This window comes from Lactuca serriola, chromosome 8, assembly GCF_051521515.1.
Source record: "Lactuca serriola cultivar US96UC23 chromosome 8, Lser_US96UC23_V15, whole genome shotgun sequence".
Classification (NCBI taxonomy): Eukaryota; Viridiplantae; Streptophyta; class Magnoliopsida; order Asterales; family Asteraceae; genus Lactuca; species Lactuca serriola.
In genome coordinates, this window is record NC_136415.1 from 81955559 (window position 1) to 82027647 (window position 72089).

Genomic DNA, 72089 nt, shown 5'->3' on the forward strand with positions numbered 1-72089 from the left:
TACCACCCCGGTAAAGCCAATGTTGTTGTTGATGCTCTCAGTCGGAAAGTCAATCTTGAAAGGAGAAGGCCAAGAGCATTGAGAATTGAAGTTGTATCAACTATTTTGGAAAGTATAAAGAAAGCTCAAAGCGAAGCTTCTGAGAAGAATGACCGGAAGGAGGAACGTTTGGGCAAAACGTTGGTGTTCGGTGTAAACAGTCATGGACTGAAGGTGTTCCAAGATCGTATTTGGATACCTAAGACAGGAGGAGTCAGAGATCTTCTGATGGAAGAAGCTCACAAAACCATGTACTCGATTCATCCCGGTAGCACTAAAATGTATAGGGACCTAAAACCCTACTACTGGTGGCCGACGATGAAGCTTGATGTTGCAAAGTATGTGGCTGAGTGTGTGACTTGTGCGAGAGTAAAGACACAACATCAGAAACCATACGGGAGTTTAGAACCACTACCTGTGCCTATGGGTAAGTGGGAAGACATTGCTATGGATTTTGTTACTAAACTGCCCAGAACAAAAAGTAGTCACGACATGATTTGGGTGGTCGTTGATCGATTCACTAAGAGTGCGCATTTCATAGCAGCCAACGAGAAATGGTCTATGGAAAAGCTTGCGAATTCTTGCGTGAAGGAAATTGTGAGGCTTCACGGTGTTCCGTTAACAATTGTGTCAGATCGTGATAGCCGTTTCACCTCACGATTTTGGAAAAGTCTACAAGAGGAATTGGGTACCAAGTTGTGTTTAAGTACAGCTTACCATCCGCAGACTGATGGTCAGAGCGAACGGACGATACAAACACTTGAAGATATGCTGAGAGCGTGTACCTTGGAATTCCTAGGTAATTGGGATGAACATTTACCTTTGGTAGAATTTTCCTATAATAATAGTTTTCACTCGAGCATAAGGATGGCACCTTATCAAGCATTATGTGGACAGAAGTGTCGTACGCCGTCTTGTTGGCTTGAGGCTGGGGAAAAGCAGTTTATGGGGCCGGAGATAGTCCATCAAACTGCTGAAAAGTTGAAAATAATTAGGGAAAGAATGTTAGCCGCTCAATATCGTCAAAAGAGCTACGCTGACAAAAAGCGAAGACCGATGACTTTTGAAGTTGGAGATTCGGTTTTGCTTAAAGTCTCGCCGTGGAAGGGACTTATAAGATTTGGTAAAAGGGGAAAGTTAAGTCCAAGGTTTATTGGACCGTTTAAAGTTCTTCAGAGGATTGGGAACCAAGCTTACAAGCTCGAACTACCAGAAGAACTGAATGGAATTCATAACACTTTCCATGTGTGTTATTTGAGGAAGTTCACGGGAGAAGTTCCCGACATAATTCCACTTTCGGAGTTGAGGATCGATGAGAACAAGAGGTTGATTGAGGAACCAGAGGCAATCGTTGACCAAAAGACTATGAAGTTGCAACGTAAGATGGTTGAGTTAGTGCTTATCCGATGGAAACACGCGAATGGGCCGAATCTCACCTAGGAGACGGAGAGTGACATGATGAGTCGCTATCCGCATTTGTTTGCTGGTGTGTGATTCCGGGGACGGAATCATTCTAAGGTGGAGAGAATTGTAACGCCCGTGTTTCTGGGCTTGCCATTTTTAGCAATGTAATAGTCTAGGTTAACCTTTGTAACCCCAATTTGAAATAATAAAATGTATTATTTGTGAATTATTTGAATTATGTGATTTATGTGTGTATTTTCTTAATTTTTATAATTTAATGAATTAAGAATAAAATGAGCATCAAAATTTAAGTGTAAAATAAAATCGATATCTTTGGATAATGTTGTAGTAGTTGAAACGAGGTTTCCGAATATATATAGAACGCCCAAATCTGACTTCGTATGAGGAAGTTATGATTTTCTGAAGTTTCGACGTGGCAGTATGCAGCCCGAATACTCGATTTGAGATCGAGCGGTTTTTAGCCGAAACAATCTAAACGAGAATCGAAGATCTCGTCGTTAGTAGCGAAACGATGAAAAGTTAGGCGAGAACGGACGTCAGACGAAGAAGTTATGAATTTATAACGAAGTTTTTTCTGTCCCGGCCTTCTAAAAATAAATAATAAAAATAAAAGTCAAAATTAGCCGACGGAGTCTAAATGAAAGTTGTAGAGTATGGTCTGACCTTCGCGTGGATATAAAGAACTTCGAAAACGGAGCTCGTATGCGAAAGTTACGCAATTTAGAAGTTCGACGAGTCAATTACGCCCAGCGTACTCAGTCGGATGCAACTTGTCTGACCAATACTCGAGTGCCACCAGTCGACGCATGCAGTGACGTCAAAGTACGCCCCACGTAACTCGAGTACGCCCAGCGTGCTGAGTACGCCCCGCGTAATTTGAGATTACGCCCCGCGTAATCCCAGACCCTCAGCCTATAAATAGAACTCGAAATCAGCCATTTTCTCTTGTTCAAACTCTTTCTTCTCTCTAGTTTTTGCCTCGTTTTGCGTGCCATTTGTACCATGAAGCCCTGGTAATATTGCCGAGCCCCGAAGCAAGTTCCGAAGTCCCGAGGATCCCGAGAAGTGAGATTTCCGAGCCAAAGCCCTGCCCGTGAGGAGCCCGGTTTTTGTGAAGATCTTCCAGATCTACGGAGAGACACTACTTCTGCAAGCCGTAGTGCTGCCTGATCATCTTCTGATCAAGTGAGTGTGTAGTTATTTTCATTCCAACGCAATATTATGAAGTATCCTATATAAAATACGTGTTATGTGTATATAATTTGTTGTTATATATGTGAATATATATTCACTCTCTTCTATCTCATAGATCTTATATATTCTCTATGAAATACGTGTTATGTGTGTATGCCTCATCTGTTATGTGGAATATGTGTTGATTTAAAGCATGCTATACATGTTTTTAAACAATGTATAAAAATGTATATTTTTATCTACTAATATGTTGGGTAGAACGTGGGTAGATAATTGGTGTGAAATAAACAGATGAGAGGCCTCCGTGTTATTGGTGTTATTCTAGTCATTCAACAGAGTATGGATGACGACCACGGACTATTCTAAACTGTCCTGTGGAACACTAGCAGGCTCATTACCTGTAGGTGTTGTGAACGACGTGTTCACCGGTGTACTCTATCCCCCACATTGTTGCCTTTAGGATACTTATTGTTGAGGAAGCCCCTCTGCAGTAATGTCCGTCTCGATGAAAATCCTGAATTAGGTTCCTTATAATAGAAGTTATTTTAGGGATGTAAAGTGAGGATAACGGGAATGGGTAATCGGGTTTAATGTGGATTGTTGAAATTAAATATAATTATTGTGGGTTGAAAACCCTATATGCTCACCAGGCTCCCAAGCCTGACCCACTCAGTTTATTTGTATTACAGGAAGTGGCGCAAGAGCTTAAGATGGGCGAATCATCAAGTTGTTTTTGTTTACAAGTCTGTATATGTATGTATTTATTGAACTACTTGTAATGTTATCGTTTATGCTTTATGATCTGTATCGGAACATGACATCCCGACTTTTGATTATGAAATGAAATCATATTTCTTTATGAAATGTTTTGATAAATATCTATTTTATCATGTCTTGTTTTTGGGAACAAATTCCGCATCTCTTTTAAAACTAAAAGGATTTACTCTGAAAATGTTTAAAAAGCATAAATGAAATCGGTCTTTTCTAGCCGAGATTTTGGGGATGTCACACTACATCATAACTTGATATTCAAATATCAGTTCTCACTCCTGATTCCTTGCTTTTTCATCTGTTTCGTCAAGGATCATATGGAATGCTCTTGTCTTCGGCTTTGGTGGCACATTTGGCTTTGTAGCCCCTTCTCTCTTTGGGCAGTTGTAACTGTTGGATTAGTGTCTAAGTCCATAACTATAATTGGTATATACTTGACTCGAGTCGGCATGGTCCATTTAGGTTGCATGGCATCATGCATTTAGATAGACTACAATCAGAGAAATAACACTTAAGGTTTGGTAATATATTATAAGTTCTAATATATTAATAAGATTATTTAATTAGTATTGATCAAGAATTAATTTGGAATTAATTATGTGATCAAAAGGAGACTAATTAAATATATGGGTTGATTGTGTAAATCATCCATACTTGTATAGTGGGCTAATGCTCCATGGATTATCAAGTTGGACTAAAACCCATAGGATGCTCCATGGATTCTCCATGGTGTTTTTGTACCCAAGAATCATGGAAATGAAAGGCCATGATAATTAGGGTTTACATGGTGTAACCCTAATTGTGACACACTATATAAGCATCTTATTCTTGTCAAAATGGGAGACCATGAGAGACTATGAAGGAATGGTGAGGGCTAGCCGATTTCATGAAGTGTATCATTTCTGTCTAAGTTATTCCAAGTGCATTTGATGTTGTGTGAACCATTTAAGGGGTCACACTTGGGGCACTAGGCTCTCGAGCTTCATGGAGTTGAGCTACATCAACACGGTATGTATTTCTATCTAGTTTATTATTCAAGTATCAAAAGATTGTATGCTAGTTAGGGTAATACCTTGGAATATTCATATTTGCATTTATCATAGAGAAAACATAGATCCAAGGTATTTAGGGTTACATGTATACTTAGGAGTGTTAGAATGCTCAAAACCCAACAGTAACAACCCAAAAATCATGACCAAAAAATTTCGTTTTTAGTTTAATAATAAAACCATAAGTGTCAACCATTCATTCAAAACATATCACATCAGAGTATCATATCTAAACATTATTTTATTTTATCGGAGTAAACATCCCAGGCTAAAACTCCTTTGGTGTGTGTGCCATGCGATCACCCCGAGCTCTTATCTCCGCTACCGGAAGTACCTGAAACCAAAAGTGAAAACCGTAAGCACGAAGCTTAGTGAGTTCCCCAATCTACCACATACTGGGCCCCCGGTCGCTACATCGGGACGTGCCCGGCATCAGACTAGCTTCGGAATCGGGCCCTGCCCGGCATCAGGCCCCGCCTGGCATCGAGCCACGCTCAGTATACAGATCTGTTTCTCTTAGGCCCCGCTTTTCTTGGTCCTCGCCCAATAAACATATAACATAACACATAACACGTAAGCTAAACACACTCTACTGTATTCCTGTACTAAGGCCTCGCCTATCTTGGGCCCTGCTCCTGTCCTGTTACTGGTGAGTCATGGAACCCCGTCCATGATCCTGCTGATAGTGAGGTACGGGCCCTCGCCCACACTCACCCATCTCCAATCGCGGTCCTCGCCCTTGCTCTGCCACTAATGAGATACGGAACCCCATCCATACTCGGCTAGTGGTGAGATACGGGACCTCGCCCACACTCACTTTCCTACCAGGCACATACGAGTATCACACAGGCAACAAGTATAAACTATCATGCAAGCATTCCTCGGGCACTCGCCCAACATCGGACCTTGATCCGGAATCACATACTAGCATACAGTGCCTAGGGATAACCACCGGATCTTCCTACTCATAAACTACATGGGCCGACATTATGGTCGTAGACCCATTCACACAGTGAGGAGACTCACCTTGCACTGCTGAAACCTTGTTGATATCCCTCAAACTGCTATCTGCCAATTCCCGAACTGCTGCTCCTTCAGCTCCTCGTGCTACCAACACCAAATATCACTTAGTCCAATACAATAAACCTTCTTAGGGTAAAATAACCATTCTACCCCCTAGTCCAACCTGGTCCATATCTAAGGCCTAATACTAAGTAATCTTCCCAAGCCTACTTGTGACCTATTAACGACCCAATTTTCTAAATCGGACCCACTCTTTCTAATGGGCCTTACCCTAAGCCCAAACATATACTTGTCCCACATCATCTAACTATTGCTGGCCCACTAAGGCCTAAAGTCCAAAGCATGGCCCAAATCGAGGCCCAATAACCCGAAGCCCAAACTGCCAGAGTACGCAGGGGGTACTCTTATGTACGCTAAGCATACTAGCCAAATGGTGTGTACATTGGGCGTACCTGAATGTACGTTGGGCGTACTGCCCCTGTTAAGACACTTTCCTATTAAGTGCTTAATACTCCACTCCATAGGCTACCAATTCAAATCCAAGTCCTTTTCCACGTCTTAATCCATAAAGTCACTAACTTGGTGACTTGCAACCCACCAAATAAGCCCAAACTCAAAAGGTGACAACATACTTCCATAACAAAGGGCTAAATATCATGCATGAACTCATTAGGACCATAAAGATTGAAACTTTACTACTTATGGACACTTTTAGCTCTGAGGGTGGCAACCCCAAGCTCAAAAATGAAGTTGCACCAAAAAGGTCCATTCTAGGGACCAAAATAACCCCAAAACCACACTACACTAGATCTAAGCATTCTTAAGTAAGGTTATGAAATTTATACCTCCAAAGAGTTCCAAATGATGATGCTACCCCATATCTATAAGCTCCAACTTCCCAAATCCTTCTTTAACAACTTCTTCTTTCCTCTTCCAAGCTTAAAACCACCAAGACGAGCTTCCCAAGGTCAAGATCTCACAAGAATGAAGGGATGAGGCATTCTAGGGTTTCTCTAAGGTTGCAGAGGCTGATAAGGAGGCTAGGTTTTGAGCCATTATGTTCTTTATATAGTAGCTCACCCTAAAATTACGGTTTCTGGGCACTTGGCGTACTTCCTGTACGTTGGGCGTACGCCTAAGGCACCCGCGACCATTTCCCTTTGTACGCTAGGCATACCTAGCTAAACACATTCGTGCACTTCATGCATGCATGGGACTGCCTTGCCAAATTTTCCATTAAGGGACCATTAATGTCAATAACTTCAAAATGCTATAACTCCTTCGTTCTAAGTCCATTTCCGACGAACTTTATATCCATAAAAAGGTGGAGAGAAGCCCTTTGCTTCTAGCGACACACCTCGACCCAAAAATTCTCAAATAAAAACTCAAAACCCCATAAAAGACCAAAATGCCCCTAGCCTTGGCCTCTGAAATCCATAAACAAATACTTTCAGAACAGGGTGTTACAGCAGTCTTGCTTGAAGTGCCCTTCCTCATTACATTCGTAACATACCCTTTTGTTGAATGTACACTCGTTGGCGTAATGTCCATGCTTCTCACACTTTAAACAAGTCACTTTATCACCACATTTTCCAGAGTGTTTCTTTTTGCACTTCTCGCACCATTATGCTTCGCTTCCTTCAACCTTGCTGGCTTCGACCTTGCTGGCGGTTCTTCCCTTGATCATGTCTTCAACAGAATTGGCAGCCCAGATAGCTGCCTCTAGAGTAGGTGTCTGTCGTACTGGCACCGCATACTCCCAGGGAAGTCCCTTTGCATATTTGTCGATTTTTATCAGATCGTCTGGGACAAGGCGCAAAGCAAACTCCATTTTGTCCGTGAAGTTATTGGTGTATTCATCAATGGACATGCTTCCTTTATTCAAAGTCAGGAATTGGTTTTCTAGCTCGAGCAGATTTTGGGCCGAGCAATACTTGTGCTTGAAATGCAACAAAAACTATGTCCAAGTCAGTTGCAGGGAGTCATTGGGGCTTAGAGTCTTCCCCAGGGAGTTCCACCAGCGAACAATGCCTCCTCTGAACTGACGCACTGCAAATGTGGTTTGTAGCTTGCCTTTGCAACCACATGACATGAAGGCTAATTCCATCTTTGAGATCCAATCCATAACTCCAATCGGATCTTCCTTCCTAGTGAAATTTGATGGCTTGCAAGTTAGAAAATCTTTATACTTGCATCCGTTTCTTTCAATTCCTTCGTCTTGGTTATTTCTCCTAACCACTGACGGTTCATATGTACCAACGGTTCTACTGTCGTTACCTTCTTCTGACCGACCTTCATTCAGTTCAGGTTATTCAACAAACATTGTAGGTTCATTCTGATTTTGCTGAAGTAAACGCCTTGTCTTGTCCATTTGACGATCCAACATCATCCAGATCATTTCTTGCACTCCGGCCATCGTGATTGGCTCAGGTGCAGCTACAATTACAAGTACTTGCCAATGAAACAGCTGTCAATATTATCTATTAAGCACATCTACCAATATCATCATTTAGGCGCAACTGCCATATTTATAACATTCTATATTAGGCGCAGTTGTCGATATTGTCCTTTGGACGCGGTTGTCAGGGTTATGATGTCCTCTATTAGGCGCAGCTGCTGATACAATCCTTAGAGCGCAGATGCTAGGATGTTTAGAGTAGATCAAAAACATCTACAGATTGTGGCGCAACTGCCAATGCTCATCTATAGGGTACTAGGTCCATTGTTGCCAATGTTCACCTATAGGGCACTATGTCCATATTGCCAATGTTCCTCAATATCAACTTTCATCCCTCATCATTCATCTACCCATGTTCTGCCCAACATATTTTGTACATATAAAATACATAAGCAGTTTAAATCATGTAAAACATGTATAAAATCGTTCATCCAACATAGATAACAAGTATACAGATAATATGCACACATAGCACGTAATTTATATAAAATACTTCATATCTATGTGTAAGATGAAAGTAGCTATGCACTAACTTGTTAAAGTGATGACTCGATATTCGAGCAGCGCTTCGCTTCTTAACAATATGATTTCCTTCAACGAAACCTAGTATTATTACCACTAGATTTTAGTCTAAGATTTATTGCGACTAATTATTGGTCTAGATTCGTCATTAACTGAGAGTCTACTTCATGATCTATCAAGTAAGGAACAACCACGTAGGATCATATCAGAGGTAGGTTCCATTTGGTGAACAAAGTATACTGTTTGGAAATCCCACTTTAAACACCTCACTAAATCACAACCTAGACATCATCCCCGTAAGTAGATCAATCGGTATAATGACTTTGAATCATTGATAAATCTTATTTATAGGTTCATAATAATGATATTATATTTAAATATAAGCTATATTTAAAGTTGGGTAGGCGTATCTCACTTACATCGGGTTTTGCTAAAAACCGGGTTCCACTGGAGCAGAGCTTCTGAGCCGAAAAGCTCTTTTTCTCGGAGCCTTCGGGCACTCCGGGTCTTTCCTCTAGCAACTTGAGGTTACTAGGAATTTATAGGGGTTTTGGGAGTCTAGAGAGAAGTTAGAGAGAGAAAGAAAGGCTTATGGTGTGAAGAAAATATGAAGGATTCACCCTTTATTTATAGGGGTTTTATCGTAGAGTAGGCCCTAAGTTTCGTTCGTATCTTCTGCGTACAAGATCCAATTTCTACGTTCTTTATATCCACACGTTGGTATTTACGAGTACTACAACTTTCATTTAGACATTGTCGGCTAATTCTCATTATATCTCAGATTTACAAAATTGTATCGAATTTATTGCGCTCGAAGAGTAGGGACCAAGTTTCGTCCATATCTTTAACATACAAGCTCTATTATTGACGTTATTTATACCCACGCATTGGTATTTATGAGTACTACAACTTTCATTTAGACCACGTCGACTAATTCTCATTTTATCTCAGATTTACAAAATTGTATTGAATTCGTCGTGCTTGAAGAGTAAGTACTGAGTTTCATCCATATCTTTCGCATACGAGCTCCGTTTTCGACTGTCTTTTTATCGTTTAACTCCTATTAATGATATATTAATTTCTCGTTTAAATTATTTTGGCTAAAAATCGACCGATCTAAAATTCGAATTTCGGGTTGTGCACTGTTGTGCTAAATCTTAGAAAAATCATAACTTCCTCAAACGAAGTCAGATTTGGACGTTCTTTTTATGCACACTCTCGGTTTAACATATACTACGACTTTTTTTATATCACTAAGGCTAGAAAGTATTTTATCGTCAATTCACTTTTTACGATTCCCGGTGTCGTGCCGGTTTTACCGTAAAACTTCGACAGGTCATAACTTCTTCGTTATAACTCGGATTTCAGAGTTCTTTATATGTACGAAACCCTTGTGACATATAGTATAACTTGGTCAAGATTTTTCATTCTAAATAATATTATATCAAAAAAAGTTATTTTTGACATTTATTGTCTTTAAATTGACTAGCCCGAATCTGCATGCGTTACAATTATCTCCCCTTTCGGTTGGAAAATCTGTAACTGTGCAAGCAATTGCTTCCCATCTTGGAGTCACAATATTTGGATGGAACACATCTACTCCCACAATGTGGCAAGAACATATTCATACAACCAATGATGGCAGTGGATGGTGTTAGTTCTAGCATTTCTCATGGATTTTAATATGATTTGGGTGTTAGAATGATGCAAGCCAAAAAACCTAAGTCCATAACTATCTTAATAGTATTATACTTTCGTTTTGCACATAAAAGCATTGTACTTTGAGTTAGATTTGAAGTGGTGATTGTCATTTTGACACAAGACTATATATCTACTGTTAAGGACTCATTTTCCAGGTTATAAGTCACTTTTCGGTGTGAATTAATGGGTTAAGAGGCCATTTAACCCATAATAACCAAAGTTGTAAAATGTTGTGGATTTGACCAATCTGCCCATGTCTTAGAAAAAATCTAGAAAATTCATCAGGAGTCGAAATTACGATCTGTAAACTCTCAAAGCTTAGAAATTGAGTCTATTTTGTCCTTGATTTTTTTCTCGACCTGATATTCATCCTAACTATGGTGAAAGTGGTTGTTTTTTCAGACTGGTCCGAAATGACCTGCAGTTTTGTAAAAATCATAATAACTTTTAGAAAAATGTATGGATTTGTACAAGTAGTCCCTGAACAGGTATTGACATGAACTTCATGACCATGGCTTTGTTTTATGTTTTGGATGGGTTTAAGGAGGGCAAAACAGGTCTTGAACATAGTGGAATACATTGGTGGTGTAATGAAAGAACAGAAAGAGTTGACACACTACCAGCTTATAATTTTGGTTTTAGGTGTAACGAAAGAACCGAATACCATAAAGAGGTCAATGGTTGATTAGTTTTGGTCTTTATTTTTCTTCAATAAACTTATTTCATTTATATTTTTATATTTCTGGCAGTTTTATTCTAAGCTGGAGGAAAATATCCTTGCAAAAAAAGAGTAAAATAATTTGCTTTGAGCAAAAACCATGATATATATAGTTAATTATTTCTATTGGAAAATATCTAATCTAAGGTACTTTACTTTAATTTATATAATGCTCAGTAACAATAATGATTTTTAAAAAATGCCAAAATTTCAATTAAATTCATTTTCTTTTTCAAAAATAACTAAAAATTTTTTTTTATCATAACTCTATTTTAAGATTTCATTATATTTAATTTTTTACTTTTTTTGAAAAACAACTATTTTAAATGATATATTTTTTTTGGACAATTTGAAATAATTATAGTATATATTTTAAACTACATAAAATATGTTTATATGCATTTTCTTTAACTTAATGTAATTGAAATTTATTCTTATAAAATAACATCATTTTTCTTTATTCATCAATTTAAGTTATTGTTGTTATAACATGTGAAATATCCTTTTTAGATGGTCACTACCGACCACGACAACCTACGATCTTTGCGTCTGTCCATCCTATTCAAGAAGAAACTTATCAAAACCTATCAAGAAGTGAACGAAATATAAAAATAACGCATCGAATCAACCCTCCTTTTTTAATATTATCTACATTAAACTCTCACTTTTGAATATTATCCATATCTTTTGTATGCTTTCACTACTCACTGCCACCATTAGACAATTGACTGTTCACCTTCCAATATAGAATTAATGTGTGTATGTGTTTACATAGGTCCTAGCAATTAGGTGAAAGTCGGTAGAGAAATTTCAATGGAAGCAACATCTGGTGCACAAAAAAAGAAGATATGGTCAAATTGAAGTTGTTTCCACCCTAGAAATTTACAAGAAAGAGGTAAACATTAATATGACCATTTATATTGTTTTTATTGGAACTTTATTAAATCTGATTGATTGAATCTATTTAATATCATATCCTACTTTTGTTAAAAAAATTTGTGTCCATGTAAATACCTCCTGTATTGCATTTTGCATTGGAGCTTATAAAATAGAAACACATGCCAAATATTATGTGTTTTTACTTTTCTGCCATCTGGATTCTATGATTTTTTTAGAGCTTATTTACTTACTATTTCTCTTATTGTAGGTGTCAAACTCCACATATGATTACCAAAGTAACTTGAAGACACTGTAGGAGTTGATCTACAAGAGAGGATATAATGAGCTTCACAAGGAACAAATCCCATTAACAAACAACACCATTGTTGAGCAGGGTTTTTTTTTTGCAATTTATTTTGATTTCTTTACCAAAAAAAAAGTACATCGCCGTTTGGTTCATTTTCCATATTTAAGTGGTAAATGCACTAAATAGCAATGTACTTTCAATTTACACCTTTTTTTGTTTTATGCAATCTGCTTTCATTTTTTTTTTCAAAAACCAAAGTACATTGCTATTTTTTTTGTATTTTTTCAAATTTAAGTGGTAATTGCACTAAATACTAATCTACTTTCAGTTTGCACATTTTTCTTTGGATTTTTGCAAATAATTATCAAGGTATCTACATAACTAGGCTTAACTTCTCTTTTTATATTCAAGTGTTGTCCAGATAAATATTTCTAAAAAATATTCGGCCAATTGACTATATACACTTGACAAATGACAGGTAAGGATTATTAGAAAAGTATGGGTCCTTTCATTCTGATCAATATGTTATTTTATGTACTTAAAACATAGTTTCCCACATATTTTTAGGCTGGTTTCATAAGGTTTGGTGTTGGTGGTTCATATCATGGTCTGAAGCATGTTATAGAGTTCATGACATTCAATTTCTACATGCAGGTTACAATTAGATCCCTTATTATATTCTTGATGTTGGATCCATAATAGTAATCTGATCAATGCTAAAAATGTCAACAGACAACAAGCTGCTTTCTCCTCATTGGTTATATCAAATGACAGGAACAACACGTTCACTTTAATAGGGCAAATCCTACTGAGTTTCCGATGGCATTATACTATGAAAAACATTCTATTTCAAGGTAGTTCTTCCTTTTTCTTTTATTTATTTATTTTTTTTTAAGTTTTTTGTAGTTCCATAATGCAACGAAATGAAAAATTTTAGTATGACTTACAACCATTCTAATATACCATTGCTTTCATATTTTTTTGTTCAATATCTGCAGAGAGTGCAAGAGAAGGAATCTTAAGCATTTGGGATATTATAGATATCATGAAGGTAAAAACTAAAAAAATAAATTCATTCTCTTTTTCTTAGATGCTTTTTACCCTTTTTACTATTGGTATTGAGCAAATGACAGTATTGTTGATAATTAGATAAGTGAAGAGGAGATTGTTTTTTTTGACAAATTGAGAAGATCCATATAATGAAAATGTTGTTTGTAAATTATACCATAAGAACTTCAAATTGCTATTTTTAACAAAGGACCAGATGGATGCAAATATTACACCGAAGTAAGAGAGTTGTTTTTGAAACATTTTTCATGTATATCGTATGTCTTGTATTGTGTTGTAAAAAGTAAACTCATCTCATTTTTTGTTGCATTTTATGGTGTCATATGACAAAATTGCTACAGTTTTAAGTATTTAATCAATAACATTTTTACAATAGAATACCTTCTAATCCCCGCAACGCGGGGAGGGGGGGGGGAGACTTTCCTAGTCGTGACTTAATTGAGAGTTATCATTATGCAATTGAATTTTTGTAGTCACTGGCGACGCAACCTAAAGGTAACAAATTTCTTTGTTTTCTGTACTTTTATATATATGACTAGATTATTTTTTTCTTACATTTTGTAGCCATATATATATATATATATATATATATATATATATATATATATATATATATATATATAGGGTTAGGTTATTTTGTTTCTTATATTTATTGTGTGCTAGATTGCACCAATAGAAATTGAGTAAATTAGATAATTATTTAATTAAATAAATATAGATATTAAATGATTTCCATAATTATATGTATATTAAATGATATCAATAATTATAATTCTCTTTTTATGGAAACTAATTAAATCCGTCATTAATGTCAGCAATAACATTCTTTCAGAATGAATTCGCATCTAGGTTTTTATATATGAGTTCGTATTTTGTTTCCGGACTCACTCACTTAAAATACAATAAATTTGCATGGAATATGAAGAACAATAGTGTATTCTACTAGAATACACTCTCATTCTGCTGGAATACACTCTCATTTTTATAGATATGAATTCATTCTGAAAGAATATTATTGTTAACATTAATGATGAATTTAATTCGTTTCCATAAAAATGAGTTATAAGTATGGATAACATTTAATATACATATAATTAATACTAAATTCCTATTGGTGCATTGTAGCACATAATAGATGTGAAAAACATTTGAACATACATCTCTCTCTCTCTCTCTCTCTCTTTATATATATATATATATATATATATATATATATATATATATATATATATATATATATATATATATATATATATATATATATATATATATATGGCTACTGCCATTCTTTTTGTGTATATACATTAGTTCTTCTTCTTTTTTTTTTGTAATTTCTTTAATCATCAATTGCTTAATTTTCATATTTATTCGGTAAACTTGATTTGAGTCCCATGGTTTCCATTTCATTTATTTTTGATAGCATGAAATTTAGAACGAAGCATATATGATTTGTAAAGTTTAGTCCCTTGGATAATACTAGCATACAATTTAGCCACTAAATTAGTTTACAAAATTATAGTTAGTATGATAATAGGTATTATTTCATGAGTAATTTTTTCCGGTGAAATCATAACTTGTGGTTTTATCCTATCATAGCTTGTGGTTTTGTAATTTTTTTTAATGTATGTGAACCATTTGATGAAATGCCTCAATGTTTTTTTAAACGAAGTTATTCGATTGAAAGTAGTATATGATTCATCTCGGTATTTGAATTATGTATGATTGGCATGTAATGAAAACCAATGGAGAATGATGGTATATTCTAGCGGAATGTATTCGGCTAGAATATATCAAGCGACTTTAAGCAATAATACTCTTTCAGGTTGGATTACTGTTTTTGTTAGATTTTGATGGGGTTTTTTCTTTTTAGGTTTTGAAGAAGTTGTCATTGATGTGGAAAAGAAAGAAAACATGAAGAATGAGAATGTAGTATAGTAGAAGTTTATCAAACATGGAGAATGAGAATGTACTCTTGCAATTTGGTAAGAAGTAGCAATAATATTTATTCCGAATGGATTAACATTATATTCTCTCAGAATGTGTTAGTGTTTTACTTAGATTTCAATGTTTTATTTGATTTTTAATCATTCTTAATTTTATTCTTTAAGAAATAAATGTAATTGTTAATTTGTATTCTCTCATAACGAATGTAATTTATGTCCATAGTTTAATTATTCAATAATAAATGTAATTAATGATTCTGAAATATTAAAATTCGTTTCAAGTAAAATTTGTATTCAATTTTGATAATATATTTTTATAGTATTATGTTAGAATATAATGTTTTTTTCAAGATAATCATTAACACGGTCTTTTATAATATTCAATTTAATAGAATTATTATCTAGAAAAATCATATTTTCAAAGTTAAGAGAATTTATTATTCAACTTCAGGTTCAAGAATTTTGTTCTTCTTCAAAGTTAACAAAATAACATTCTAACCCGAATTATAGTTGAATTAATTAAAAACTTCATAATTCAAAATTAAGACAATAAAAAATCCCTTAAAATCCGAAATTTCCCTTTCTGAATTTGGTTTCCTAATTTGAAAATAATTGAAATATACAATTTTACCCTTTTTTTAACTAATGGTAATATTTTTTTGATTTAATAATATGGATAAATGACTTTCTTAAAATAACTAAAATGATTGGTCCACAATCATTCCTACAACACAATAACCTAAGCATAGGTGTGTGTCTATATATATATATATATATATATATATATATATATATATATATATATATATATATATATATATATATATATATATAGATGAGATCCATTGAGAACATAAAGTTTCCCGAAAACCTGAGAATTAAATGTGGAGCGTTAGATCAAAATTAAATCATTAAGGACATGATCGTCGTCTTACCAATCTCATTTAATTTTAAAAAAAAAAAAATTGTTATTGGAAATATTAATAAAAAGTTCTAAAAATTGACATAATAAATCAAATTTCAGATTTAAAAAAAAATCATTTTTTTCATAAGTGGAGATTTTTTTAATTTTTTTAGAGAACATGAATTTAAAAAAAATGTAAAAAAATTATTCTTTTAAAAAAACTGCAATTTTAAAAATAAAATGCATTTTTAAAAAAACTGCGTTTTTTTCGAAAAAAACTGTACTTTTTTTAAAAATTGCATTTTAAAATTGGCATAATGGTAGTTTTTTTTTTTTAAAAGTTGTAGTTTTTTTTTAAAAAAATTGCAACTTTTTTTTTTTGAAAAGTTCGTAGTTTTTTTAGGAAAAAAAATGCAATTATTTAAAAAAAATGTAGCTTTTTTAACAAAAATATTTTTTTCAATTTTTTTTAAATTCATGTTTTTTGAAAAAAATATATATAAAAATCTCCATTTAAAAAGAAAACTGAAAATTATTTTTTTAAAAAAAATCTAAAATTTAATTTATTATGTCAATTTTTAGAACTTTGTATTAGTATTTCCAATAACCAAATAAGATTGGTAAGATGACGATCATGCCTTTAATGAGTTAATTTTGATCTAACGCTCCACTTTTAATTATCAGGTTTTCGGGAAACTATGATTTCTCAATAGATCTCACCCTTTTCTTATACTATATAATAAAACATATTATGCATATATTGAATTTTAAGAAGTATAAGTTACAAAACTTTTTGTATAAATCAATTATGCGTAAATAATTCATTAATACTTGTCAAAAGTTTGAAGACATGAATTAAGGAAAGTATTTAAAAAAAATTCAATTTTGAACAAAATGAAAATTTTAAAATATTAAACTCATATATAATATAATTTATATTTTTTAAACTAAACACCAATATTAATTAATTTACACCACTAGTATAAACATACAATATAAAAATAAGGAATAAACATAAATATTTTATTTAAAAGTGATAATTTTTAATTACATAATAACTAATAATAAAATTTAATAATTATTTTTCATAAAAATTATTGGTCAAAAAAACTATTTATCGTCATTGTTTTGCGCGAGACACATCTCGTTTATATATATATATATATATATATATATATATATATATATATATATATATATATATATATATATATATAAAGGTTTAGGTTCTATGGAAAACAAAAAAACCCTAAAAAAGACCCTAAAAATCATTAAAATGCATAAAAAAATACTTAGAGATTACAAAACTTTTTTTGAATTTTTTTTATCAAAAAATCGTAACTTTTAGGTCAAAATCGCTGAAAAAAAATTTTACAAAAAAAAAATTGATTTTTTTTCAGCGAAATTGTAAAAAATGTTGCGATTTTTTGAAAAAAAAATTCAAAAAAAGGTCTTGTGATGTCTTGGTATTTTTTTTATGCATTTTTATGATTTTTAGGGATTTTTTGTTTTCCAAATAACCATTCCCTATATATATATATATATATATATATATATATATATCCTTATTCTAATAAAAAAAATAAGTTTAATCTCCTATTGACAAGTGTTATATAATTAGGACTCCTCATTAATGTTATATATCATCTATCAAGACACTTGTCAATCTTACATACTTATAAAGCTTGCATTTTCCCTTGATTGTCATGCATTTGAAACCCCCCATAACAATTTGTTAAAACCTCATGCATTTGAAACCCCCAAACCTTTTCACCTTCTTAATAATTGATCACACATAATCAATGGTAATTCATATGAGATAATAATTTGCTAAAACCTCATGCATTTGTATGGTATTAGAACATGTTTGAGTTTTTGGGTTTTAGACTTTAGTAAATGGGTAATCCGTTTGATACGTTGGATTTGAAGCTATCTTATTCGAATTATCCAAAACAAGAGATAAATTAATAATATATGCTCATGCATGTTTTGTACAATCCTCAATCAAAATACAATATATCATGATCATACAATTAAGTGTCTTTTATTCCATTTTTGGCTTTATAACAAAAGTTTGTTTACGTGGCGAAGAAAGAAAACTTGAAGATGAATATTTAGTTTGGATGTTTATATAAGATTTGTTTTAAATAAATAATATAGATATAAATACACAAATGTGTGTCAAATACAACCCATCACAAATTTACTGTTATAAACTACAATATAATTCAAAGTGGTTTTCCAAATATAATGTTTATACTATAATATAATATATTAGAATAATATCATATAGTAGACGAATCTCATATGTTGTGCATAAATTTAGTTGCATAGATAGTATATTATAATTATATTTCATTTAAAATACGTTAGGGTCATTTGGTTATTACATTGTTGTATTAGGCACTATAGTCTCATATATTTTGAATGACTCTTACAAAAATGATGTCTGTAATTTGAATATAATGTAATATCTTATGATGTTTATTGAATGATATTATCTTCGATTGAGCACTTTTTAATCAGAATCAACTTTATTATGGTTAAAAAATTTGGCTCCGTTTTTTCTTTTCATTAGTTCTAGAATATGATTTTTTATATTAACTTAAAATATGCCACTATCTTAAAATAGATTGAGAATGAGATTTTTTATATTTGCTTAAAATACGGCACCATTTTCTAATCAATAGTAAAACTAAGGTGCTGTTTGTTTTTTCTGAGACAAAATGTCTACAGTCTGCGGACCACATCTGTAGACCTCTGCAGTAGAAGAGATGGACCAAACATCTGCAGTCTGAAAAAAGAAGATTGTTTGTTTGTTTTAACATCTGTGGGCTACTAAAATAAATTGAAATCTAAATAAATTGATTTTTTAAAACTTCAAAGTGATTTTTTAATATTTTTATGACTTTGTTATAAATAATTAACGAATCTAGATTAACTTTTATATATTATAGTATAAAAAATAAAAATAAAAATGGTATAAAGTAACGTATATATTTGATAAAAACCAACAACTTTAGTTGCAAAGTTATAACTAAACATTATAATTAGTGATCAAAGAATTTTATACATAAATGGATGAAAATAAACTTCAGTTTTTTCAATTAAATCCATTAAAAACGTACCATAAATATTTTCTCGAGAAATTGACAATACTTTATTAAATAATGTTTTAAAATTTGGCAAAAATATATAAAAATATATTATGATTTTTTTTCATATTTATATAAACAACTTCAACGACTATTATTGTAATAAATTTTTATTTATAAATTTGTCAAAAATATCATGTTTGTATCATCGAACGTTTTTTTTAAGTTTTGTAATTTTTTTTTCAAATTGTTTAGCATTAATAAAGTTACAAAAATTATAAATTAAAAAAACTTAAAAAAAAAAAGATATATATGTTTTTTTAGGCTAGAAGATGTCCGAAGATGTTAGAAGACTCTGATGCACATCTGCGCCAAGAAGAAGGCGCGCGGACATTTTTAGGTCTGCAGTCTTCAAAAAAACAAACAGTCTGCGAAGGCTAATGTTTGCGCATGGTCTGCGTTGTGCAGACAGAAGATGTCACGCAGATCTGCAAACAAAAAACAAACACTACCTAACAAAAGTCGTTAAATATGTATTTTTATGAGGTTCAACATAAATAGACGACCACAAATGAGAATTCATATCTAATCAATCATCAACTAATTACATTAGATACTAATGTATACATAAAAATTACATTTAAAATTTTAAACTAATAGTAAAAAAAATTCATTATTTATTATGATAAAAAATCTGTAAATCAGAAAATATGCATGTTATTTAATCGCATACAAGTTTTATGTATGGATTATTCACAATACATTAAACCATATATAACCATATTAAACTATATAATTATCCCACTTCGCAACGCGTGGACATTCGCCTAGTCTATTAATAATCAATTTCAAATTTCAAATTTTAAATTTCCAATCTAATTACATTGAATTAATAATTGATTCCTCATTTTAAATTTTAAAATTTTAATTTTATCACTTTAATTATATTAAATTAATAACATTAGATTGAAAAATAAAATAAAATTAATATAGATTATAAGGTGATATAACTTCACATATTTATTTAAATCATTGATTATAATTCCCTTTATATAACTAAAAAATATTTTCTTAAATAATAATTTTTTTTAAATAATTGATTAATAAATTTGATTTTTTAATATAAAATTTTAATTAATTTTATAACCGTGGTTCTCACGGGTTATAAACTAGTATATATATATATATATATATATATATATATATATATATATATATATGTTCAGGTTCATTTGAAACCATTCTAATTTTGTGAGACCATGAGACCAAATATAAAAATAATTTTAAAATGCAAAATAAATGGAAAAATCTAAAAATTCTTTTCTTAAATATTATTTTTGGAACTTGAATTAACTAAAAAAATAAAAAAAAAATCCGTTTTTTTTTAAAAATACGTGAAATATTCTAAATAGAATATTACACTGACATATTCTAAAAAATAATTTTAAAATGCAAAATAAATGGAAAAATCTCAAAATTCTTTTTTTAAATATTATTTTCGGAACTTGAATTAACTAAAAAAAATAAAAATATATATTTTTTTTTTTGAAAAATACGTGAAATATTCTAAATAAAATATTACACTGTACATATTCTAAAAATAATTTTAAAATGCAAAATAAATAGAAAAATCAAAAAAAAACTTTTTTTAAAATATTATTTTCGGAACTTGAATTAACTAAAAAAATATAAAAAAAAATAAAAAAATGTGTCTCACGGTCTCACAAAATATAGGTGGTCTCAAATAAACCTAACCCTCTCTCTCTCTCTCTCTCTCTCTCTATATATATATATATATATATATATATATATATATATATATATATATATATATATATATATATATATATATATATATATATATATATATATATATATATATATATATATATAAGCTTATAGTAGCGATAAGAACTTTTTTTTTCTGGTTCGTTCTGAGTATTTGAGGATATTTAAATCCTCAAAATTAGCCCTGATTCTCGGCCCTTTTTTATTGTAAACTTATGTATCATGGTTTAATGAGATGATTCTATTCACCGGAAATATTCCGAATAACACAAATTAAAGCAGCCAATGATTTTGCAAATCAGAATTTGTAAATATTCGGTTAATTGAGTTATCACGTGCAATTGAATCATTGACAACTAAGATTACCCTAAACCAAATCATTGACAACTAAGATTACCCTAAACAAGTGGATGGCAAAGGTGGTGATGGTGGGTAGTGCTAGCAAATTGGTGCCAGGAGACGATTATATCAATATTCTCATATCAATCAACCCTATTATTTTTATATGTAAAACAAAATCACAACTTTTTTTCTCATACATTCAATCCTATAACATGTTGTTTCTCTAAGCCCTTATCTCTATTTCCTAAATAGTATAAAAGTATATATTGGGGACAAGGTGACATAATTAAGATGGATCTTACACAACTTCATGCATGTAGCGTTATACAATTACACACCCAAAAGAATAAATAGATTTATAAATGATAGATACGCCATGCACCCTAGCTAGGCTTATTTCTATGGTTCAGGAGTTCATTCCAACCGCACTCACACTTGGTCTAGCAATCAACTTAAGCTTTGTACGACCAATATAACTAGAGACTGTATCATTGAAGCTGTCTCCACTAGCGACACTTGTTTCACCACCAACAACAACATCTGAAGGACCTCCCATCTTCATCTTCATCTTCGTGCCATCAATATAACTACTGTACTTATCCTCACTGAAAGTCTTCTGACCAGAATCACCATTGTTGTCAGCATTATCTGAAGAGAAGTGCATCAGGTGTTTAGAGGTTTCTATCTCACAAGGAACAGACTGGGGTAGGGTAGAGGAAACATGCGGTTTCACAGTGGGGTTATAATCATTGCTTGACATTGAAGGATTCTGAACATCGTTTCTCTTTGATCTACCAAATATGGCTTCGTGTATCTTCTCACAGCAACTCTTAGAAGGGCGTTCATTTGACTCATGATTGTATGCCATTGGGTTCAACAGCTAGTGGTGCACTGAAGATATTGAGGGAACGTGTGGCTATTTAAAGAGACCTTGTTAGACTAAGAGAATTTACAACTAAAGCTTACTTTTTTTTTTCATTCACATTAGAAGTCTAAAAGAGGAAATAAAGGAGAAGGTGGATATGAAACAAGAGCTTAACCAGATTCTTAAATTGTTGAGAGAAATTCTCTTTACATTTCAAGATGTTCTGATGACATCAGATGGCTGAGGGCAGCATTCAATGATTACGCAACAGTTCTATATCTTTAAGCAAAAAATTCTATAGCCCATTAAGGGAAGCATAGGAAATAGTGGACACAAACACAAACATGTATGAACAGATGACAACAAACCGATATATCGAATGTGCTTTTCTATTAGGTAGAATTTCTAGGTAGCATCAGATTCTAAAATTGCTTCCCCCGAGTCAAAAGTTACAACACGTCGCTATCAATTTATTTATGCAACGAAATTAAAAGTTTTTTGCTTTTATTAATTTAACTAGTTATGCTTTTAATTTGCTTTATAAGATTTTCAGTAAAAACATAACTTTGTTGCATAATTAAGTCACTACTCCCTTTAATTTGCAAAGGATAAAATTTGTTCATATCAAAAAAGTAAAAATACAGTGAAACTCGTTCTCAAAACTATATTACCCTCTTGGTCTTTTACGCTTCAACCATACCACTAAATTACCATATTACCCTCTTACATGCACTTAAACCACCACTAAATTACTTGACCTTGGTTGGCCATGTTCCACTATCCCATCATTATCCTTGGTTTACCATGACTTAATAAAACCTTTATCATATTAAGTCATGTCTTCATTAAGTCAAAGTAAAAAAAGAGATACCAGCTTTCTTATACAAAGAATGAGATGAATAATAATGAAGTGCCAATGATAGGTTATCGTACAATTTCTTTCCTCAGTATATACAAAAAAAACCACATCTTTTCTTTCATAATCATCGATAAATGACGATCTTTAAACAGACAAAATACCGGATCTGTCCTCAGGACTACCTTCTCGAGTTGCAGTTTGACTCCCTCTTCTTGATGTCCGTTTTGTAGCAACAACTTGAAAATCATCTTCATCATCAAGTTCCATTGATATATCAATATCTGCACTTTTGAAAACTGGATGTATATAAGCATCCTTCAGGTACCCTTTCAGATCCAGGTGTGGTTCTGTTGCCTTTTCTAGTGTATCCTTGATCATTGCATCCTGTAATCAAGTTATTTGTTGTAAAACATAGAGGGCACTTTTGTCTTTCCACATGTCTATCAATAGTATTAGCCCCTTTTTCCTTTTATTCATATTAATGTTTGATTAATTGTTTTCTCAAACAATCAAAGTCTATTAAGTCAAAAACAAGATTTCTAACCTGTAATGGGAATTTTCTGAATGCAGATTCAAATCGGTTTTTACAAAACCTATGAAACCAGAAGGTTAAAACCGGAAGTACAAGAAGAAAAGGTGTGGAATTTGCAGCCTCTTTTGTGCTCAACAATCCCATCAACAACAACTGTGAAATCATCAAACCAATAATAATACGCCTATGAACATCTGGCCAAAACGATGCTGCACTCTCATACTTCTGGTGATACACATTAATAATCTAACACCACAAAACAAAAAAAATTACTTACAAATTCAACCTTTATATTGTGTTTCAGATATAAGCAAAATCAAGTTACCTGATGACGAAAAACCATATAAGCAAATGCGAAGAAGACAATGATGAATGGAAGGAGTATAGGAGTGATGGTTGAGTACACGAGTCCAAGCAGGAAGTACAACTGTAATCGAGGCTCAGTTACAGGCCAAAGCAATGAACCAGGATCCATGGCTTCCTCTCTGTCCTTTTCGGTTTTCACCAAGAACACGTTCTTTAAATGATAGATAACCAGTGGAACCAGTCTCAGAATCTCAGCAGCTATTCCAGCCCAACCATCGACCATGATGTAAGTGATAAAGAATGTCGCTTTCATTGGAATCGACACACCAACAGTTTCTGGAATCCTAAATTGAGTATTAGAAATGTCAAAATCACGTTGATTATGTTTAGAGAGGTGAAATTTTGTGAAGAATGAAAGATTACTGGGATGGCGACTGATCCAAGAACTCTTTGAGTTGCTGAAGCGCAGTTCCAGTTATGATGCTTCCGAGAAACACGTTCACAAGCAAAAAGAGATGAAATTTTCCTGCTGATCTTGCTTCCAAAGCTGAGACTGCTGTGAGGCCTTCTATTTTAGACATTTCCATTAGAATCATGGGAAGAACGATGAGAAAAATCTTCAACACGATCCCGGGAAGAAACCCTTGAATCACAGACTTAACCGAATCTCTGTGACAGAGAGAGAAAATAAAATAAACGCAAATTAAGAATCGATTTTGATGAAAAAACGATTTTAATCTTAGAAAGCTCTCGCTTACTTCTGGATAATGGGTTTCAGAAAGGGTAAAACTTTCTCGATTGATTCGATGTTGGCTAAAGTTTGAACAATGGCGATAGGGATCATGAAACAGAAAGTAAGACCAAAAAGAGCAACAGCCATGATTAATCTTCGAACATTGAGTTCGACAAATGGTATCGCAAGATTGTCCCAATACACATCGCGTGGCTCCGGAGCCCAATCCGTGAGCCAACGAGTCGGATTCCTCGTTTGTTGTGTTTGAGCACAAACGGCTGCACCCCATCGTGATTTGAACGAAACAAACGCAGCTGGAACTACAGCTTTCGGATCACCAATCACTCGTTCTCGTTCTGCTAATTCCTAGTTTATCAAATCATCCGATATAACAAATTCAGTTCAAAACAAATTCAGGTCAAGAAAGAGTAAATTCCAAATCGTGTTCACTTACTTCTTTGGCGAGCTTCTCGATTTCTTCTGTATAGTAATCAATCGCATCAATAGTCTTTCCCCAAAGTCCCCAAAAACCTGTCTATACAGATAACGAAAATGGAATTATATTCAAACTTATAAAAACAAATTAAAGACGAACAATTTGTAGTCACAAACCTTAGTGGTAGGCCTTTTATTACTTCTTTCGTACTTATTTGAGTAGTAAGTAAGCCGATTATGCAAATCCTTACTCTTATCCACCATTTTTGCAAGCTTATTTGCATTGTACACCACCTACGATCCAAGAAACTGATCTTTACATTGAATCTACATACTAACTCAAGAGAAAACTTCAAAATTGGGCAAGTTTACAGATCCTTACGCTTATCCATATGAGTTGATCTTAATACTAAAAAGGCATATTGCAAGAAATAACAACATACTTTAAAATCATGTTGCTATTCTGCAACTTGCTAATACTCAAACTCTAATCTCTTGAATACTGAGTAAAAGTCTTTCATGTGAATGTAGATTACTATTTATTGCAGTTTACCCTTTTAAATGTTCTTCAAGAAAGAAGCGAACCTTATGTACAAGATATTGATCGGGATGATTAACAATGAAGAAATGCTCAACATGTTCACTAATAGTTTCATCTGGATCTGGGGGGACATTTCTCACAAGAACCTACACATAAGACAAAAATTATAAAAGAAAAAAAATAAATAAAACGCTATTTTTTCAAGAAAACATATACTGTGTTCACAACTCAAAAACTTACAGTATATTGATCTGGACGACGGTTTTCTGAAGCAAGAAAATGCAACCTCATGTCAGTTACAATTTTATATTCTTTATAAAGAATATAACATGTCCAAAACGTGAAGACATACGCCATTGCTATATGCACAATTAACCTGATAAACATGTCAACAATCCTTCAAATGATTAAACTCACAAGCTATGTACACAACAAAAAATTGGATGATGGATTTCAAACTTAAACCCTTAACCTATAAACCGAAAACTATTCATACCTTTTTGATGCAGGAGGAACATTGGATATTGAAAACTTGTCTATCTCACCAAAAGTTATATCTTTCATATTAGTAGTTATATCCTTGAAATTTCCAGCTGTATAATTAACAGGTAACAGAACACCAAAAGCAAGTATAGCAATAGGAACAAATATCTTCAAGCTGCATAGAATTATTGATACTAATAAGTGAAAAAGAAAAAAAAATGAAGTTTCGGTCAAACAGGTCAAGAAAATTACTAACCCTAGAAGATAGATTCGAATGTAGACAGCAGAATCAAGGCCAGCATGATCAATAAGCTCAGGTTCTGGCATTCTTAATGCAGCAGGCACCCAATTTAAGAATCTTAAATACATTCTAAAATCAAGATTGACAAATTTCTTTACAAGAGGTCCTGAAGTACTTGGATTTTCTCTTATGCCTTTGAGATACCATTTTGGGAAGTAAACTCGATCATTCACTGGTTGAAGGCGTAAGATTGCAAATGCCACAAGAAATAGTAGGGCAGATAGACTGTTAATGGCAGCAGACACTGTAATATCTGATACAGTAGCCATTTTCTTTCTTCAAGATCAAATGCTACCTACATTTGAACAAATAGCATTCGTCAATCAAGATTCGATTGGAAAATCAAAGAAACAGATCATGGTATATAGAAAATATAGAACCAATAGCATAATTTCAAAAGATTATAACATACCCATGTATCGAACACAAGAAGAAAGCACAAAAATCCATTGTTTAACGATATTTCGTTGGGTTTAATCTTAATCTTAGTATATTAAATCATGCCCATAAATTGGATTGTAAACATTAACCAAAGGTCAGGTTCTTGTTTCTTAAAACGAAACCAAGAATCCCAAAATAATTTCTTTCCGGGACATGTTCAAGTATCAATTGCATTGTACATATCGATACACATAGAAAATGGAAATCGAGTGCATGATCCCAAAACATTCCACCATATACGCATCAATCAAATCACAAAAAATTCCTCAAATCAAAGTTTAAAATCAATCTGATTACCAAAAAACAGAGAGAATAATACTCCAAGTAATCGCCAAAAACACATGTGCTACATGCATCAGAAACTCAAAATTGATCCAGGGTTTATTAGTATCAAAAGCAAGATTTTTGGGTTTCCGAATAATCAGAATCTTGAAAGACGAAAGATCAAGAGTTCAGAGTTCACTTTACCTTTTTTATCGGAAATAAAATAGAATGTATGTAATAATAATAATAATAAACAGAGTTTCTTGGAGTTGATTTGTTTCGGGTTGAGGTGAAAGACGGAGCACGGAGGAGGAAGGGCGGCAGCAACCGGCAACAAGCGTAGAACACAACGAGTGTGCCACGAAGTCGATGTTAGCTTAAACCGTTGCGTAGAATATAGAAATACAGAGATTTTTGAAATTCCCTATGTCCCATTTATTTATTAACAATTATTTTAACAATTATATAATAGTCGGTTTGACATTGTTTTTTTTTTATTCATCTGTGAATTTTAAATTTATATTTAAGTTCTTATAATTGTTTTATATGTATTTCTTTGGTCAACATGTTTGTTATAATTTTTAAAGTATCATGTTTGGATTAAAAAAATTATAGTTAGTTTTAAGTTTTATAAAATAGATATAAACTACATTTTTAAGTTCAAAACATCACGAACCAATGCATCTTTAAACTTAATCCACGTTTTCTTCGTTGAATTTTGAGTCACGTACAAAATTATTTTATTTTGATTTATTGAACAGATGAACGTACTCCAATTATTCCTTGGTAAATATAATTCGCTTTCCTTTTTTTAATTGAAATTACAAAATAAATGTTTGATTTTAATTCCCCAAGAATATGCACGTGATGCACATTATTTTAGAACTTTAGGTAATATTTTTTTATTTTTTAATATAAAACCCAACTTTAGTTAAAGAATGTTTGGAAGTGAATTACTAGAGTTGGTTGTGTGATAGAATATAATCATAATTAAGAACTATTTCTAAATAAATAAATCATAAAAAAAAAATAGTTTGGATGTGTCTATGAACTTATAGAAAAAATTAGATGATTAGTTTCAATATTTTACGGTTTATATCTAATTAATAACTATTAAGATCGTATTTTTTTTTCCTATTTAAAACTTTGATATCCCTAATCATATATTCATAAACAAAATTTATTTATCAAAAAATTAAAACCCAATTATTAAAAATTTCAATATACAATAATTAGATGATTAGATTTAAAACTCATATCTTTAACTTCCATGTTTAACCTCAAGTATTTAGTTTATATTAAAATCTTGTCTCTTTTATGTCAATATATAGTATCTTCATGTTTGGTACAACTTTAAAAAGTTATGTTACAACAAAATCTAAATATAAATAGACTGTTTAATGTTAACGGCATAGCTCATCTATCTGTTACATGAATGCAAAGCTTTTACTACTATATATTAGAAATTAGAAATTAGAAATGTGAAAATTAGTAATTAATTTTGTTTTATTTAAGCATTCAAGAAAAGTGTATTTTAGTTGGTCTTTGTACTATTCCCCCATGTGTCGCATTATGCGGGAAATGGTAGTAGCTTTCTTTGAGGATGTCAACTTTATAGTTGGCAATTGCCAACAACAACGGCAATCCTTAGGGGACGCGTTGTGTATTTATAAGTTTTTTAATAATATAAAAATCTAATAAACCTACAAAGTTATGAATCTTATAATAACTAAAAGTGTCAAATATCATACCAAACACGACTATATGACAAATTATGGAAGGTGCGACAATAACAAGAAAACTGGATATCAATGCCGGGAAGAAAAAAACAAAAATTTGGATTAATAAAACTTCACAAAGTTCCTTTTGTTAAAATAATCACCATAAGTTAGTCAAAATAACTTTATCAGCTAAGGTATCATAGGACATATAACACAACAATATTATATGTTGATCTTCTTCCAAAATAAGGGTTTAAGTGTTGTTAAAGACATAGGTGCATTTATAAGTAATAAAGAAGTATGGTAGATTTGTTATTCCAAAAAAAAAAAAATAATAATAATAATAAAGAAACTTTTATCAATTAAAATTATGTTTTACATACTAATTGAAAAACTAGCCGACAAAAGATGGGTATGTTTTGCATTTTTAGTTAATTAAGGATATATTTGAAAAAAAATCATGAAAAAATAACCTAGGTAACTTTTTAAAAAACTAGTTTTTAAGCTTTGACAAAATAATAACCTAAAAAAATTCAAAAAATAAGCAAACTTATCAGTTAGTTATGGTGCATCATTGGTAACCAAAAAATTGATGGGAACAATGCATATTTAGGATTACAATGCTAGGGAACAATAAGTTATGAATCAATTTGTAAAAAAATAACCTAGGTAACTTGTTAAAAAAACTAGTTTTTAAGCTTTGACAAAATAATAACTTAAAAAAATTCAAAAAATAAGCAAACTTATCAGTTAGTTATGGTGTCGTCATTCGTAACCAAAAAATTGATGGGAACAATGCATATTTAGGATTACAATGCTAGGGAACAATAAGTTATGAATCAATTTGTATTATTCACTTGCGTATTTTATAATTGTAAGGTGTTATAATTTTATAAATGTAAAAATTGTTATACTTAACAGAAAAACTTAAGATGTCAAAACATAAAACATTAAAAATACAATTTGATCATTAATATTGTTGCATGACACTACAATATCAAGTATTCAACCAATTACAATTTCGTGGTGATTATTGTTCCGAAGAAAATACATAAATTCAATATATTATTTTTCTAGAGACTTGTTTTGATATCGTTTGAGATATGAGGTGTAAAATCATAAATGCATGATAGAAGATTAGAAGATAATATACATCACTTCAAAGTAACAAATACCACATTGATGACCATATCACTTTTCACATGGATGACCGTATCACTTTTGAATGGAATCATGAGACATGTTGTCCCTTTGTACACCATCTTTGTGTATAAAGATCATAGAGAAAGGTATTTATCTTGTTTCCTTTTCTAGAAAAAGCAAGATTTTTATTAAAATAAATCTAGGAAGGTTCTAAACGATACAAAATTACATAAAGAAAGCTATATTGGCAGGGCCGGTCCTGAAAAATGAAATATTCTTAAAGGCCCAGGACGAATAAGAAAAAAGGGTCCTTATGTTTATTATAATTTTGTAGTTTTAAATTTTGCCCCCCCCCCTCTAAGCCCCCCATGTATATTGGTCACTTCACACATGAAGGATGCACCATGTGATTGTTTGGTTTCAAACCAACAAATAAAATGATAAAAATAACACAAATCACTACTACAATATACTAATTAAAAAATAATATAGAGTAAACATGGTCGAACCGTTGAGATACATAACGAACTATTTTATACCACTTTCACGTGACACATATTAGATGTTAAAGTGGGGGGGGGGGGGGTTATTAGAAATCAATAAACTTCCATAAACAAATTACAAATAAGAAATTGAAAACTAAAATTCAAAAATGAAATAGATGTCCAACTCCAAATTATGTTTAAAATAATATGTTTTTGGATAAGATATGACATCAATTAATGTTTAATCTAGATTGATAATTAAAATACTAATATGCATAGTTGTTAATTCATGGCTCGGCTCGTAAGAGTCATGACACTAAAAATTATATACAAAAAATTGTATATAACATCATGTGTAATCAAAATATAAGCTGAATATTTAAGCACATTTACTAATATGTTACAAATTCACTAGTTAGGGTTATACACGTCATAAAGTATCAAAAAATAACTAGTGATTTAGTAATAAAGCAAATAACAAAAAGACTTAGTGTGTTTGAATCATAAAACTAAACTTCAGGGATAAAGTGGTCATCATCATCTTCATCTTCAACCACCATTGTCTCATGGAAACCAATATCATCTCCCTCCTCCTCATCCTCGTCATCTAAGTCAACAAATTGGCTTTTAGCTTTGTCTTTAACATTAGGCACTTTGTTTAGGTTCATTGGTCCTACAAATAAATAAAGCTTATATTTATTAAACTTGATACTTATTAGTTATTAATAGTATAATATATAATCAGCCATTTGTAAAATTTACCTCTCTTCCTTTTATTAGTACTAGTTCCTTCATCCTCTTTAAAACATTCATGAACATCCATCCATGAGATATCTTTAGGGAGACATACATCCTTCTTTTCAGTAATCCATTCATCATCTAACTCCATGTTCGAAAAACATATTGGATCATAGGTCTCCCCTCTTTCTTTTCTCTTTTGAAGTCGTGTATCAAGGTTGATGTTATATTTCACAAACACCAATTCATTCAACCTCGTTGCTCCAAACGGTTCCTCCTCTTGGAGTGTATATGGTCAAAAGTGCTCCAGTTTCTCTCACATCCGGTGGCACTACATGAGGCTCACGATACGAATAGCAAGATGTTGAAGTTCGAGGCTCTCGCCTCCATAACTTGACCACCATTTAGCAACAATTTAATAAAACAAATGAGTAATAAGCAATAATGTAATTATTATATATTTTACTAGGTTATATTTTACCTAAAAGTTACGAGGTTGATTTTAATGTGTTGAGAAGTGTCTCATATGTTTAAATTATGTATTGTTCGATATCGGTTCGAAATCGGGATTTTGTACCAACTAGTCATCCCTACTTTGAAAATGTTTTTTTGACACGGGTATATGTCGTCAAGTAGATACCGTAACAAAGTCAATAGAAAGTTGTTCATATTTTTCGAATCTAGAATTTTATTGGTTTTAATTAGGGGTGTTCAATAAAGATTGGAATATGTAAACACGATTGTTTTAATCAAAATAACTCTTTGATTATATGAGAAACTCTCTCAAAACTCACGATATTACAATGTTTTCCAATGATCCTAACTCGACCTAAAACAATGTATATATATACTCCTAACTACCGACTTGTAATTAGATTACAATTAGGAAACTTTAAACCTACTTGTTTATGATTTCCTAAAAACTAGGTTGCTATTACTTAGTCTCCAAGTCCTACTCGACTTAGGATTCCAACAATCACCCTGAATCTCTAAGTCCTTCTAGAGAATTCTTCAACCCGATCCGTATTTAGAACATGGATTCGTCGTTGTCGTCACGTTCCAAAAAATCACCGTCTTGTAATTTTTGGAGTCGTTCCGGACATTCAGAAGCAAAATGACCCGGTTTGTCACACCGAAAACAAATGACCTTAGATCGGTCATTTTCCCTATTTTTCCGATTTTTGTCGCAACAATAATTACATTTTTTGCAATTGTTGGAATTGGGTTGAATTAAATCGGAATTGGACTGTTTATTGGACCGATTACTTTGAGAAACAATATTATTTCTTTTGGACCCACCTGACCCACATGACCCTCCAGATCCGAATCCATTTGACCCGTTAGTCCCATTAAACTCATCCGATCCTTTCCACTTTCCCTTTGTTATCGACGAGTTACCCCCACCAGCCGACGAGCCTCCTACTTCAGACATCGATTTCACAAATAACACCTTCGACTGATCTGCCTCGCTAATATCTTCTTCCCTTATTCTTTCTTCGTATGCCTTTAATCGACCGACTACATCTTCGAATCCGACGGATTTCAGATCGAGCACCTGTTCCAAAGAGGCGACGATGTGTATAAACTTCGAACGAGGCAAGGTTTTGAGGAACTTCTTCACTAATTTCGATTCATCAATAACCTCTCCTAAAGCTGATGATTTCGAGGCTATACCGGACAGCTTTCCAGCATACGCGTCGATGGTTTCCGACTCCATCATCTTTAGCCGATCGAATTCGGCGTTTAGGGTTTGCAATCGGGCCTCTTTCACCCTATCAGCTCCTACATAACGAGCCTTGATCAATTCCCATAGAACCTTTGAAGAATCGACATCACCAATTTGCATTATCAAGCTTTCTGGAATTGCCTGATAAAGCAACCCCATAGCAAGGTAATCTTTCTCCTCGTTTTTCTCTGTTCCTGGATCGATCACTGTCCAAGCCTTGTGAATCTTTAATACCACTTTCATTCTCATTAACCATACAGTGTAATTCGTTAAGTTCAACATAGGACACGCTACAATGGTTGACACAATTTCTTTCACTCTCACCGGAGCTTCTCCTTCTCCCCCTGTATCTGTCATGTTGACCTGACTCATCAACAAGTAAGAATTGATCTCACAGTTTCTTTTTTCTTGGCTCTGATACCAATTAAAGATTGGAATATGTAAACACGATTGTTTTAATCAAAATAACTCTTTGATTATATGAGAAACTCTCTCAAAACTCACGATATTACAATGTTTTCCAATGATCCTAACTCAACCTAAAACAATGTATATATATATACTCCTAACTACCGACTTGTAATTAGATTACAATTAGGAAACTAGAAACCTACTTGTTTATGATTTCCTAAAAACTAGGTTGCTATTACTTGGTCTCCAAGTCCTACTCGACTTAGGATTCCAACATTCAAAATAGCCGAAATTGAAAAACCGAATCTAAAACCCGACAAACCATACCAATTTTCAGGTTAGCCGAACCTGTTATTTTGACTTTTTTTTTCGGTTTGGTTAATCAAACCAGTAAAAGCATTAGTTTTTAGGTTCGGTTATAGTTCATGTTTTTTTTAGCACGATTGGTTAACCAAAAAACTGAATTTTAATTTTATATTTTTAGATAATATTTAGGTTTGAAGTTTCATGTTAATATTATATTTATTATTAGGAGTTATGAATTTCAATTAACAATTTTTATATTTGTTAATAATTATAGTCTTAAGCACAATTGATGTGAATATTTTATATTTTAAGATAATATTTAGGTTTAAAGTTTCATGTTAATGTTAGATTTATTATTAGGAATTATCAATTCCAATTAACAATTTTCATATTTGTTAATAATTATAGTCTTAAAATACAACTGAGGTGAATACACAATAGACTAAAGATTTAGTCTGTTACTTTTTAATCTAAATAAATGAATATTTTATTTTTTTGGAAAAATTAAACATCGTGCTACTTTTTTTCCATTTATTTTTCTGTCCATTAAATGATGACAAGTGTTATATTTTGATAAAATTAATAATATTTTAAGACGTTTGTTATCATTACACATGGATAGAAAAATAATTATGAAGAAAAGTGGAGAGATATTTAATTTCTCTATTTTTATTTAATATCACTTTTAAATTTTATGTTTACAAAAGATTATCGAAAGACAGTCATTATTTTGAAAATAGTTTTAAAGCTGAATAATTTTGAAATACATTTTTTTTAATTACTAAATGGTTAATTGGTTAACCTAAAAACCACATGAAAAAACTGGTTAACCTAAAACCAGTTACTTGTATTTTTTGTTTATGTTTAGGTTTAAGAAATTAGTAAACCGCTAGTCTCGGTTAACCATCTGAAATACAATTTTGGTTTAGGTAATCATCAATGAACATCCCTAGTTTTAATATAATCATGTTTTTAAATTTTGTTTTTTTAATATAAAATTTGTTTATGTTTTTTAATTTAAAAATCAACTTCACCATATGGAATTTTGCTTTGAACTAGTGCATTGTACTAGCTTTTGTGGTACCCTGTATCGAAAACATACCGAATGAGCTTACCCCCTCATACCAGATACGTCTAAAATACTAAATCACGTTCTCGACCCTTATTCTTGTATCGTACCGGAGCGATCACGGAATTATGTGACTATGGAAAGCCAAGAAGGTCAAATGTAACAGAGACAAAATTATCGATAATGAAGTTACAAACAAAGAAAAGATTTTTAACTATATGATTTGACTTAAGAACATCATTTAAATGAGTTTATTTTAAGATTGTGGGTAAAGATTTTGACTAATGTGAGTAATCGTAAGCATAACACCAGTTCAACCATAATAGACTTAGAGTTACACAGAGAGAGCATGTTACCTTGGTTAAAAGCCACGTGTTAGCTCATGCGATTGTTCATGCAGTAGTGGTTGTATTGCGGTGGTTGAACAAACATTGCTTGGAATACATAACTAAGCTGATATATGTCCTCCAAAAGTAGTTCATGGTTGTTGGAGAGAATAGTTGGATGGGATTGGTGAGCTGGAAGCACAACAAGAGGTTGCTAAAATGTGGGTTGTAATGGGTCGTGAGCTGCTAGATCCGAAGGAATATGTTGTGGGTCATAGATAGGTCATTCGAAGATGAAGTGGGGCTGAATCGAGGTCGTTCTAGCGTGTTAGAGTATGTCGGGATTGGTGATGTAAGTGGCTACAATGTAGAAAAGGTGTTATATGTTGTTGGGTGATTGGCCAAAATTCCTGCAAAATCATATTGTTGTCCCAATGATATTCCTGCAAAAGGGTTCGTATCAGTAGACAATCTAGAATTACCCCTCCCCATCCACCGACTATTATCGTAGTTTTTATTATGTATACTGTATTCCAGGTTGTGTGGATACCGAGTAGATAGTCGCATTAGTGGATGTGACATCTCTATTTTTACGGTCATTTAAAAAATATACATGTGCTTATTTGAAAACATAGTTTATTTATAGATGTGAAATTTGGTCCCGTAAAAGTATTTTCCACGAAATGTTTTCCATTGATTAATTACAACTTGGGATGTCATAACTGATACAAAACATAATCATAAACAATCCTTACACTATCTTAGACAAAAAGTCTACATCTCCTTGAAACTCTCATCATTCATGTACATTTGTACCGCTACCTGTGATACAAAGAAACTGAGTGGTTCAAGTTGGGAAACCTGGTGAACACACAGGGTTTTCAATCCCACAATGTTTTAATAATATATATATATATATATATATATATATATATATATCCTAAAAATCAGCAAGATCATTAACACAAATACATCTCATATAAGCAATCCACCCCATTCGTTGATCCTTACATATTGATACTAATTTATACTCTCTGATCAGGAGTGAATGGCTTTACCTAATCCATACTCTCAGATTAGGAATAAATAACTTTATCTAATCCATACATCTTGGATCGGGAATGAATAACTATTCTTAATCCATACTCTCCGATCGGTAATAAATGACTATACCTAATCCATACTCTCGGATCAAGAATGTCAAAGTTCTACTCTCCGCTCATTTCTCACACGTACTCATAAGAAGATGCTACCTGATATCTATCTTAATTAAACTTAATCCTCCTTTTCAAGTCTTATATTATCTCTCGGTAAGACTGCAATGCTCAACTCTTAGTACCAACTATGCTTAGGCAACACTATCTTACTTCAGTGTATATTTAACACAGAGTATTTTGGTATTAACAAACCTTTATCCTCTCTCCAGTGATACTTCTATTATTATTATTATTATTATTATCATCATCATCATCATCATCATCATCATCATGAAATATTATATATATATCTTAACACATATAGAACCATATCTGGTTCGTATATCACATATCATCAAATACGTTTTTAACACATATTCCAGGAAATGAGCATATACCTCACATATAAACTCTCTTACAGATGTTCAATACTTTAATTAATACTTGTATTAAAATCATGTTCATGAAAGGGCCTATGCACTCACTTGATAAAAGTGGATGCCTCAAAATTTAGGTAGAAGTTCGTCTTGGTACTTTATATTTTCCTCTGATGTGACCTAGGTTCACATTACTAAGTCTTAGTCTTATATTCCTTGTGACTAATGATAATCTAGATTCTTCACTAATCCTAATGTCTACATCAAGATCTATCAAGTAAGGAACAACCAGGTAGGATCATATTGGAGGTAGGGTCCATTTGGTATACAAAGTATACTGTTTGGAAATCCCACTTTAAACAACTCACTAAATCCAGCCTAGACATCATCCTCGTAAATAGATTAATTGGTATAACGACTCAAAATTGATGATAATTCTTATTTATAGGTTCATAATAATGACTGTGAATATAAATATAAATTACTCTTAAATAACGTTGAGTGTAATTTAACTTACTGAGATTTCCTAGACAAAAGTCTGAAAATTACACTGGCAGAACTCTAGCTTGCTAGCTACTAGATGTCGGGCTCTCAGGGACCTCAAGGCTTCGCCAGATACTTAAAAGTTAAAACTAAAGGAAAATGGGGCTAGAATTGAAGGAAGTTGAGAGAGAAAGCAATAGGAGGTGTAAGAGAACTGAAAGGGAGCTGCAATGCAATTATATGAGGGATTTAAGGGAGGTGTGTCACGCCCATACCAGGTGTGGGGGCGCCCTGGCCTGGTCGGCCTTCTTAGAAGCTGACACGTGTCATATTTTGTGTGGTACAACGTGGCAAAGCGGGTTGGTGGGGCAGCAACTTCAAAAATCCATATATCAGCCATACAAGCTCCGTTTTCAACGTTCTTTATATCCAAGCGTAGTGTAACGACCCAAATATTATGAGGTAAATATTTCATTTTTATTTCAACCAAAACACCGATTATCCTTTATTCAAACATTCAAAAATTAGTTTATAATAAAATAGTCATTAGAGCACAATCCAAAATCATCACAAATGGAAACATGGGTGGATGCAGTGCAGTCACGCCAGGCCCTTCCTTTTTCGTATCGGAAGTACCTGAAATCATAAACAATAAACCATAAGCACAAATCTTAGTGAGTTCCTCAAATACCACATACCAAAACATACAAGTGTCATGGGCTACCCTCATGGTCTTTCCTTGTAATGTTGAGGGGAAAATCTCGTTCTTGCATACAAGTGCTAGGGGTTAGATCCTAGTCTTTCATATAACTGCCTGGAGCTAGATCCTGGTCGTCCAAACAACTGCCAGAGGCCAGATCCTCATCTTTCGTATAATTGTCAAGGTCCAGATCCTGGTCTTTCATGAAAGCATCATAGAGACAACTAGCATTCCACATCACAAGTAAATGGCCAACATTGGTGCCTTCGACCCATGGATACAGTGAGAAAACACACCTCAAGCTGCTGAATATCTCAGCTAAAAGCTCGGACTGTCGGTCCAGAAAATCCTCGTGCTAACAACATCAAATAATACCAAATAAATAATTGGTCCACGGCCCATAGCTGAAATCTTAGACCGATTGTCTAATACCCAGGGTGAAAGTCCATTTTACCCTTTCCTCAATATGCCCAAAATCTGAAGCCCAAATCAATAGCAACAAAAGACCAATATGGCTCAATTTCCAAATTGGGCCCAAAACCCATCATGGGTCAAATTCCAAGAAAGCCCAATATACTAGCAAATGCCAAAATTAGAAGTCTAATTGCCTAACAAGGCCCAAACCCTAAAAGTCCAAAGTATGTCCCAAATCTATGAACGTCAATGCCCAAAATCCCACATGTTAAGTACGCGGGGTGTACTCAGCTCGTACGCTTAGCGTACTCCTTCCAGGGCCAATACATGCAACATACCAGCTAGGCATGCCCAACGTACTCCCCAAATTACCAAACCACTCCATTAAGCACTTATTCGGTTAAGACCTTAAGCCAAACTCCCCGATCTGATTCTAAAGGGTGACTTAATACGTAAAGTTTGCAACTTTACACCCATACATGACTTAATGGGATCCCAAAACTCAAAAAGAGGCTTAATAAGGATCTTAACATATGCATGGACCAATATCTTTCATAAAGCTTGCATTTTTATGAACAAGGGACCTCCATGGAGCTAAGATCTGACATCCATGTCTTCTAGAGTAGATCAAAAGCTCAAATTGAGCTCAAAAGACCCAAAAATGCATAAACAAGGTCCCAAAACTAGATCTAGCATAATACATCAAGTAGAGAACTTTATACCTCAAATGGCTTGCAAAGATGATGATGACTCTGGATCTCTAAGCTTCACACCAATAAATGAATCTTCAATAACCTTCTATATCTTCAAAAAGCACAAAAAGACACTAAGATCCTTCATAAGAGCTCAAGAACACTAAGAAGGTGACTAAGGGTTGAGATTAGGGTTTAGGATGATGGAAGCTGATCAATAAGATGACCCAAAGTGATATAAGTTGTTTAAATAGGGAAAATACCCTAAAAATTAGGGTTTTCATCTTGATAGAGTACCCCCCCCCCCCCCCCCCCCCCCGTGTTTTCTCAGTACACCCAGTGTACTCTATAGGTTACCTGCGATTCTTCTGCCTAGTACGCCCAACGTACTTCCTTGTAGGGGTGTTCATGGGGCGGTTCGGTTCGAATAGTAATAAAATTGTGAACCGTGACCACGAGGCGGGTACCTCATGCACACTAACCGAAACCGAAAACAAACCGTATGAAAGCGGGTAACCACGGTTCGGTTCACGGGTACCCGGTAAAATATAAAAAAAATAAATTCAATTGAAACTACAAACTCCATTTTCGTTATCTCTTTCTTAAAATTAGTAAGTCAAAGAGTTTACAAAAAACATAATGAAGTTTAAAAAATGTAATGAAGTTCAAATATCATATATTATAATTTGTATAATAAATACAATAATAAAAATAACAAGAAAATCAAATGAATTTAGAATTACAAAATTGAAGTTGTCGATATGGATTTTCGTTTAGGTTATTGGACTCGTAGACTATATATATATATATATATATATATATATATATATATATATATATATATATATATATATATATATATATATATATATATATATATATATATAAATATATATTAGACTCGGTTTTTTTGTCAATACGGTTCCCGTGAACCGTGAACCGATCTAAAATTTTTGGTTTTCAACGGGTCGGTTTTTGGTTTTCATATTTAGGTATCAACCGATCTAAAATTTGATTTTTGTGCTAACACAATTGCGTTGAAACTTTGAAAAATCATAACTTCCTCTCACGAAGTTAGATTTGGACATTCTCTATATGCATGCTCTCGGTTTTACGACTACTACGACTTTAGTTTAGATCACTTAGTCTAAAAAGTAATTTATCAAAATTTCACTTTTTACGATACACAGAGCTGTGGCGGTTTAATCGCGAAACTTCGAAGAAGCATAACTTCTTCATACAAAGTTGGATTTTAGCGTTCTTTATATGTTGATAATCCTTGTTACATATACTATAACTTTGGTTAAGGTTATTTATCATAAATAGAATTCTATAAAAATATCGTTTTTATCGCTTATTATATTTTAACTGTCTAGCCCGAATCTACGGGCGTTATAATGGAGTTAGAAGAGTCAAACATGTACCCAACATTCTCTTTGTGTCCTTCATGAAGTAGTAACATGTTCTTGGCCTCTAAAAAGGATGGTAACAACTTTGTATTAGTGATAAAATCCACAATGCAATGATATGAAAGAGGTAGTTGGCAAAGAATTTGCATTACAAGTTCAACTTCTGTGATTGTTGAATCCATATTAGATATGGAATCGTCAAACTTTTTAAGTGTGTGACAATATTCCATAATCGAAGATGCGCTCTTCTTTGTATTTTGAAATTGGTCTTATAGTTGAACCGTTTTAGACATTTTTTTTTTGAAAATGCTCATCAAGCTTGTCTCATAGATCCTTGGCAGTGCAGTTGTCACTTGAGATTATTTGAAGTAAGTTAGGATCACAGGTTAAGTAAAACCTTGATTTAACACATGATTCAACTGACTCTTGATCCTCATCATCATCACTTTCCATTGATATGACCAACAACTTTGGCTCATTTGCATATGTTAAGAAGTACATGACACCATAACTTGTATTTCGAGCTGTTTACTATAAGCTTGATACTGAATCCAAAGTACACATTCATAACATCATATACAAGTTGATGAGTGGTTAATAGAGCGGTTGGTGATTGTGTTTGGTCATGATTCTGGAAAACAGAAAAATGTGTGATATAAAAATATGTAATAAAAATCAGGTTGCTTACCGCAAGTAGAAGGATTGTAGTAGTATACGACACAAATCCTTGGATCTCGAGTCTGGTGAAGGTAGTAGAAAGGAGTGATGAAAGACGAAGACCTTGATGGCGGTCAATGACAACAAGGAGAGCATGCATGGAGGAGGAAAAAGATCAGCGGTGAGAGGTAAAACCCTTCAGAACTATCGACGCAAGGGTGGTTCTAAGATTGCTAGAAAAAAATTATGTGCATATGTTGATTTGTGAAAATAACCGTTAGGTTTATAGATGTATTTAATTGTTTTAAATAATACAACCAATATACAATATTTACCAAGGTTGTAAAAAGTGTTCGATGTTAGTTAGTCGGTGGACTGGGGTTAAAGGATTAATCGGCTAGGCAGAGATTAATCGGAGACCATTAATTGCTAATTTGTTGAATTTTAAAAACTGAAATATGACTAATATCATAAAAAAATTCCTAAATACAACTAATATCATAACAAAATAGGTTAATAGGATTAATACAACACAAATCATTCATCAAATAGTTTCTATTGAGATAGAACTTCTTGAAAGTATTAAAATTTTATTGTTTTCTAGTGCTTCACTCATTGTGTATGCAATGATTAATCACTAGGCGCCTCTCTAATCGATCGAGTGACGCCTAACGATTAATCAGAGATTAACCGGTACCTAGTCGGGACTTTTATAACAATGATATTTACACACAAGACCCTATACTACATACAAGAGTAAAATATTACAAAGATTAACATTAATTATAATAATTGATAGTAGAAGTTTGTTTATTATTACCGTTACTAGTTTATAACCCGTGAAAACCACGGTTATAAAATTAATTAAACTTTTATAAATTATTAATATATATATATATATATATATATATATATATATATATATATATATATATATTAAAATTATCCTACCTTAACAATACTAATGTTGCACCTGATTTGTCTATTCCACCCATTCTACTTATATTTCTAAAATCTGTCATTTTTCGTCCTTGTATATTCTGCTTTTTGTCTTTAGTGGCCTTTTTTGTGTTTATTCTATCGTTGGGTTTTCTTAGATGATATATTTCTTTAATTGGCTTTTGTTAGATGAAATCTTTTTTTAATTAATTTCCTGGTTGCTGTCAAACCTTTATACTTTCCACGTGTCCTCTACCGCCTCTTTTATTTTCCACGTCTTCCCTCCTTCTTCTTTTCTGTTTCTCTTTCGTTCAGCCTCCACTTCTTTCCCTACGTCATTGCTTCTTTTTGTTGACACGTGTTAGCAATCTACCATGTCTTTATCTTCCCCCACTGCTTCTCTCATCTGGTATCTTCCACTATCTTCTCGATTTTGTTTGCCTCCCGTCAACCGCACCCACTGCTGCTACGCCGCTAAGGCAACTGTTGTTGGTATAGTTAGCAAAGAGGAGGAACAACAACAGTCGTTAGGTCGACGCCCCATCTTCTATGATTTCTGCTTCACCGCCAGTTATCCATGTACTAGCAATTGCGTTTCTCTTTTGAAATGTCTTCACCGTTAACTAACAACCCATAACCTCAAATCTCAACCGCTAATGTTCGCAATCGCATCACTTCAGTTGCAGAACACAGTCCACCGCCTGAATTTCTTCCTAAACTTCTTTCACCTTAATCAGAAATCTCAAATACAGGTCGCCAGACTTTGTACCACTTCTTCATACCATCTTCACGAAATCGATTCGTAGTTCTTATGGAAAAAACCCTTGGTATTGAAGTTAGGAGTAGAAATGGACGCCTTTGTGCTGGCAATCATGTGTTAGAGTACCTGCAACCATCGTGGGAGAGTTCGGTATGTGCTAGGGTTCTATTTAGGGGATTATGGTTGTTTCTTTACAACGAACCCAGTAACAACACCACCGATACTACTATTGGAATCGTCGACAGTCGATTGCAGTTCGTTTCCTCTATGGTTTCCACATACACTAAAGCAGCTACCTTCTGGTCACGATCCTAGCCAGAATTGATTGACAGCAGGTTTGGAATGGCTTCAGCTAAAGAACCTTATATAAACAGAAATAAAGGTCTGGTACTTTACCCATTTCTTCATGTTTTTTGGCTGCCAGGTTTTACAATTTCGTTTGGTTTATTTTCAGTATACATCTATTAAAGCTTGGAAATAAGTGAAAACTTACTGGAAAGGAACCAGGACGATCGGTACCACTGCCACAAACCCAGTACGCCAGGTTTTACCTTCTCTGTTACCGTTATTTTGCATTTTTATATTACATTTCAAATATATGTCATTCATTTAGGTTGGAGATAGGTTTTAAAAAGGATACAATCCTTTTAGTGGGTTTCCTTCTCCAATTAGGAGTTATCATTAACAACCAAATGGATTTTGCAGGGGGAAATATGGTATGTTGATTTCCTCATAGTTATTTTTATTTATTTTTATCTTTTTTTTTTTAAATGAGATGGTTTTCTGATTTCTTTTAAAGATTCTAGATGAGCCTTCAGTTAATTACCCACATAATATGCTTTAGATTGATATTAACTATTAACAATTAAGGTTAATGTCATGGAATATCAACCAACTTTTACTTATTTACCCTTTAAGTTATCAAAGTTATGAAAATGATGTGATTGTGAGATGATATAGATGGTGTAATGCACAAAATCTTGATTGATTGTGCAACAGTTTTTGACTTTTAGTGACATCGGTATTTCTAGAAAATCCAAAAATGGATGCACATGAGACATGGATATTTCATCATGATGGTTTGGGTAAAATTTGATTGATCCGGAAGGAGAATTTTCCGGAACGACTAATTTGAAGAACACATACGACAAAGGAAATCTTATTCAGTTAGATATGGTAGATTCAAATGGGGTACAAAAAGAGTTAACCGCCGAGCTGTATGAGGTAGGAAACTCTCAAGTACGGTTCTAAGGGAAGGAATTAACCCACCTTTTCTGACCAGGGAGAACAGGCCATTCGGAAGGGGGATTCTGAAATTGCGGAGGCTTGGTTTGACCAAGCCGCTGAGTATTGGAAACAGGCTATAGCATTTACTCCTGGTAATTATATTGAAGCGTATAATTAGTTGAAGATCACTAGACATTTATCTTTCCTTTTTTTCCATATTTCTCCTGTTCTTTCTTTGATTGCCCAGATTTTGAATTGTTGAATTGTTTTGTTGGTTAAATTTAAGGTTTTTGTTTGTTCGATTAGAGAATCATGTTTGAAAAATTCTAGGCCGTTTGTAGGCCATAAAGTTTAAAACTCTCTCACATATACATACACATACCATCGTTTTATTTAATTCTCTGTATTTTCAGTCTATTTAAATATATGTGTCTATGTATGATAAAGTACTTGTGTATATAAGGATGGATTTATGGAACATTGTGATAACTTCCCTCTTGTCATGGTTAATTAATGGTTTAACTTCAACGATCATTATTGTTTCAACAAACCTAGGTGTTGTGAGGAAGATAATTTGGACAAGCTATTGTCATGCATGTTTAAGAGGCTTCTACATTTGGTGGTAACACCTTTGACCCTGACTCAATAGCATGTTTAAGATACTATAAATCAATTTCGTTTGTTTTAACCACAATTTCATATATATATAATTCTAGATTTCATTTTTTTGGTAGGGTGATAAAACCTTGAAGTGATGATGATTCTAATTTCATAAGGCTAACATGGTGAAGAACAAGCTCTTATCTTCACGTTTGTTTTCCTTTTTTCTTGACAGTATCTTGATTTTTATACATATGGGCGACAATACTAGCGGACTAAATCTATGAATTTCCATGTGCAATGTCCAACATGTTCATTTTTCAGTTGACAATAATGCCCTTGAAACTTCATATAGGTAACCCATATAATTTGTTTCTATATCTCCAAGAAGGAAGATGTCCAGAACATAGTTGAATGGAGGGTATGTATTTTCTAACCGTAAATGTGGTTTTTTATTTAATTGGGTTAGACTAACATCTCCTTAACCATGCTGATTTTGTAGAATAATTTGACGGTTTTGAGTAGTTTTAAAGATCAAATGTGGTTAAACACCAGGGGCTTCAACCGTTGTGGATTTTCTTCTTCTTTCCCTGACCACATGGATTGAATTGTATTCCTCTAAACATTGGTCATTCAAATTAATCACTAAAATGAGCATAATGAGATTTTTATACCATAACAAAAGTGCAACTTTTACCAATTTAGTAGTGATGACCATCTGTCTAAAGCATTGTTTGTAGATTTGTTTATGAACTGTACACACATTTTTTTGTATTTAGGGAATAAATGCTTAAGAAGTTCATGTGGATGTTGGGCTGTTTTAAATATATCAATTGATTCCAAATACACATAAAGTATGACAAGTGTTTATCATATTTTTTTGCATTCTAATTGTTTTTGGTTGAATCACACATAGTTTCTCCTTAATGATGGTCGCTTGGGATGAAATTCAAGCATTTTTAGTTATCAGTTTGAATGAACTCTGAATGACAACATCAAACCGGCGATACAAGTTCATTGTTAGCACCAATAGCAATACTCATGTGTAATAAGCTACAACAGTTGCCCTATTGTCTATATATGTTTTAACAACCTAATCAAATATGCTTTTCTAAGCTTTCGATATTGGATGGTCCATCTGCATCAATCCACCCCTTGCGAAGCAAGGATCATATTAAGAGATCTTTTTTAGTTATAAAATTTTAATCGTTAATTTAAATAAATACGTCAAATTCTATCACCTTATAATATATATTTATTTTATTTTATTTTTTATTCTAATGTTATTAATTTAATATAATTAGAGTGAAATTTGAAATTTGAAATAAAGAATCAATTATCAGTTATTAATTTAATATACGGAAAATTTAAATTTTAAAATTTAAAATGAAGAATTAATAGGTTGACACGTGACATATAATATTAATGAGGATTTCTAATATCGTGACACTTGTCAATAGGAAAATAAATTTATCCTCTTTAATAAATGAATGTTTTTTTTTTGCCAAATGTCAATCTCTCATGAGTTTTAATAGTTGTCATTTTGTGATATTTTTGAAATAAATATTATCCACTTATCAATTTTTGGTTTGTTTCAATTTTTAAAATTAAAATCATATACTTATATATGTAAGGTATTAAATATCATATATATGATATTAAATTGTAATAAATACGTTTCTTCGTTTTTTATTTTAAAGTTGTACATTAAAAAATATTTTTTGTTTACACTTTAATGTTTAATATTTTTTTAAATCAACCCGTGAAATACACGGGTCTCACATCTAATCCATTCCATTTATTAGATTAGGGAAAGTAATTGCTTAATAATTAATTTCAAGATTAATTATCAGTGTTGAAGAGGTTGATGCTACGTCGATACGTTGAGTCAAATGTTTTGGTGCCAACAAAATTAGTACAGAATCTTATGTAAACGCATGAACGCGATTATTATTTGATTGATATGAATGTGCGCCATTACGTAGACTATACAACATAATTGAATGGGTTGTGGTGATCCGGTTCAAATACACGATCTTTACACAACCAAAATGCTCGAAAGCTCACCAGAACTCCCTTTATGTGACCTCCGCGTTGTAGCAACTACTGGATTATCATCTTCATAAACATCCATCGATGTATCAAGCTCCAACCCTTTGAAAACCGGATGTATATAGGCACCACGAAGATACGTCCTCAGGTTCAGGTGAGGTTCTCTTGCATTTTCCAGTGTATCCTTGATCATCGCATCCTGTAATCAAGTTTCACAACATTATTCTCATAAATATAAAAGATAGTTTCGTCTTTCCACATGGGTATTTCATACTTGTATATCATTAAATTTATAATTAATTATTAACCTGTAACGGAAATCTTCTGAATGCAGATTCAAACCGGCTCTTGCAATACCGATGAAACAAGAAGGTTAACACTGGTAACACAAGCATGAAAGGTGTCGAGTGTAATGCTTGTTTCGTGCTCAATAATCCTAACAACAAAATCTGTGAAATCATCAAACCGATAATAATACGCCGATGAACATCCGGCCAATATGATGCTGCACTCTCGTACTTCTGATCGTATACATTAATGACCTAATTATTCCATATAAAATTTTGCAAGAATTCAATTATTAGTCAAGATTCTTAATTCTCTCGATTTAACTTGCTCGGCGAACGTTATATATCATTACAAATAATGTTACCTGATGACGGAAAACCAGATAGGCAAATGCGAAGAAGACAATGATGAAGGGGAGGAGGATAGGGGTGACAGTAGAGTACACAAGTCCAAGCAAGAAGTACAACTGCATACGAGGCTCGTATGTGGCCCAAAGCAATGAACCCTGATCTGTTGCCTCTTCTCTGTCTATTTCGGTTTTCACCAAGAAAATGTTCTTCAAGTGAAAGATGATCAATGGAACCACTTTTAGGATCTCTGCAGCGATACCCGCCCAACCATCGACCATAATGTATGTGATAAAGAATGTTGCTTTCATCGGAATCGCCACACTAGCAATCTTTGGAATCCTGCATTGAGTAGGAAAAAGATGTCAAAATCTTTTTGTAACAACCACTCCCACATTGAGAATAAGTTAGAAACTGAGAACTAAGCCGCTTATAAGCTTAAGTTGTGGGCTCCTAAGAAGACCATATTTGACGGACTAGCCAAAAAGCTAGCTAGCTGATAAAAAATATTGTTTTGTAAAACTAGCCAAAAAGCTAGCTAGCTGATAAAAAATATTGTTTTGTAAAACTAGCTGAAATATGTAAATTGATATAAATGGTTATTTCCAAGATTTAGTTTTTTTTATAACTAATAAAATATATATTTCTGAGAATTTAAAATAAAAAATAAAATAATTAAAAACCTCAATAAGTTCGTTAAAAGGTTAGTCTGGATAGCTTTTTAAAAAATAATTTTTGATTTTCAAATATAACAATTTAACAAAATTGAAAAATGAAATTGTTTTAAGTTGATTGAAAGATTACTGGTCTAAACTGCAAATTTGGGCTTACTTTTGAAATAAGTTTTTCTAGTTCCCCATGGGTTGGGAGTTTGGGTTAACTTATAATTTTAGGGCAAAAGGGGTTCTATACAGAAAAAAAAAAAAATTACCACTTTCGTATAAATTTAACAAATGGACAATCTTTTTACAGCGATAAAACCCACCGATTTTGGAACTCATCATTTGCGAGATTCTAGAAAATTTTGAAATTGATCCCCACCAAAAAAAAAAAATCTACTTCCGAATAGAGAATTATAGATTATTTTCAACTTTTTTTAGATCTTTTTAAGAGTTTTATTCTTTTGTGGTGGAAACTATTTTGCTTAACTAAATTTGGCTATTTGCAAAATTGGTAATATTTTGGGCAAATTACTTAAAAGGCACAATGTTTATATAAATTTATATAAAATTTTGATTCTGACATTGTATTTTATTTTTTCTCAATTAAATCATTAAGTTCATATTTTTATTGCAAATTTAACCAATCCAACAGTTTGCTTCAGTGTTTCATGTTTTCTCAACTAGACAAAAAGCTGATGTGACTTCCACATATGATTTGAGTTGGCAAGCATTTTGGTTTAATTTAACGTTTACGTAGATATGTACTCATTTCTCCGTATTTCTTATTATATTCTTCTCTTAGAGCATCAACCATTTTGTGGAATGGCTTCACAAAGTCGCTCAAGAGGTTCTTCTTTCCAGAGAGGTGTAAGAAAGACAATGAAGGTTTCCTTTAGGAGATGTTACTGTAAGCAACTTTTCTTCCATCGCTTACACCATTCTAGAATGATGAAACACTTGAGCGACTTTGAGAAGCCATTGCACAAATCGTGATTCTCTGAGAAAAAAGAAATACGTAAAGTAAATACATATCTATGTAAGGGTTCAATTTAATCCAAACATTTACTAATTAGGATCATATGCAAAGCTACATCAGATTTTTGTCTAACAAATGAGAAAGATGAAACATCTAAACCCAATCGATTGATTGAGTTCGGAAAAAAAAAATGTCACCTTAATGACTTAATTGAGAAAAAATAGAACACATTGTCAAAATCAAAATTTTATATAAATTTTGATGTCTTTTATGTAATTTACCCTTATATTTTTATGATTACTAAAAAAAAAAGTTTAATAAATTAATCTTTAACGGTGGTAGCTTATGTGAATAGCCCCGGGAGAAAGGGTAACGACATACTCGGATGGCGACTCTTTCAAGAACACTTGAATTTGCTGCAGCACGGTTCCGGTTATGATGCTTCCAAGAAACACATTCACTAGCAAAAAAAGATGAAATTTACCAGCTGCTCTTGATTCCAAAGTTGAGATCGTAAAGTAGCCCTCTATTTTGGACATTTCCATTAGAATCATCGGAAGGAGAATGAGGAAGATCTTCAACACAATCCCAGGAAGAAACCCTTGAATAATCGGCTTCATAGTTCCTCTGTGGAGATACGATTACGAATTACGATTTACAATTCAAGATTCAGAAAAGAATTAATCAATTTTGGTTCAGGTCCACTTACCCATCGATAATGGGTTTCAGAAACGGAACAACTTTCTCGATTGATTCAATGTTGGCCAAAGTTTGAACAAACGCGATGGGAATCATGAAGAAGAAAGTCAGACCGATGAAGGCACCCGCCATTAACACTCTTCGAATGTTGAGCTCCATGAACGGCATGGATAAATTGTCCCAGTAAACATCGCGTGGTTCGGGAGCCCAATCCGTGATCCAATGAGTCGGATTCCTCGTTTGTTGTGTTTGTGCACAAACGGCTGCACCCCATCGCGATTTGAATGAAACAAACGCAGCTGGAACAACAGCTTTCGGGTCACCAATCACTCTTTCTCTTTCCGCTACTTCCTGAAAACGAAATCATTTGATTAAAATCTGCACATTTGAAAAAGAATGAATCTTTGATGATCGATTCTTACTTTGTTGCTCAACTTCTCGATTTCTGCAGAATAGTAATCAATGGCGTCGATCGTCTTTCCCCAAAGTCCCCAAAAACCTGCCTGTACAGATAACCTTCAAAGTTATAGACAAATTAAAGACATAACGAAATGTAAAATGGTAAACACAAAACATCTAGCCAAAAACCTTCGTGGTTGGCCTTCTATTGGGTCTTCTCTCGTACTTATTGGTGTAGTAGACAAGCCGATTACGCAAATCCTTCTTCTGGGTCACTATTTTCGCGAGCTTGTTTGCATTATACACCACCTACAATTCAAAAATTACATTGAATATACAAACAGATTCAAGTTTCAAGATAAAAAAAGATACAGAATTGTAGAGCATTAGTCAATCTGTAACCTGATGTAAAAGATATTGATCAGGGTGATTAACACGAAAAAAATGCTCGACATATTCACTAACGGATTCATCAACATCAGGGGGGATGTTTCTCACAAGAACCTACATTCAGAAAAAAGTTAAAAACTTAAAATCAATAATCTTTTTAATTTTTTCCAGAAAACATAAATTAATAAGCACAAAAAACTTACAGTAAACTGATCCGGGCGACGCTTTTCGGTGGCAAGGAAATGCAACCTCATGTCTGTTACAATTTTATATTCCCTATAAAGCATATAGCATGTCCAAAAAGTAAAGACGTACGCCATAAATATATGCACAAATAGCCTGATAAAGAGAGAAACAATCTTTAGACTCAAGTAGTTAGCTTTTGTATAAACTTACTCAAAAAAAAAATGAAAAAATTTAGGAACCTTTTTGATCCAGAAGGGACATTGGATATGGAAAACTTGTCTATCTGACTGAATGTTAAATCTTCCACTTTGGTGATCAATATGTCAAAATTTCTGTCTGTATAATTTACTGGTAACAACACAGTGAAAGCAAGCAGAGCAATCGGGACAAAAATTTTCAACCTGCATAGAGTTATGTGCATTAATTAACTAATAGGATAAAACAATCGGAAAGAAAAAGAGAAAGTTGTGACTTTTTTTTTTTTTTTACCCAAGAAGATAGATTCGAATGTACACAGCAGAATCAAGTCCAGCATGGTCGATAAGCTCGGATTCTGGCATTTTTAAGGAAGCAGGAACCCAATTTAAGAGTTTTAGATACATTCTATAATCCAGATTGATAAATTTTTTTACAAAAGGTCCTGTAGTTTTTGTATTTTCTCGTATGCCTTTGAGATACCATTTTGAGAAGTAAACTCGATCGTTCATGGGTTGAAGGCGTAAAATCCCGAATAACACAAGAAACAATATTGCAGATAAACCATTAATGGTGGCAGATGCTGTGATATCTGAAACAGTAGCCATTTTCCTTTATACAAAGATCAAACGAGATACCTACAATTCACAAGAATTATTGTTACTTGTTAGTTTGCAACGAAAATTAAGGAACTACTTAATGTAGGTGATTTTAGTGTCAGACCATGAGTAATCTCCGATAAAGTCATGATATTTTGGGTTAGTTTACGTATTTATTTTTTGAATAGAAAAGTCCTGATTATTTTATATTTTGCCCAGATTAACGAAAAAATCCTTATTTTTTTCAACAGAAAATGACAGATTATCGTATAAAGTTAGATAATAGGGACTTTTGTGTTCAAAAAAATAAATTTTGGGATTAATTTGTAAACTAACCTAAAATTTTGAGACTTTATTGGAGATTTCCCATAAGACCATTTAGGGTGATTGGAATTTATTTAGATTGTGATCTAATACAAGTCAGGTGGTGCTAAATGCACATGCGAATGAGACTAGTTTGACTTTGATCTAATACAAGCCCACATATTAGACAAAATAAATGTCAATGGTTTTTCTGCCTCTAATTTTCACAATTCTCCAAAACTGTCATTCTTGCAAACTAAAGTGACTTTTTTGTTTTTGCAAGATTAACAGTTTACAATGAAAAACAAGCACAATGGCTCATAAAGTTACTCAAATAAGCAAATATCATATCATAGTTTCTTGAAATCACAACTAGAGCCCCAAGACAGTTTCTCTAATTTCTTTCTTTTTAAGGCGACATTAATATCAATACGATGAAAGTGGGAACTCAAATCAAAGAAGCAGCTCAAGAAACATAAAGAACAGGAACCCAACTGCACTATCTTAGTTATTAGAGCATACGCATCTACCAAATCTCATGAAAAAGCTAAGTTTCATCTGGATATCGAAGTACAAATGACTATACTCCCAAAAGACCTACAAGCATATATGCAATACAACCCCAAGCTAAAAAAAATTCAGTCTTTATTGGTTTCTTAAACAAGATTTTATCGGGTTCCCAAGAATCTTTATCCTGAAATATACGACCATGCCCAGAAACTGGTTTGACTACACTAAGCAAGCATCAGGTTATCGTATCTTAAAAGTGAACCAAGAATCCCTAATAATCTCTTTACACGACATATTCAATCATCAATTGCGTTCAAGTGGGAACTCAAATTGACAGAGAAAACGGAAATTAACTGCATAATCTCATATATCAAATCACAATAAAACCTCAAAGCAAGTTTCCAAATCTATATAATTATCAAAAAGACGAAGGATCCATAAACGCGAAAAAAGAATCCAAAAAGCATGTGCTACATTCCTCAAAAACTCGACATGTTACGGGTTTCAAAGAATCCAAAATATTACCTTTTTTCCTCAGGAACAAAGTAGATGAGTGGAATAAACAGAGTTCCAGGAGTTGGATTGTTTCAGGTTTGGGTGAAAGACGGAATAGGATGGAGGGAAGTCGACAGCAACCGCGTAAAGCAATGAGTTATGAGTTTGCCACTATTGCACCAAGACGTTAGCTTAACAGTTGCGTAGGAATACTTGGATTTTTTTAAATTCCTTTTTTTCTTTATTTATTTATGAAAAAGGCTACGTCCTTTAAATATATTCTAAACAGATATTTGACAGCCAAAAAATCGACTATCATATGATTTATTTATAGCATTTAAATATACCCTGGTCTACAAAGTTAATTTGGCAAAATTACATCAATAGTCTTTGTGGTATGTTCGAATTTACGGATTTCGTCCATAAAATTATTTTTTCACTTGGACTATTTTTATGGTTTTATTTTGTTGCAATATCATTCTTGATGTTAACAGCATTATTAAATTGGTGTTAAATAGTTGTAACATTACCTTTTTAACCTTAATTGTTTATTTTATGAATTATGTTGTCTTATATTTGAAACATCCCAAAAATCATAAGTAAAAATTTTATTTTTAATTCAACCCAAAAACCATCAAATATTCATATGGACCATCTGGAAGTATGTCAAAGTAAAATAGTTATCAGAGTACAATCCCAAAATCATAAAAGTGTGGAAACATGGGTGGATGTATTGCGATTAAGTCGAACTCTTCTCCTTCGAACCAGAAGTACATGAAACAAAACTTAAACCGTAAACACAAAGTTTAGTGAGTTCTCCCCAAAATTCCACATATCATACATACAATGAGCCTTGCCCGTCATTGGGCCCCGCCCAGTACAGATATGTCAATAACATGCGATGGGCTCTGCCTAACACACTCATCAGGCCCCGTCCGACATCGGGCCCAATCCGGTATACATGCAAACACATACAATACATGCAAGAGTCACATAGACAACTAGCATTCTAATAACAATAATCAATGGGTTGGCATTGGTGCCTTCGACCCGCAAAAACACTGTGAAAGAGACTCACCTCAATCAAATGATGAACAGTCACACACATAAGTTGTTGCTACGATGGTTCCTCAACTGAACACATCCAAACTAACTCTAATAAATAATCAGGGTAATGACCACAACTAAAAGTCTAATCACAAACCCTCACACAAAGGGTAAAAGACCATTTTACCCTTCCTACCCTAAGCCCAAAAAGCCATGGCCCAAACCCAAGAGACCTAAGGCCCACGAAGTGGCCTAAAAGGCTTCTGGTGAGTACCCCCCGCATACCACTAGTAAGCCCCACACACAAGCTAACATAGCAAAAGGAAAAACAAGGCTCGGGCGCGTTACGCTCGGCGTACACTTATGTACGCCCCACGTACTACCCAGATCGCCAAAACCTCATTAAGCACTTAATGCTTTAAGTCCAAACGTCCAAATTGCAGATCTAGCTCTTGGGAAACATCTTAAATGATGAAGTCATCAACTTAATGCTTTTTCATGGCTCAACAAGGCCCAACACTCATTTCTAACACTCTAACTTCATAATATGATCATCAACTATTGCATGGTTGAGCTAGATCCATCAATATGTCATTTTTATGAACAATGGACCTCAAAAAGACCAAGATCTACGAATATAAGCTTCTAGAGTAACTTATACTCACATGATTCAATCCATGGGGCCAAAAAGTGCCAAAAACCCTCACTAGCTTAGATATAAACAAAGAATCACCAAGATTGAGACTTTATACCTCCTAGAAGATAATGAAGGTGAATAGATTCTAGATCCACAAGCTTCAAATCAACAAGGGCTTCTCCAAAGGGCTCTTCTTTCTTCAAGATGAACCAAACACACATAAGGCTCAAAACACTTTAAAATGGGATTAGGGTTTCGTGGGAACTACTTTGGGATGAAGGAGGCTGATCATAGAAGAGGCCTTAGGGTTATAAGGTGCTTAAATAGGGTCCAAACACTAAAATTTAGGGGTGAACTTTGGCTCGACTATGACCAGCGTACCATATGTACGCCCAACGTACTAGGAGGAAAACCTTGTGTCTAAGATTCTCCATGGTACGCCCAGTGTACCATGATTATGTCTGACGAACTAGGTCAATGCACAAAATCAATAAACACTTTAGAATTTAAGAAATTTACCTGAAAACTGAGTGTTATAATTCTCCCCTACTTGAATCAGACTTCGTCCTCGAAGTCCGCTTCCATAAACAACTTTGGCTAATGCTCTCTCATCTCCTCATCAGGATCCCATGTCCACTTTGAACCCTTCTGGTGTTGCCATTGCACCTTCACTAGACCCATAACTTTATTTCGCAAAGTATTCATCTTATTGTCTATGATCACAACTGATCTCTCTATGTAATTCAGGCGCTCATCCACCTAAATATCCTCTAAACGAACCACTGTGGAGTCATCAACCAAACACTTTGACAACTGAGAGACATAAAAAAGTGTTGTGAATATGACTGAGCTCCTTGGGTAGCTCTAAACGATAAGCAACCCGACCCACCCATGCAATAACCCTCAAGGGACTGATATATTTGGGGCCCAGCTTGCCCCGATTCCTAAACCGGATGACACCTTTCCAAGGTGACACCTTCAGGAGTACGATATCCCCAACCTAAAATTCCAAGTCTGACTGTCGTATATCCGTATAAATCTTATGTTGGCTCTATGTGATCTGCAATATCCCGCATACCTACTGGATCAACTTTGTAGTCCAGAGCACCACCTCCGTGCTACACATAACTTGCTGACTGATCTCACCCTAGTAAATCGGGGCTCGACACTTTCTACCGTAAAGCATTTCAAAAGGAGGTTGATCAATACTGTGTGGTAGTTGTTGTTGTAAGAAACTCAGCCAATGGGAGATACGTATCCCAACTACCACCAAAATCCAACACACATACCCGAAGTATATCCTCCAAGGTCTGGATAGTCCGCTCGCTTTGACCATTGGTTTGTGGATGAAAAGTTGTGCTGAAATGCAACCGAGTACCCAACTCCCAATGGAACCTCTTCCAAAACTTGGAAGTGAACCGAACATCTTGATCCGAAACAACTGAGATGGGAACCCCATATCGTTCTACAACCTCCCAGATATAGACATCTGCTAACTTCTCCGTGGAAATGCTTTCTTGAATGGGGATAAAATACGCACTCTTGGTCAATAAGTCCACGATGACCCAAATCAAATCCACCCCTCACGCATCTGTAGCAGTTTGTGATAAAATCCATCATGATCTTTTCCCACTTTCCAAACGGGAACACCCAACGAATCCATCTTGTCGTGTGGTTGCTAATGCTCGGCCTTGACTTTCCTACAAGTCAAGCACCTCTCCACATACTAGGCCACATTTCGCTTCATACAAGGCCACCAATAATCAAGCAAGAGGTCTCTACACATATTCATCTCTCCTGAATGAATAGAAAACCTCGACTTATGCGCCTCCTCCATCAAAATATGTCACATACCCCTGCAACATGGAACCAAAATCTCCGATGAAGGGTCAATAATCCCCAACTATCATAATCAACATAAGCCACCTGACCCACTATGCACTTACTCTTCCGGTGCTCCTCTTTCATAGCCTCAGCTTGAGCCTCCTAAATTTGATCTAAGAGTGGGTAATCACAGTCATCCTCAGACAAACATCCCTGATGGGAGTACCAGTCACCTTGCGGATAAGAGAATCAGCCACCATATTGCCCTTCCCTGGGTGATAAAGGATCTCACAATCATAATCCTTCACTACATCCAACCACCTATGATTCCTTGGCTAATCCATCAAATACCTCAAACTCTTATGATCCGTGTAAATGATAAAACGAAATCGATACAAGTAATGTGCCAAATCTTGAGGGAAAAACCACTACCCCCGACTCCAAATCATGAGTGGGATAATTTGCCTCATGAGGCTTCGGCTGCCTCAAAACATAAGCTATCACGCGACTCATCTGCCTCAAAACTGAACCCAATCCCGAAATCGATGCATCACAATACACCACAAAATCATCCACACCCTCTGGTAGGGTCAAGATCAGAGTATCGCATAACTTCTACCTCAAAGTCTCAAATGCCGCCTGTTACTCAAGCCCCCAACAGAAAGTAGCAGACTTATTCGTCAACTTAGTCAACGGAATGACAATCCTGGAGAAATTCTCGATAAACCTCCGATAATACCCAACTAAACTAGGGAAAATTTGAATCTCGGATGGAGACCTCAAAACTTCCCATTGCTTTACGGTTTGAATCTTGGTCGGATCGACCCATATACCCTTCTATTTGACAAGATGCCCAAGAAACCGCACCTCGCATAATTAAAACTTGCACATGGAGAACTTGGCATACAACCTCTCCCTCCTCAGAGTCTCCAGAATCCCCTACAGATGATCCTCATGTTGCTCCTTGGTCTTTGAATTGAAACGTCCCGAAAAATTAAGAGTAAAATTTTCATTTTCAAAACAATAAGTCATACAATTAAGTTGTTCCAAAAACAAACCAAAGTGATTAAATCAGTTAAACATCAAAGTAAGAAAACCATAATTAGCCGATGCGGAAATAAAACTTCGAGGGATGTTGTGCAGTCACGTCGGACCCTTCCCTATCAAACTGAAAGTACCTGAAACCATAACCATAAAATTGTAAGCACAAAGCTTAGTGAGTTCCCCAAAATACCACATATCATACATACAATGGGCCTCGCCTGACATCCATCGGGCCCCACATGGAATTGGGCCTCGCCCGGTATAGATCTGACTGTAACATGCCATGGGCCCCACCCAACACATTCATCAGGCCCAAACTAGCATCGGGCTCTGCCCGGTATACATACAAACATATATAATACAATACAATGATTCTTTGGTTCTTTTGTCAAACAAACCACACCTTCATTATCACAGAATAGTTCCATGGGATCTTGAATAGTTGGAATGATTCCGAGATCTTCGATAAAGTTCTTCAGCCAAGCCGCTTCCTTTGATGCTTCACTCGCTGCAATGTACTCAGAATCACACATAGAATCGGCTACTGTGTCTTGCTTGGAACTTTTCCAAGTAACTACTCCTCCATTCAGTAAGAATGCCTAGCTAGACTGTGAACAAAAGATGTTCCGGTCTATTTGGAAGTTAGAGTCACTATAACCATTTACTCTTAATGTATCATCGCCACCAAGAACTAGGAACATGTCTTTCGTTCTTCGCAGATACTTAAGAATATTCTTCACCACGATCCAAATGCATCTGCTAGGATTTTCCTGAAATCGACTAACCACGCTCAAAGTATAAGACACATCAGGGTGAGTACAGGTCATTGCATACATGATCGATCCTACAACCAAACCATATGGGACCCGACTCATGTCACCTATCTCTTCATCAGTACTTGGAGTTTGATTCTTACTCAACTTGATAGTACTATGAATGGGGAATTCCCCTTTCTTTGAATTCACCATACTGAAACGCTTCAATATTTTATCCAAATACATACTTTGGTTAAGACCAATAAGACGATTCTTTCTATCCTGATGAATCCTTATTCCCAGAATATATGATGCTTCCCCTAGATCTTTCATACTGAAACACTTCCCAAGCCAAGACTTAACTTCTTTCAAGGATGGAATGTCGTTTCCTATAAGGAGTATGTCATCAACAAACAAGACTAGGAAAGTCACTAAACTCCCACTAGGTTTGACATATATGTATATATATATATATATATATATATATATATATATATATATATATATATATATATATATATATATATAGGACTCATCTTCACTTCTTGAGAACCCAAACTCTTTGACTTTCTCATGGAAGCAAAGATTCCAACTGCAAGATGATTGTTTTAATCCATAAATGGATTTATTAAGCTTATAAACCCTATCAGGAAACTTATCATGTACAAAACCCTCTGACTAACTCATGTATATGTCTTCATATAGCTTCCCATTAAGGAAAGCGGTTTTCACATCCATCTGCCAAATTTCATAATCATGAAATGCAGCTATAGAAAGCATAATCCTGATAGACTTTACTTTAGTTACTAGTGAAAATGTCTCATCATAGCCAATCGCTTGGGTTTGAGTAAATCCCTTTGCAGCCAACCTAGCTTTATAAGTGTGTACCTTCCCATCCATGTCGGTCTTCGTTTTGAAGATCCATTTGCACCCAACTGTCTTTCGACTAGGCATATGATCAACCAAGTTCCATACTTGGTTATCATACATGGACTGAATCCCACCTTCTATTGCCTCCTTCCATTTAACAACCTCATGGCCTACCATTGCTTCCTTGTAGTTAGTAGGTTCACCCAAATTTACTAGTGTACGATCACTGTCAAACATGTCACCATCTGTAGTGATATCGAAACCACAGAACTAAGGTGACATGCTAACCCTACTGGAATGACGAAGGGGTAATGAGCTGTCAACTGGCTCAATTGCAACCTCTTCCTCATGTTGAGTGCTAGTGTTTTCTGAGGTTCATTCAGTGGATGAATCTTGAATTTATTCAAGATAAATAGTAATCCCACTGTCCTCTTTGAATATGAGTTCTCTCTCTTGCAAAACACTCTTCTTCGAGCTACAAAGACCACGTTACCACTGCGTCTGTAGAACAAGTACCCAAAGGACTTTTGTGGCTTGACAATGAAATAACACTTCTTGGCTCTGGGTTCAAGTTTGTCATGCGTCTCTCGTTTTACGAGTGCTTCACAACCCCAAACCTTGATATGTGTGCAGGCGAGGGAGCTTTCCATGTCCACATATCATGAGGTGTTTTGGCAACCTTCTTTGTTAGAACAAGATTCACGATATGGGTGGTTTTCTCTAACGTATACCCCCATAAATGAATAGGAAGAGAAGCTCGACTCATCATGGAACGAACCATGGCTAGTAAGGTTCGATTATGCCTCTCAACCACACCATTAAGTTGTGGTGTTACGGGAGGAGTCAATTGTGAAATGATTCCACATTCCTTGAGATGGTCGTGGAACTCGATACTAAGATACTCACCACCTCTGTCAGATCTACGCATCTTTATCTTCATGCCTAATTGATTCTCGACTTTGTGCTTAAACTCTTTGAACTTTTCAAATATTTCTGATTTATGTTTAATCAAGTAGATATAATCATATATGCTATAATCATCTGTAAAATGTCACATATTATCGATTAGCATCTCTTGTGGTGGAACTAAATGGGTTACACATCCGTATGGATTAGGTTCAACAATCCTTCACCTCTTTTACATGTTCCAGTGAAAGGTGATTTTGTCATCTTGCTCAAGAGACAAGATTCACATTCATCATCTGTCCTAAGATCAAATGATTCCAACACTCCATCCTTTTGGAGCTGGGTGATGCATTTCTTGTTTATGTTCCCAAGAAGACAATGCCACAAACATTCTTTGTCCACACCATTGGACGAATCAATATGAAAAACACTATTTCCTAGGTTATCAACACAAGTCACAGTCTCATACACACCATTACAAGGTAAAGCTTCAAACATAAAACACCATTATGATAAGCAGAAATAGAACCAACTTTATTATCAAATGAATATCTAAAACCTTATCTAAATAGCGCATAAATGAAATAATGTTTTGTGTCATATCTGACGAATATCAACAATTAATCAAATTAAACCTAACACCACTACTAAGCATAAACCCATATGTTCCAATATTGGTAACATGTGAAGATCGCATATTCCCCATGATTAAATTTAGCTTCCCATGCTCTACCTCCTCACTTACACTTATTCCTTATAGATCAAAACAAATGTGGAAATCACATCCTATGTCAAGGACCCAAGAATGAGAAAGTTGTGTGTTATTAACTTGAATAGTGTAAATACCTGAACATGACGCCTTGATCTTGCCATCCTTCAAGTACTGCAGGTACTTAGGGCATCTTCTTCTCCAATGGCCCTTTTCACCACAATGGAAGCAAGTGGCCTCCTTTGGATCACTGACCGTAGGGACATCAAAGTTGGGCTTCGACTTTCATCCAGTACTAGCCCCTCCAGCATGACCTTCCTTTCCTACCGGATTGAGAAGGAGACTTATTTTTCTTCCCTTTTCCAGATCCAATAACAAGGACATGAGCATTTGATGTAGTAGAGACATAATTTTTTTTCATCCCTGGTTCAGTAGTTTGCAACAAATTATGAAGCTCAATCAATGTCGTCTCCTTATTGTTCAAATGATAGGTCAAAACGAACTGATCATAACTAGGAGGTAATGAGTTAAGAACCATATCAATGGAAAACTCATCATCAAACGACACATTGAGCTTATGGAGTTTTTCCATGTACCTTTGTATCTTTTGTACATGAGGGAAAACAATTTCTCCTTCCTTGAGCTTGCACATCATGAAAGATTTGACCACTTCGAACCGATTTTGCCTCGCCTTCTTGTGGAACATTCCAGCAAGGTCAAGAGTCATCTTGTATGACCAATAGTCCTCATAGAACTTGCCTAACTTAGGTTCCATAGTGGCCACCATGATGCAAGCGACCTTTGTGGCATCATCATGATGTTTGTTGAAAGAGGCAATCTCCTCAGGGGTAGCGGTGGATTCATTGATTTTGACAAGAATCTTTTCGAGGATATATTCCTTGCCCTCATAATGAAGGGTCATCTTCAAGTTCCTCATCCAATCCATGTAGCTAGGACCGATGAGCTTCTCTTTCGACAAAATCAAGAGTAGAGAGAATTTTGAGTTGGAGGAGCCGACTTGAGTAGTAGTGAGTTCACTATTTCCAAAAATCTATATAAAGAGACATAGTTTTTATTTAGTGATATAGATCCTTAATATTTTAATCCAAAATAAATATTCAAGTGTAACGACCATAAAATTTCAACCAATTTAAACTTTTCAAAGACAACCCATATTCATTAAATTATTACAAAAAGGTTTTCAGTTCATTTATTATCAGAGTATTCCAGAAACATCAACATAAAACTGAGGAGCGGTACGATCAGGCATTCGCCTTGCCACGGTCTCCTGAAGTACCTGAAACAATACACTGAAACTGTAAGCCCGAAAGCTTAGTGAGTTATCCCCAAAATACCAACCACAATACCACACACATATCATATCATATCATAAACAGAAAAGCCATGCATATCGAGTCTACAGTGTGACTGGTCCGCCTGCACCAGGCCTTCAGTCCACTCGGTCTACTCTCTCTCCGAGTCTACAGTGTGACTGGTCCGCCCGCATCGGGCCTTCAGCCCACCTGGTCCATTATCCCTCCTAGTCTACAGTGTGACTGGTCCGCCCGCACCGGGCCTTCAGTCTATCTGGTCCACTCTCCGAGCCTCGACACGTCTGGTCCGCCCTCTTGGGGCCTTCAGCCTATCCGGACCGCTCGTTGGGCCTTCGGTCTAACCGGTCCGCCCAGGGTATGTTGGCCTACAACACAAAGCAGGACCTGTCTCAACCCAACCCCAGTCCAAACAACCATGTGCACATAAACATATAATCATATAACAATTCACATCTAATCAAACCGATCTAGCAGATCACATATCATAACAACATCCTAACCAGGATACCGACCTAACCGGTCACTAACATAGCATCATCCTATATACCAGGATACCGACCTTAACCAGGTCTCTAACATACACCATCCTAATAACAAGGATATAGACATAGCAAGCAATAACATATCCCCAGATTTCAATCTGATAAAGGGTCGGCCTTGGTGCCTTAGACCCTGTTGATATAGTGAGGATAACTCACATGCAACTGCCGACTGAAGAATAAGATCATGCCGCTCTGACCACCGAAACGAACTCCAGCACTGAACATTACCAAATAACCAAATCCAATAAATACCAATAATTACCAAAATACCCTTGGAAGTCAACTGGTCAACCCTTGGTCAAAGTCAAAGTCCTCAGCCAAAGTCAACCTTCCTGGTTGGCCCTACTCACTGCGTCAATGCGTTGACTCGTCGAGTCCTTATACTCAGAAACTCCCAATCACGACTCAACTTGCGTAGGCACCCCAAGACTCGTCGAGTCCAACAATCTTCGATCCCATCCTGCTCAACTCACCGAGTTGTCCCTCAACTCACCGAGACACGGCTTAACCAGAAAAGGCTAGGGTTCCACGTCCAGACTCGCCGAGTTGTTCTTCCAACTCGCCGAGTCCATGCACATATTCATACAACTCGTCAATGCACCCATGTGACTTGCCGAGTCTCTTCAGTTCTCATTCCAAATAGAGGCTTCTCAAGCCATGCAGGGACTCCAATCCATAGATCCATTCCTCTACAGTCTAACCCTCACATAAAGTTGCAAACTTTACGTGAAAGCAAGGAGATATAAACCCAAAACACTTCTAGGGCTAGGGTTCAAGACAAAGGGCTTCACCAATGACTCTTAGACCGGAACTTTAGGACCTTTTGGGCCACCACAAGTCTAGATCTAAAGTAGCAACTTCAGATCTAAGCCTCAAACTTGAGATAGCTCCCAAACAAGCTAATGAATCCCAAATCAACCACCATTCATGAATCAATAATGAAATAGCTTAAGGAGGAGGTTCCTTACCCCTGAAATGTGCCCAAACAGAAGTAGATTCCAGATCTACCCAAGCCCCTTGATGATGGTCTCCAAATCCCTAAGCTTCTTACACCAATTTTCTCTTCCAAGCTCTAATTCTTCATCAACGGAGTCACACACATGGGATGAGGGTTTCTGGATCTCAAATGGGTAGCCAAGAGGCTGAAGGTGGGTTATAATGTGATTTATATAGGGCACAATCCTCGGATTAGGGTTTTTCTCCCTTCAGCACCAACTCGCCGAGTCCAACTTCTGACTCACCGAGTCGGTCACTTAACACGTGACCAGAACCGTGACTCGACTCGCCGAGTTCATCCATCGACTCGCCGAGTCGAACTTCCTTATTTACACTAAGAACCCTGAACTTGCATTTCTAAACTCGGGGTGTTACATCAAGGCTAGGATCTAAAAATACAATTCACAATAAAGAAAAGGGATCTCGTAATCTAATTGCGAATTTATCAAGGTAGGTAATACAAATTTACCAATTTCAATCTAGCATGAAACTCCTAGATCGTCTAAGATTCATTGAATCTTATCAATGTCATGTTTAATCTCAGATTATGCTCTTCAAATTTATGACTGGAATGCTGAGGATCACAAATAAGATGTGAATAGCCATGCAAACCCGCTTGACAACCTCAATGTCGTTTATCATCTCATATTAATGTGTCGTTAAACCACATACGCTCCATTAACAATGATAATTTTCTATTTGTCCATCATTCAACTTTATAGTCCCAAATTAGTGTGTCGGTTAATCACACATGCTCCATTAACGACAAATAAAGAGTGATGTGCATTTTCATGGACTAGCATATACTTCACAATTTTCTCCAAAAGTAACTAGAGTTGGGATTCATTCAAAAGGTTCTAGTACTTTAATAACATCATACTTTTGAGAGGTTATGTCCTATAAAATCTGTTCGGCTAACGACCATCCACCATACAAGGGAGTGGTGGGTGAGAGTAGACACTCATTCAAAGACCATTTTATAGACCACTTCCTTATACCCCCTTATAGTATGGCTTCGTGAATGAGGCGTACTAATGATTTGACTGACTTGTCTTATACATATAATATATTAAACCTTTAATTATATATATATCGTATAAGGTGTATTTTAAACCTTTTCAAAGTACTAAGGTTTAAAATTAATCTTTCGAATTTAACAATTAATAATAATTATTTTTAAACTAAATAATGGTTTAATCTTTTATCTTCATTAAAAAATTAATTAAATAAATCTAAATCATATTATTTACCAATTAAACAATTAATAGATAATTTAATTTCATGGATTAAATGTTTATTTACCAATTAAACAATTAATTTAAATAATTAAAATTTAATCCTAACCCTTATCCTTTTAATTTTCAAAAAAGGGTAGGGCTTATCAGGTTTTAGTAGGGATGTGTATGGAGCGGTTTGGTTCGGTTATTGGTCAAAACCGAACCATAACCATTACTATTGGTTAATGCATTTTGGTACCCATTGGATATGATTAATATTGGTTATGGTTAATGGTTTTTGTCGGTTAATGGTTAATATTGGATAACCATAATGTTCAAAATAATATAAATGTCGAAAGTATATTGGCATAAAAAATAAAAAGAGAATTAAAAAAATCATCGTCACCAATGTTTGTAACATAGGTTATAGTAATAGAATAAAATGTGTAGCTTTGATACTCAAGTGAGATAACACATAGTCACATTCAAAATAAAAAAAACATTTAATAAAAGTATAAAACGTTAAAAAAATTGACATTAATAATTTCATATATTGATAATTGATATTAACATTAAAATAAAGTCAAACATCATACATGTTCAATGTGATTAAATCAAAAAGTGTAAGAAAAGAGCCAAACATTCATATTATGTGTTATCTGGATAAAAAAAAAATCAATCACTCATATACATTCAATGTGATTTAGACAAAAGCGGTAAATAAAAAAGCCAAAAAAAAATATTCTTAATATATCTCAAAGTCAAGATGAACCAAAAACTTAACTTACCTATAAATCTTGATTATAAAGTCAAAACATCATTCGAATAGGACTATAAAGTCAAAACAATATTTGATTATGATTAACGATGTGAGAAGCCTTCGATTATGATTATAAGTGTGAAGATTAAACTAATTGTGAATAATCTTTACAAATTGTAGAATTAGCCGATTAAGAATTACATAATTAATAAATAATCTAGCTTAATGCATGATTGAAAGATTGTGTGTGTCTGTGTGATCCGCCTTTGATGTTTTGATTGTTCTTTCGTCTCCTGGTAAGTGAAGATTAATGGATTATATTTTGAAATTTTAATGGGTATTGAATAAGTTTGAATATATTATTTTATATATAATCTATAATTTTTATATATTAAAATATAAAGTTAGTGGTTCGGTTAATATTGGTTTGGTTAACCAATAAAACCATAACCGAACCATTAGTTATCGGTTAATAAAAATTAGAAACCGAACCAACGGTTTTTAAAATGGTTCGGTTAATATGGTTCGGTTATATCAGTTAATTTTGTTTTGGTTCGGTTTTTCGGTTATTATGTTCACCCCTAGATTTTAGTTATTCAAATAATAATTAAGTAAACTAGAAACCCTATGCATAAGCATACAATTTTCGAAAATAAGGGGGGTGGTGGCTAGGGTTCCCAAAAACCCTAGCCAAGTCGAAATTTTAAGCCTTTAGGGTTTAATTTTCATAAACCCTAATTTTGATCAATTCATTGTAGTGCACAATCAAATAGAAAACTAAGTCTTTGAAAACACTGATGGGTTTTCTAGGTTAAAAAAAATTTACATGTGGCGGAAAAACACTTAAACCCTTAAGTTCACATGCAACCTAGAAAGGATCTATGTTTTCTCTATTGATAGCAACTAACTATTAATATCAAGAAAACCTAGGAGAGAGGCTATAAAATATAAATTCATGAAAAATTAGGGTTACATTCCTTTTGATTATTATTGTAAATAATCAAAGTGGAATCCTTCTTCTAGATCTTGGAAAGGTAGCACCAAAGGAATAAATGCCTCTAATGACTTGTATCCAAAACCCTAGTAACAAGAAGACTTGAGGAGAGAGGAGGCTTGAGCAAAATTCTGGCTCTATGAAGGCAAGAAAGAGTGGACGAAATAATGAGAGCTGGGGAGGGGTTAATATAGTTGAAGGAAACTTGAGGCCAAAGCTAGGGCTTTGGGGATAAGGCTCAGATTAATTAATAGAATAATCAAGCTCCCTTATCTCCTTATCCTAAGCCTCATGAACGAAATTTCTAGGTCATTCCTAGCCATATTTAGTTCACCCCCATCCATAGGCTTCTTGAACTTTCCTGCTTCAACTTTCAATAAATAACCAAACAGCCCGTGCACTTTTAATTAATTCCAATTAATTTTTGATTGATTAATTATTATTATATACTATTAATATATTAATCATATATTATATTAATAAACTATTTATTCCAATTTATTAATCATATAATAAATTATCAATTCAACCTCTCTCACCTAAAATCATTCTATTCAAATACTAGTTTTGAAGGCAACCCAAACAAGACTTTGCTTCTAATTCAAGAATATACCAATTTAGTTATTGGCTTAGACACCTTAATCCAACACATGTAACCCAACATATTCTCCTAATAATTAGTTGATATTAATGGATATCCCTAAAAGCACAAAGCAAGCGGCATTCGAACATCGAGTTATCCAAACTAGAGCATAACTTAATCAGGACATTCTATCAAATATTTGAATCAATACTAGCATGAAGTTCTAAAAACTCAATCAATACGCATATACAAGCATATCTCCTAGCATACAATCATGCAATCTTGATCATATCCTTAGAGTTACACCCGATTTAAAAGTACTTTTCATTTTTTACCCTTAGTGTGTAAATGTTTTGCAGATTTGGTCCCTAGTGGGAAGTTTTGCCATTTTGGGAAAACTTAGAGTACGCTGGGTGTACTTCGCGTACGTTGTGAGTACGCACTCAAGGGGAAAACCCTAAAATTTAGGGGTTGGACCCTATTTAAACAACATTATGACCCATGATCCTCTTATTTCTCAGCTTTCATTTCCCTTTGAGTCCTATTTCGAAACCCTAGCCCTTCTTCAGGAGATTTGATCTTCTTGTTTGCGTCTTTAGTCTGTGTTTGTTAGATTTGAGGAAGAAGAGCTTCAAAGAAGGAGCCTTGATCAAAGGAGAGCTTGTAGATCTAGATTTCTCACATCATTTCCATCTTCATTGAAGTATAAAGCTTGGAACTTGCTCCTTGTATGCTTAGATATAGTCTTTAGGAAGTTTTGGTCCCTTTTTGGTACTATGATGAGATCTAGTGGGTTTCTTCCACTCCAGAAGTTAGGAGTTGCTTTTCTTGATGTTTTTGATGTCCGTAATCCGTAAAGTTAGCATCTTGATGGTTTGGATCATCCATGCATGTGTTTAGGTCCATTTGGTGAAATCAGAATGCTAAAAGTAAGGTTTGGGTTCTTTTGAGCCATGCAAAGGCTCCAAGTTCATGACTTTATGGATTAAGATGTTTCACAAGACTTGGATCTTAAGTTTAGACGTTGGTTGCAAGTATTAAGCACTTAATGGAAAAACATTTAATGGGCGTGTATGTTGGGCTTACGTAAGCATATGTTGTCGAGTCCCCGATCATGCAAGCATCTTAGTACGTCGGGCATACCTAGCTTATACGCAACACATACTGGCCAAATAAGGAGTACGCAGGGCGTAAGTTTAAGTACGTCGGGCGTACTCAGCAGCAGTGGACTTTTGCGGTTTGGGCTGTATTTGGACGATTAGGGTTTTTAGGCCTTGTTGGTCCATTAGTATTTCTGACTTTGGATCTTCTTGGATTTGGGCTTATGGTGGGATTGGAGTGTTATTTAGGAATTTGGGTCATATTGGGCTTTTGGAGCCATTATGTTGGGCCTCGGTTATTGGGCCAAGCGAGGAAAGGGTAAAGTGACATTTCACCCTAGAAGTTGGACAAACGAGAAAGATTCCTACTTATGATTTATGGCTTAATTATTAATTGGGGTTTTATTTGATTGATTAGCGTGGGAATTTTCCGGATTAGCAGTCCGAGCGTTTATCTGATTTTTAGCAGTTTGAGTTGAGTTTTCCTAACTGTACTTAAGGGTCGAAGGCACCAAGGCAGGCCCATTGGATTAGATATCCTGATTTTTTGTATGATGTTATGTGGAGATATGTCATTATTGGTTATGTGATTAGACTGGTAGATCTGTAGGACTACACGTGTTGTTGTTTATTGATTGGTAATGTTTATATTGATATCTTATGGTTTACTGGGTTAAGGCAGACCAGCTGGTATTGAAGGCCAAGATACATAGGGTGGTTCAGATAGACTGAAGGCTTGCAAGGCAGTCCAGTCAGTCTGAAGGCTCGGAGAGTGGTCCCGATAGGCTGAAGGCCCGTGCGGCGGTCCAGTCATGCTGAAGGCTCTATATGCATTCTATTGTTTGTTATGTTAGGTTGTGGTACTTAGGGGAAATCACTAAGCTTTGGCTTACATATTTAGTTGTTGTTTCAGGCACTTTAGAGGACCGTGGCAAGGCAAAGGCGTGATCGTGCACATCCTTCACTTTTTGTGTTATTTGGATTTTAGGATACTCTAGTTACTGAATTATACTTTGGAAACAATGTTTTTGTAATCATTATTGTTTCTGATTGTTGTTTTTGAAAAGTTAAAATTTTTGTGATGTTACAAGTTGGTATCAAAGCCTTGGTTTTAGCGAATTGGAGGAGCATTCATGTGAATCCATACTCAAACTAAGGAACTGCAAGAGTTTTAAAAAATGGTTTTCAAAATTGTTTTAATAAGTGACCAAGGAAGGACGTGATGTGTACGATCAGCCGGAGCCAGAAAGTATACCCCAAGTTACCACACTATTATTTGATATGATGCTTATGGTAGAACTGATGGGTTTTTAGCAATATAACAATCATATGGTGCACATACAACCCTAATGCTTTGGATTTAAGTTTTATCAAGTTATACATGAAATTTCATTTCACCCAAAGCATAAACCTTAACTCGCATACAATTTGGAGATTTATAACAAAAAAACTAGTTAGATGAATACATCTTAGTTGTAGCTTGTAGTTCTTAGCCTTTCAAGAGCTTAGTACCTCAAATGTGATACCTATAATAAGTCACAAAGACCAAAAGCAAATGGAGGAATATGAGAGAGAGGTTAGGAGGCACCCAAAATGGCTAGGGTTTATTCTTGGAAGTCTTGGCCAACTTTTGGAGTGCTAGGGGTTACATTTATAATGTGGAATTCCTAGGGTTTCATCTTGGAAACCCTAATTCATATGGTTAGGCTTTAATCAATCCAATAACTCATTTGATGGGCCTTGTGCACTAACTCTTCATGGACTCTCACATAGAATTAGTCCATCCCAAATCCACATGGATCATTAGCCCACATTATATGTACTACTGCTTTACATAATCAGTCACCGTTAATTTAATTAGTCTCAATTGATCACTAAATTAATTCCAAATTAATTCTTGATCAATACCAATTAAATAGTATGATTTCTCAATAAATATATTATTCGTATAAGTATGATTCCAAATAACCTCTTTCTCAAATATCCATCCTATCAAATTGTTGTGGTGAAGGCAACCCAACAGGACCATGCTACTATCGGATCGAGTACATACCAATTATAGTTATGGGCTTAGACACCAAATCCAATAATATCCCACTTGGATAAGTCTAATAACTATAACTTCCAATGTAACTTCAAAATTCGATTAGCAATCATAGCTCTCAAAATCCGCTGTCGAACTATGATCTTATTGATGGGTTTTAGCCATATGAACATTCCTATGTGCACATACAAACCCTAATGCTTGGATCTAGGTTTCTCTAATTGAACATGCATTGAATCCAAGACTTCTAATGACTATTAGAGTATAATAACATAAGAAATCAGATTTGAAAGATTACCTTGAATCACTTGCTTGAATCTTCTTGTCCTTGGAGCTTTAGAGTCACAATTGTCACTCCTCTAATGGCTTACAAACACCAATTAACAAGAGGATGATTATGGAGAGAGGAGAGAGGAGCTAGAAATCGGCCAAGGTTCTTCCAAAGGCAAGAGTGTCGATTTCATCAACCCCTTAGGTCTATTTATACTTGTAAGGCTCCTAGGGTTTCACCTTTAAAACCCTAGTTGGATAACTTAGGCCCGAAGCAATCCAATACCCTAATGATAAGCCTTGGATGATTTTAAGGTCTATCCAAAGCCCTCAAAACTGTCCCCCTTTATCCTTAAGGGATTATAGCCCAAAATACAACTATCATTGAATTGACAGTTTATGCCCCTTTATTCAATTAATCTCTTTAAGTCACCAAATTAATTCCTAATTAATTTATGACTTATATTAATCAAATAATAATATTATTATTCCTTATATTATTCTCATAATATATTAATAATATTTCTTCTCTCATTATAAATCATCATGTCAAGTTGCTATGGTGAAGGCAACCCAAAAGGACCATGCAAAATCGGGTCAAACACTTGCCTAATATAGTTACAGCCTTAGACACTATTCCAACAGTCTCCCACTTGGATAAGTCTAGTAACTAAATACAAGTATAATCCGATTAGCAATTGTAGCTCTCAAAGACGCTGTAAAACTCTAATCTAATCAATCTTGTCCTTTAGATAAGGGATCATACAGTCCTCTGTTTAGATATCATGCAGACATTTACATGGAACCAATTGTCTAGCATTTGGTTTCTCGATCTCAGATTTATTTGACATAGAACTTAATCGAACACATCAATTCAGTTCTGACCGGGCCCGGCACATAAGTCAAATCAAATCATCGAGCGGCCGAGATATCGCTTTTACCCTCTTAGGATAAAAGTAACAGATAAACTTCGACTTATATGCATTTACTTATTCATTAATCAACTATACACAACAATGTGTTTTATAACATCAAGTTACTGATGCGGTTTCGCATTATCAATGTACAACCAATCAACAAATAACAAACCATATATCTAGGTTTTAAGACCATATGATATTATCGTCTTGCGATCACCCTTTTTATCACATTCCATAAGGTGATTCCAACAAGCGCGGGTTTGTTCTAATGCTCAAAACTAGTTCATAAGCACTCATGAACGTTGCATCAAACTTTTGCTATGTCTAATACCATTTAGACAATCTACATACCAATTCATGACAATCTTCATTCATACCTACTTCCAACAAATGAACGATTGTGGATAATTTGAATAATTCGATTATTCTTAATAAACTCAATTATTCTGGAAGTCAAAACATGCAGAGTGAAACAATAATTAAACAATTAACATAAGGCAGTAACATTACTCATAAATAATACTCTTTTATTTAATCATCAAATGTTAATTACATTTATCTATTACACGTTTCTAATACTATCTAATCTATACTAATATCATCCTTCAGCCCAATACTCCTAGCATGCTGCAAGTGCTTAACCCTGCTCAGTCCCTTTGTAAGCCGATCTGCTGGGTTATCTTCTGATGATATCCTCTTCACTACGAGTTGTCCTTCTTCTACTCGATGTCTAATAAAGTGATATTTTCTGTCGATATGTCTAGATCTACCATGATCCCTCGGTTCCTTGGTCAAGGCAACCGCACCTTCATTATCACAGAAAATCTCCATGGGCTCCATTATGGCAGGCACAACTCGAAGATCACCGATGAAGTTCTTCAACCATATTGCCTCTTTCGATGCTTCGCTCGCTGCAATGTACTTTGATTCGCACGTTGAATCAGCTACAGTTTCCTGCTTGGAACTTTTCCAAGTTACTGCTCCTCTATTCAGGGTAAAGACCCAGCCCGACTGCGAATGGTAGTTGTCCCCGTCGGTCTGAAAGCTGGCGTCACTATACCCTCGCACCTT

The 72089-nt window shown here is 34.3% G+C and overlaps 4 protein-coding genes and 1 long non-coding RNA gene across 10 annotated transcripts; 1 reads left to right on the top strand and 4 right to left on the bottom strand.

The window, feature by feature from the left end:
- Window positions 1-22947: 22947 nt before the first annotated feature.
- Window positions 22948-27376, bottom strand: LOC145066107 (hyperosmolality-gated Ca2+ permeable channel 1.7-like). Of its 3 annotated transcripts, XM_079013286.1 has the most exons (12): window positions 27191-27376; window positions 26237-26576; window positions 25994-26155; window positions 25738-25873; window positions 25542-25643; window positions 25134-25250; window positions 24976-25056; window positions 24547-24887; window positions 24212-24457; window positions 23808-24132; window positions 23495-23728; window positions 22948-23334 (listed from the first exon to the last, which is right to left on the bottom strand). In XM_079013286.1, exons 2-12 carry the CDS (start codon window positions 26548-26550, stop codon window positions 23095-23097), a joined length of 2298 nt encoding a protein of 765 aa, XP_078869412.1. In that variant the 5' UTR covers window positions 26551-26576; window positions 27191-27376; the 3' UTR covers window positions 22948-23094. The 3 variants fall into 3 exon arrangements, with proteins under 3 accessions (XP_078869412.1, XP_078869409.1, XP_078869410.1); XM_079013283.1 differs by having other exon boundaries at window positions 25994-26576; XM_079013284.1 differs by having other exon boundaries at window positions 25994-27376.
- Window positions 27377-32100: 4724 nt separating this feature from the next.
- Window positions 32101-33156, bottom strand: LOC145067106 (uncharacterized). The gene has a single exon (XM_079014314.1). The coding sequence runs from the start codon at window positions 33154-33156 to the stop codon at window positions 32101-32103; it is 1056 nt and encodes a 351-aa protein (XP_078870440.1).
- Window positions 33157-42034: 8878 nt separating this feature from the next.
- LOC145070288 (uncharacterized) lies at window positions 42035-45219 on the top strand. 4 transcript variants are annotated; one of them, XR_013689887.1, is made up of 5 exons: window positions 42035-42920; window positions 42993-43917; window positions 44321-44387; window positions 44500-44786; window positions 44868-45219. It is a non-coding gene; the product is annotated as an uncharacterized LOC145070288 (long non-coding RNA). The 4 variants fall into 4 exon arrangements; XR_013689885.1 differs by having other exon boundaries at window positions 42993-44387; XR_013689886.1 differs by having other exon boundaries at window positions 42993-43082; window positions 43570-44786.
- Window positions 45220-46290: 1071 nt separating this feature from the next.
- LOC145070902 (hyperosmolality-gated Ca2+ permeable channel 1.7-like) lies at window positions 46291-52707 on the bottom strand. Its single transcript, XM_079017855.1, has 12 exons — window positions 52497-52707; window positions 50854-51197; window positions 50604-50765; window positions 50382-50517; window positions 50191-50292; window positions 49978-50097; window positions 49812-49892; window positions 49400-49740; window positions 49072-49317; window positions 47070-47394; window positions 46726-46959; window positions 46291-46616 (listed from the first exon to the last, which is right to left on the bottom strand). The coding sequence occupies exons 2-12, from the start codon at window positions 51165-51167 to the stop codon at window positions 46404-46406; spliced, it is 2274 nt and encodes a 757-aa protein (XP_078873981.1). The 5' UTR covers window positions 51168-51197; window positions 52497-52707; the 3' UTR covers window positions 46291-46403.
- A 7846-nt stretch (window positions 52708-60553) lies between these two features.
- On the bottom strand, window positions 60554-61204 carry LOC145067107 (uncharacterized). The gene has a single exon (XM_079014315.1). The coding sequence runs from the start codon at window positions 61202-61204 to the stop codon at window positions 60554-60556; it is 651 nt and encodes a 216-aa protein (XP_078870441.1).
- Window positions 61205-72089: the final 10885 nt, after the last annotated feature.

Bases quoted from the DNA above. Each gene is read 5' to 3' on its own strand.
- LOC145067106 (XM_079014314.1), bottom strand. From the start codon at position 33,156: ATGACAGATACAGGGGGAGAAGGAGAAGCTCCGGTGAGAGTGAAAGAA.
- LOC145066107 (XM_079013283.1), bottom strand. From the start codon at position 26,550: ATGGCTACTGTATCAGATATTACAGTGTCTGCTGCCATTAACAGTCTA. The intron at 25,251-25,541 runs GTTCGCTTCTTT...CTTGGATCGTAG, and splicing joins ATCAATATCTTGTACATAAG to GTGGTGTACAATGCAAATAA. The intron at 25,057-25,133 runs GTTTGTGACTAC...TTATCTGTATAG, and splicing joins ATAAAAGGCCTACCACTAAG to ACAGGTTTTTGGGGACTTTG.
- LOC145070902 (XM_079017855.1), bottom strand. From the start codon at position 51,167: ATGGCTACTGTTTCAGATATCACAGCATCTGCCACCATTAATGGTTTA. The intron at 49,741-49,811 runs GTAAGAATCGAT...TTTCGTTTTCAG, and splicing joins TCGAGAAGTTGAGCAACAAA to GAAGTAGCGGAAAGAGAAAG. The intron at 46,960-47,069 runs GTAACATTATTT...TGGAATAATTAG, and splicing joins ATCTGGTTTTCCGTCATCAG to GTCATTAATGTATACGATCA.
- LOC145067107 (XM_079014315.1), bottom strand. From the start codon at position 61,204: ATGGATTGGATGAGGAACTTGAAGATGACCCTTCATTATGAGGGCAAG.